At 52.1% G+C, this 71,061-nt stretch overlaps 1 protein-coding gene, 1 long non-coding RNA gene and 1 pseudogene across 2 annotated transcripts; 1 reads left to right on the top strand and 2 right to left on the bottom strand.

Moving 5' to 3' along the window:
- Positions 1-22,927: 22,927 nt before the first annotated feature.
- LOC115638535 lies at positions 22,928-23,333 on the bottom strand. The gene is made up of 2 exons (XR_003997476.1): positions 23,301-23,333; positions 22,928-23,012 (listed from the first exon to the last, which is right to left on the bottom strand). It is a non-coding gene; the product is annotated as an uncharacterized LOC115638535 (long non-coding RNA).
- A 9,504-nt stretch (positions 23,334-32,837) lies between these two features.
- On the bottom strand, positions 32,838-58,526 carry LOC115638403 (C-type lectin BpLec-like). The gene is made up of 6 exons (XM_030540006.1): positions 58,395-58,526; positions 56,935-57,014; positions 54,724-54,836; positions 43,617-43,757; positions 41,595-41,706; positions 32,838-33,140 (listed from the first exon to the last, which is right to left on the bottom strand). The coding sequence occupies exons 1-6, from the start codon at positions 58,475-58,477 to the stop codon at positions 33,073-33,075; spliced, it is 597 nt and encodes a 198-aa protein (XP_030395866.1). The 5' UTR covers positions 58,478-58,526; the 3' UTR covers positions 32,838-33,072.
- Positions 58,527-60,491: 1,965 nt separating this feature from the next.
- Positions 60,492-60,820, top strand: LOC115638488 (annotated as a pseudogene).
- Positions 60,821-71,061: the final 10,241 nt, after the last annotated feature.

The raw sequence follows: 71,061 nt of genomic DNA, 5'->3' as shown, positions 1-71,061 counted from the left end.
CTGTAAAATCATTCAAAGCAAAACTGATCTTGTGGATGTCACATATGAAGATGAAGTCTCTCGTACATTTCCCAAGTATGAAGAAAATGATATGTGACAGATTTTAACCCATCACCATTTGTTATCCACATTCGAACACTTCTGGAAAATCCTGCACAACAGACGTGTAAGCAGAGTCAGGATGAGCTCTACCCTGACATCTGCTGGTGAATTACGGCAAGCGTGGAAAAGAATTTCAGAGGCTGATCTTGTTTGCATAGGTGCACCCTCCCCACCTAGCATAGCCCACGGCAGCCTAAAATGGTCACTTTGACAGCTGTGGGATCCTCAGTTTCTCTGTTATCGGGGCAGGAGGAATAAAGTGTTGTTACCCTGATTATGTCGATGAGAGACTATGAACCTGTTTTATGACAGAGAATCATCAATGAAGTAGCACTTGCTAGACAAGGGACATGGGTTCCAAAACCTGGTGAACTGAGAGAGGGAGAAGTGTGGTGGGCTGGGGGTCCTTATGTGGGTGTGGGGCACCAATTGCATCTCTTCTCTCCATTGTTAAAGAGCAGAGCTATCTTTGATTCTATTAGGAGTCCATCTAGAGACTGCTGAGCTGAATTCACTGTAGCCCAATAGTGCACCAGCCCTACTGCAAGCTGAAATCACTAGCACCTGAAATCTTTAGAAAAGCTAAACTTACTGTGCTGAGTTAACTAGTGGGGGAGCCTGAAGATCTATCACTAAGCAGCTAGCAGAGTAGAGCAGGTTGCTGCATGGTTGGAGTAGCCCATGGAACGTGGAGTGGAGTGGAGCAGGTTGCAGGATGGTTGGAGCAGCCCATGGAAAGCAAGCAGAGTGGAGTGGTTTGTGGGGATGGCTGGAGTGGCTCACTGGTCGGCTGGAAGGGCAGTGCAGCTGGTGGAGTGGAGCTGGTCGTGGTGAAGGCTGCAGCAGAACTACATGGAGAGGTGAGGCAGTTAGCCCCAAACCATGTAAGGTGCCTCTTAACACCTTGTGCCCTCCCCTCACTTCCACCCAGGCTTGAGGGGGTAAAACTCTGCAGATAAACTTTTGAACCCAGGGACAGAAGCTTTTGGGTTGTTGGACTTTGGGGTGATTGGACTTAAGACCCTAAGGGGAAAAGGACACTGTCAAAACTTACTTGGTGGGTTTTTTGCTTATGGTTTGTGTTATGAATTCTGTTTGTGGCGTTTCGTCAATATGATGCCACATTGCTTCCCTCCTTTTTTAAAAGGATTTTGCTACACTCAAATTCTATGCCTGCGAGAGGGGAAGCATTGCCTCTGAGAGTCGCCCAGGTGGGGTGGTGTGTAATTGTCCCAGATCACTGGGTGGGGGCTTGAGCCGGTGCTGCATTGCATTATTGCATTATTGAAAAGGAACCCCTGGATACTGAACCGGACCCTTATTGCTGCCAACTCAGAGGGGCAGAAGGGTTACATTTTGGGGGGCTTGTCTGGGATCACTGGGTCAGTACCCCTCGCAAGCACCTGTTGAGTGTTCCACTGTATTGGGAAACAATTGTGTTCATATTTTGAGGAAATTACTTTTTGTGTAATGGCTAATATGTTGGGTTTGTTGGGCCCTGGTCCTACAGCCTCTAGCTCAGGGGCAATAGCCTCAGCCAATGATTGGGCAAAAGCACTGGGGCAAATATTGGAAAAGGTCGTGTTGGCCTATGCTACGTCGAACTCTTGTCGTAAGTTAAGGTTATTTGCTGGGGAAGAGGAGTTTGAACTCTGGTTGGAGCATACTACTGAAATGCTGCGGGAGTGGGCCGTACCCAATGTAGAAAAGCGACGATGTCTAATAGAGAGCCTTAGTGGCCCAGCATTAGATGTAATTCGCACCCTGAAGCTCACTGACCCTGAGGTCAGTGTGAAGGACTGCCTAGAGGCCCCTGATAATACCTTTGGGAGCGTAGAGGGCCCTGAGGACAGTTACTGTAAATTCATTAATTCCCGACAGCAAAGGGGTGAGAAAATTTCAGCCTATATACAGAGGCTGGAGAGACTACTTCAGAGAGCTGTTATGAGGGGAGCAGTGACCGCTGAGCAGATGGATCAGACCAGACTGGCTCAGGTTGTAAGAGGGACTCAGTATCAGAACCCGATCCTACTTCACCTCCGACTAAGAGAACGGCCGGAACATCCCCCAAGTTACTCCCAGCTGATAAAGGAGGCCAGGGAAGAAGAAGAAAGGCAGGCGGCCAGCGAGTGTTGGGAAGCCCAAACATTGGAACCAGCCAGCACGACGCCACCGCCAATGGCCAGGGTACTGATGGTGAGCACCACAGAGGAACTTGCCCAACAAATGCAGGTCCTGACAGAACGGATAGCTGAGCTGCAAAGCATCATTGACCGAGCTAAGATTTCCAGGAATAAGGAGCCTCAGACGGTGACGATATAGAAGTCAGTATCTAGAGTCACCGTCCCACCTCGCCGAATGGGGAAAGGACAATTCTTTTGCTACCAGTGTGGTCAGGATGGGCACAATGCTGCTAACTGCCATAAGGAAGAGAACCCCTCTTTAGTGTATGAAAAGCTGAGGATTAGTTGGGAGAGATCCAGTAGCTCCCAGAAGGTCCGGGGACAGAGACCACCTAGGCCTAGAGGATTTGAAGATTCCCCCAGAAGAGACCATCCAGCTGGGATCCCTGCAGGACTGATAGGGCCTCGAGCAGAGGTCATGGTGAGGATTGAAGAGGCGGAGTGTAAAGCCGTGCTTGACACTGGATCTCAAGTGACTATTATATTTCAGTCATTCTACCAACAGATGCTTAGGCACCTGCCTATACAGCCACTGACTGGCATTGGTCTGTGTGGCCTCAGCATGGATGAATACCCCCACCAAGGGTATGTTATAGTGCACCTGGAATTCCCAGATGAGGTTGCTGGGGTAAAGCAAGAGGTAGACACCGCTGCCTTAATATGCCCTGACCCTAAAGGGATCTCTGATGTGTCTGTGCTGATAGGGACCAACTCCAGCCTCTTCAAGGTGCTCGCAGATTACTGCAGACGACGGGCTGGGGACCAGTACCTGAGTACCCTGATGATCCATACGCTTTGTGCTGAAGCCTATAGGAAGATTGAGAGTGCCAAGAAGGAGACATCTGAGCTACTGATTGGGGCACTGAAGTACATGGGCACAACCCCCTTAGTAGCGCCTGCAAGGACGGAGCAAGGAGTACTTGTCATGAGTACCAGGCTGAAAGGCAGTAAAGGGGCATTAGCAATGATAGAGCAGCCGGCTGAAGGAGAGCTCCCAGAAGGAGTGTGGTCCCCAGTGGAGTCATAACCCTACCTGCTGAAGCCCAGGAAAAGGTGACTATACTGATTGCTAATGAAACAAGTAGAGATGTTGTTGTGAAGCAAGGACAAAAGATAGCAGACCTCTTTGAGCCTGAATCAATTGTAAAACCCCAGTGTGAGACTCAAGTTCCGACAACAGACCCAGCAAAGTTTGACTTTGGAGATTCACCATTGTCCGAGGAGTGGAAAGATCGCCTAAGAAGGAAACTTTGTGAAAGATCCAAGGTGTTCTCATTGCATGAGTGGGATGTGGGGTGTGCAAAAGGAGTAGAGCACAACATCAGACTACATGACCCTCGACCTTTCAGAGAGAGATCTAGGAGGCTTGCTCTCTCTGAGATGGAAGATGTGCGACAACATCTTCAAGAGTGGCTGCAAATGGCATCATTACAGAGTCCCGCAGCTCATATGCCTCACGCATTGTGGTGGTCCGTAAAAAGAATGGGAAAATCTGGATGTGTATTGACTACCGCACCCTAAACTGCCGTACTATGGTTGACCAGTACACAATGCCTCGAGTCCAAGATGCCTTAGACTGTTTGCTGGGAAGCCAGTGGTTCTCTGTGTTGGATCCTCTGAGTGGATACTACCAGACCTCTCTGAGTGAAAAAGATAAGGAGAAGACAGCTTTCATCTGCCCATTAGGGTTTTATCAGTTCAAATGCATGCCCCAAAGGATTTCTGGAGCACCTGCCACATTTCAACGTCTTATGGAGAAAGTTGTGGGAGACATGAATTTACTGCAAGTGTTAGTTTATTTGGATGACCTGATTATGTTTGGAAGAACCATGGAGGAGCATGAAGAAAGACTTCTTAAAGTGCTTGATAGGTTGGAGGATTATGGTTTGAAGCTTTCAATTGACATATGCCAGTTCTGCAGGACCTCTGTGAAGTATGTGGGTCACATCATGTCCCAAGAGGATGTGAGTACTGATCCTGATCAGATAGAAGCACTCACTACATGGCCATGTCCAAGCAACTACAGAGAACTCAAGACCTTTCTTGGTTTTAGTGGCTTCTTCCGCAGATTTGTGAAAAACTATGGTACAATTGTAAAACCCCTCAATGATCTTACCAGGGGCTATCAGCCCAGCAAGAACAAATCTAAGACTAAGAATAAGGGGTCTCCTGTGAAGAGACACTATGGTCCCTTTGAACCATTTGGGCAACGGTGGGATGAGAGATGTGAAAGGGCTTTTCAAGAAATCATTACTTGCCTAACTCATGCCCCGGTCCTAGTCTTTGCTGATCCAAACAAACTGTTTATCCTGCATACTGATGCCAGTTTGGAGGGTCTGGGGGCAGTACTGTACCAGGAGGTGGAAGGCAAGCGTAAACCTGTAGCCTTTGCCAGCCGAGGACTGTCTGATAGTGAAACCCGCTATCCTACCCACAAGCCGGAGTTCTTGGCCTTGAAATGGGCCATCACTAAGAAATTTCGAGACTACTTGTGTGGTGCTCAGTTCCAGGTGTGGACAGACAACAACCCACTGACTTATGTGTTAACAAGTGCTAAACTGGATGCTACAGGGCAAAGATGGTGGCCGCTTTGGCTAGCTATGACTTCAGCATTCAATACCGATCAGGGAGAAGCAATGTAGATGCAGATGCATTGTCCAGGTGTCCACAGGCACTAGGAGTTGCTGTAATACCCACAGATGGAGTGAGAGCTATTTGCAGTGTGAGTTGCCGAGAGCCGGAGGCCCATGAGAGCCTTCATGGCTGTGTTGCAAAAGCTTTGGGCCTTCCCCCTGAATGTGTGCCTTCTGCTTCAGTGAACTATATCGCTTTGGACCAATCTCCTTTGCCCATGCTCAATGTGGCTGACTGGCAGGAAGCCCAGCTGCAAGATATTGACATTCGTGATACTACTTGCCAAAAGAGAGGGGCGAGGCCCAGCTGCAGTTGTCCCACCTAACCCGGAGGGTAAACTACTATTGAGAGAATGGACCAAACTAAAACTAATTCAGGGAGTGCTACACTGCGTGACCACAGACCCTCTACAAAAGCAATGGACTCAACTAGTGCTGCCGAAAGAGTACAGAGCCCTGGCCATGAGGGCCCTGCATGATGACTTTGGACATTTAGGGGTGGAGAGGACCCTGGAACTTATTCATAGTAGGTTCTATTGGCCCCGGATGTCTGAAGATATTCGCAGGAAATGTGAGACCTGCGCTCAATGTGTTCAAAGGAAAACTGTGCCCACGAGGGCTGCATATCTGAAGAACATCACCAGAAACAAACCTCTGGAGCTGTTTTGCATTGATTTCTTGTCTTTAGAAGTGGACAAGAGGAATATTGGGAACGTTCTAGTAGTAACTGACCATTATACAAGATACGCGCAGGCACATCCCACACATGATCAGAGCACCACCACTGTCACTCGAGTACTGTGGGAAAAATATTTCTCAGTTTATGGATTCTCAGCCCAGATACACTCGGATCAGGGACGAGACTTTGAGAGTCACCTTCTGAAGGAGGTGCTGAGGATAGCAGGAATTAAAAAGTTGAGAACAATGCCTTATCACCCGCAAGGTGACCCTCAGCCAGAGAGGTTCAACCCAACTCTATTAGGTATGTTGGGGACTTTGCGACCAGAGCAAAAGGCAACCTGGAGCCAACATGTCACATTTCTGGTGCATGCCTACAATGCCACAAAGAATGATGCTACGGGAGTCACCCCATATCTCTTGATGTTTGGGTGAGAACCAAGATTACCCATAGACCTGTGCTTTGGTGTATCAGAGGATGGAGATAGCTATGAAACTCATCAGCAATATGTATCCCGACTAAGAGAAAAGCTGCAGAATTCTTATCATTTAGCTACATCTGTGGCTCGGAAGAACACAGACCGCAACAAACATTGATATGATGCTAGGGTACTTCTCCAAGAGCTCCAGCCAGGGGACAGAGTCCTGCTGCAAAATTTGGGTATTGCTGGCAAACACAAGATAGCTGACAGATGGAAGGCAATACCTTACTTGGTGATGGAAAAGCGAAGAGACCTGTCGATCTACAAGATCAAACCTGAAGAGGGTCCAGGGCAGACAAAGACAGTGCACAGAAACCTTTTGATCCCTGTGGGGGAATTGGTAGGCAGCCCTTATGAGATGGGCCACAACAGGGCAACTGGGCAGAACGAAGGTGCTGTACTAAAGCCACCTTCCAATGTGGACAGCCGGCCCCCTGCAGCTAATCTAGCCCTACTCAGCACATCTGAGAGTGAGTCTGAGGAGGAAGACACAACCATGTTGTATTCTGGGATGAAGACAAAATTTCATTCTCGATCAGCTGAATCAAAAGAGAGCACATCCTCTTCCGCCCTAAACCCTATGACAGAAGTATTTAGGCCCATTCCTGACACTCCTGAGCCACTGGTGGGACCCCCGTGTAAGGACATACACAGGTTATTATACAGTGGAGACATACAGATGGAGGATGTCCTGAGCACCTTCGACCCTCCACTGTTAGAACTAGAAATGCAGGGGCCTATGCCAGTATCCAAGGGGACCTCACAGGAAACCTCTCCATCCGTCGCTCAAGAAGATGTCCCCCTACCACGGCAACAGAGATTCTCAATATGCGAGACAGGGTAATAAGACCAGTGAAACGGTTAACTTATGATGCACCTGAGGTGACTAGTAAGGAGCCGATACATTTAGCACACAGGTTTGTGGAAGCTAAAGTGGGCTCTCTGAGGCCCTTTGGATGGGACCGGTAAGTTGGTATAGTAGGGAATGTGATTTGTTGGGACGACAAATTCTTGGCTGGGGGGAGGATGTAAGCAAAGTCAGGATGAGCGCTACCCTGACATCTGGTGGTGAATTATGGCGAGTGTGGAAAAGAATTTCAGGGGTGATCTTGTTTGCATAGGCACACCCACCCCGCCAAGCATAGCCCACGGCAGCCTAAAATGATCAGCTGTCGGATCCTCAATTTCTCTGTTATTGGGGCAGAAGGAATAAAATGTTGTTACCCTGATTATGTCAGTTAGGGACTATGAACCTGTTTTATGACAGAGGATCTCACCATCGACTAAGTAGCTCTTGCTAGACAAGGGACATGGGTTCCAAAACCCAGTAAATTAAGAGAGGTTGGGGGAATGGGGTGTGTGGGTGGTTGGTCCCCCTGAACACTAATTGTACCTTTTTTCCCTCTCCACTGTTGAAGAGCAGAGCTATTTTTGATTCAATTAGGAATTCATCTAGAGACTGCTGAGCTGAATTCATGTTGGGCCAATGGTGCACCAGCAGTGGGGTTCCCCTACTACAAGCTGAAATCACTAAAAGAGCTAAGCTGATTGAGCTGAGATCACTGAGTGCTGTGTTAACTAGTGGGGGCACCTGAAGATCTATCACTAAGCAGCTAGTGGAGTGGAGCAGTTTGTGAGATGGTTGGAGTAGCCTGTAGAACAGTGAGCAGAGCGGAGTGCTTTGTGGGATGGTTGGAGCGGCCCCTGGAACAGTGAAAGGAGTTGAGTGGTTTGTGGGGACGGCTGTAGTGGCTCATGGGTTGGCTGGAGGAGTGGTGCAGCTGGTGGAGGGGAGCTGGTTGTGGTGAAGGCTGCAGCAGAACTCCACGGAGAGGTGGGCAGTCGGCCCTGACCCATGTAAGGTGCCCCTTAACATCCTGTGCTCCCCCCCATTTCCACCCAAACTGGGGGTAAAACTCTGCAGATAAACTTTTGAACCCAGGGACAGAGACTTTTGGGTTGTTGGACTTTGAGGTGATTGGATTTAAGACCCTAAGGGGGAAAGGACATTGCCAAACGTACTTGGAGGTGGGTTTTTGGCTCATGGTTTATGTTATGAATCCTGTTTGTGGTGTTTCTCCAATATCATGCCACATTGTTTCCCTCCTTTATTAAAAGGCTTTTGCTACACTCAGACTCGGTGCTTGCGAGAGGGGAAGTATTGCCTCCTAGAGGTGCCCGGGGGGGGTGGTATGTAATTGTCCCAGGTCACTGGGTGGGGGCTCGAACCGGTTTTGCATTGTGTTATTGAAACGGAACCCCTGGATCCTGAACCCGGCCCTTGTTGCTGCCAACTCAGAGGGGCAGAAGGGTCACATTTGTAAAAAAATAAATCGTAAGTGCTGGAACTAGGGATGCTGGAGGTGCAGCATTCCCTGGCTTGGAGTAGTTTCCAGCATATATAGGGCCAGCACAGTGGCTTCATGATCTCTAGATTGTGTTGTAACCCGATCTTTCACCACTAACATAAATTAACCAATGCTAAACTACAGGAGCTAAGATAAATTTGTCAAGGGGGAAGGGAGTATTAGAGAGAAAATATGTGCATTAATTAACAAATGAAGGAGGTGATGAAATTAAAAAGGTGATTAAATCAAAAGTAGCCGAGATACCAAACATTAAAAATAAAACTCTTAAAAAAATCACTCTCTAGAGTATAATTAGATGATGGATGTTAGGAGTATGGCTCTATAACAAACACATTTTGGAAGCCAAATCTTACAAATTGTTCAGTTGTCTACGGACGGGACATTCATTTGTCAGATCTTCCCACCACAAGGTGGGAAACTGAGGCAAAGGACACTGTTCAGCATGCTGTGGGGTTGGGTTGACTTGTGATCACATGGTTTTAAATGTGGTTGTGCTGTTTTCCCAAGCTAATTCTGGGTTTGATTTTCCTTTAATAAAAGTTCTCTTTTGTTACACACAGGCCCAGTGCTTGTGAAAGGGGAAGGGTTGTCTCTTATAGATCCCAAGGGGTATTAATTTTTCCCAGGTTACTGGGTGGGGGATCTAGCCGGTTCTGCATAGCAGTGTGAAGAGGAACCCCTAGATATTGAACCCGGCCCTTGGTGCTGCTGACTGCACCTGGCAGAAGGCTGACAGTTACACTGTGGTACATTGTAGAGACCCTACCCAGGCCAGGGCTTGTTGTATTAATTTAGATGGAAGAGATGGACCAAAGGTGTTAACATAACCCAATTGCTGTCCAGCACTGAACAGTGTTAAACAAGGACCAGGGGTTGGAATTCAGAGACCTCAGCCGGTTTAGCACCATGGTAAATATATTATAAAATTCAGAGCAGAGCTTAGAAATGGATTGACTGAAACACCCCAAAGAAAAAGAGTGAAAATGGGGCCAGGGACATTGAAATGTGAAATGTTCAGCGAGGCTTTTATTTTCCCAGCATCCCTTGTTTCCTTTCCTCTTAGTTGGGGAGAGCATTTGAAAGCTCTCCTCCCCCTATTGTGACAGTCTCTTTGGTGGGATGAATGATGGTAATAACTGTCCTTAGGGGAAGAAGACTTTGGTTACAATGAGTTGGAGCCAGCGTTGGTGCTGTTGTGTAAGTCTGATTCTGTTTCAAATCCCAGGTGGTGTTTGGGATTTGGCAGAAGCCTGTGAAGGTGGTGACATAACCTGGGTCCCTCTCTCTGCCCCGCTCTGGCCAGAACATCTCTCAGGACCAAGATAACGAAGGTCTGGAGTGACAGGAGATGGTGGTGGTGGCAGCCATGATGGTGAAGTTCACTCCAGTAGCCAATTTTTTTCCTGAAAGTCTCTTTCTTTAAGGCCCACAAAAGGGAGTGGTGGGTGGAACAACCCATCCCCCATTCTTCTGTCCACCAATTAGGCTTGATTTCCGACACACCAATTTTGTTCATTGATTTCCAATCCCACATTTTCTTGTTTGCCAGGCATGATCTTAACACAGTCTATGAGTTATATCAGGACATCTTTTTGTTTGGTCTAATTCAGTCTGTCTCCCCTTTGTACCTTCTCCCATCTCATGCTCATTAATGCCACTCTCCTCTCTGGTATCAGAGGGTAGCCATGTTAGTCTGGATCTGTAAAAGTCTGGATCTGCTTTTGCTTCTCCTCTCTGGTGATTTGCAGTTACGGAGCAAACACTGAGTTACCTTATATCATGGGTGTAACGATGCTGCTTCTGGTGGGACCCAACTGAGAGTGCCAATTCAGGACCAATTGCTTAAACAGGGCAGTCACAGCCCTAGGCTGGGGTTTTTCCACCTCCAGGGCAAACCAAACCAGCCAGACAAAGAGGACTTTGGTCTCACCCCACTGGCTAACCACAAGTCACACAAGCAATTCCCTTAGACACTCCAGTTCTCCAGTATCACCATCAGTCCCACTCTTCCTGGGGAAGAATGGTTATGAAAACCGACACCCCAATAAAAAAAAAAGGTTCTCTCAATCCCAAAGGACCAAGCCCCAGACCCAGGTCAATATACACATCAGAACTTACCCACAAATCACACTGTTGCCAATCCTTTAGAATCTAAAATCTAAAGGTTTATTCATAAAAGGAAAAACATAGAGATGAGAGCTAGAATTGGTTAAATGGAATCAATTGCACACAGTAATGGCAAGAAGTCTGATGGAATGTCTAACATAGTGAATGCTTACGGGAAGAGGGTAGGTTTAGAAGATAAAATAAAAAAAGAGCAAGTTAAAAATCACTTAGAAAAGTTAGATGCCTGCAAGTCACCAGGGCCTGATGAAATGCATCCTAGAATACTCAAGGAGTTAATAGAGGAGGTATCTGAGCCTCCAGCTATTATCTTTGGAAAGTCATGGGAGACAGGAGAGATTCCAGAAGACTGGAAAAGGGCAAATATTGTGCCCATCTATAAAAAGGGAAATAAAAACAACCCAGGAAACTACAGACCAGTTAGTTTAACTTCTGTGCCAGGGAAGATAATGGAGCAAGTAATTAAAGAAATCATCTGCAAACACTTGGAAGGTGGTAAGGTGTCAAACCAATCTGATAGCATTCTTTGATAGGATAACGAGTCTTGTGGATAAGGGAGAAGCGGTGGATGTGGTATACCTAGACTTTAGTAAGGCATTTGATACGGTCTCACATGTTATCCTTATCGATAAACTAGGCAAATACAGTTTAGATGGGGCTACTAAAAGGTGGATGCATAACTGGCTTGATAACCGTACTCAGAGAGTAGTTATTAATGGTTCCCAATCCTGCTGGAAAGGTATAAAAGACGGTTACTCACCTTTGTAACTGTTGTTCTTCGAGATGTGTTGCTCACATCCATTCCAGTTAGGTGTGCGCGCCGCGCGTGCACGTTCGTTGGAAACTTTTTACCATAGCAACTCCAGTGGGCTGGCAGGTCGCCCCCTGGAGTGGCGCCGCCATGGCGCCCAATATATATCCCTGCCGGCCCGCCCGCTCCTCAGTTCCTTCTTGCCGGCTACTCCGACAGTGGGGAAGGAGGGCGGGTGTGGAATGGATGTGAGCAACACATCTCGAAGAACAACAGTTACAAAGGTGAGTAACCGTCTTTTCTTCTTCGAGTGATTGCTCACATCCATTCCAGTTAGGTGAATCCCAAGCCATACCTAGGCGGTGGGGTCGGAGTGAGAAGTAGCGGCATGGAGTACTGCAGATCCGAAGGCCGCGTGCTCTCTGGACTGCTGGACCAGGGTGTAGTGGGAAGCAAAGGTGTGGACCGATGACCAGGTCACTGCCCGACAGATTTCCTGGATGGGCACACGGGCGAGGAAAGCCAGCGACGACGCCTGCGCCCTGGTAGAATGCGCAGTCACACGGCCCGTAGGGACATGGGCCAAGTCATAACAGGTCCTGATACAGGACGTAACCCAAGAGGATACCCTCTGGGAGGAGATAGGAAGCCCTTTCATACGATCTGCTACCGCCACGAAAAGCTGGGGGGATTTTCGGAAGGGCTTAGTCCTCTCTATGTAGAACGCGAGAGCCCTACGGCCATCCAGCGAGTGGAGCTGCTGCTCCCTGCCTGAGGAGTGAGGTTTTGGGAAAAAAACCGGAAGGAAAATCTCTTGGTTGACGTGGAAGGCTGAGACCACGTTGGGCAGAAAAGCAGGGTGTGGTCTCAGCTGTACCTTATCTTTGTGGAAGACTGTATATGGGGGGGTCTACCGTGAGAGCTCGGAGTTCCGACACCCGTCTAGCTGAGGTGATAGCTACTAGAAAGGCAGTCTTCCAAGAGAGATAGAGTAGGGAGCAAGTAGCTAACGGCTCAAAGGGGGGCCCCCATGAGCCAAGACAACACCAGGTTAAGATCCCAGGTTGGAGCAGGGAGTCGGACGTTAGGGTATAAACATTCCAGCCCCTTCAGGAATCTAGTCACCGTCGGGTGAGAAAAAACGGAGCGGCCATCCCCACCCGGGTGAAAGGTGGAGATAGCTGCCAGGTGGACCTGCAAAGACGATATCGCCAGGCCCTGTTGTTTGAGGGACCAAATATAGTCTAAAATATTGGCCACTGAAACTTCCATAGGGCGGAGACCTTTCTCCACGCACCAACAGGAGAAACGCTTCCACTTGGCCGAGTATGTCGCTCTAGTGGAAGGCTTCCTGCTGCCCAAGAGTACCTCCCGTACCGGGGTGGAGCAGGGCAGTTCAGAACTGGTCAGCCATGCAGGAACCACGCCGCTAGGTGTAGCGACTGCAGGTTCGGGTGACAGAGAGTCCCGTGTTCCTGGGTGATCAGGTCCGGGTGAAGGGGCAGGGGAACTGGGTCGGCTATGGCCAGGTCCAGCAGCATGGGGTACCAATGTTGCCTGGGCCATGCCGGGGCCACCATGATCACGCGAGCCCTGTCCCTGCGCACCTTCAGAAGGACCCTGTGGACCAGTGGGAACGGGGGAAACGCGTAGTACAAGTGGGTCGTCCACGGAATAAGGAAGGCATCCGCTATAGACCCAGGCTCCCTGCCCTGAAAGGAGCAGAACGCCTGGCATTTCTTGTTCCCCCCGGACGCGAAGAGGTCCACACGGGGATAACTCCACCTCTGGAAGATTGAGAGGGCGACGTCCAGGCGAAGGGATCACTCGTGTGATAGGAAGGATCTGCTCAGGCGATCCGCCAGCGTGTTCCATACTCCGGGGAGGAAGGAAGCCGTGAGGTGAATGGAGTGGGCTACACCAAAGTCCCAGAGTCGCATCGCCTCGTGACATAGGGGAGAGGATCTGGTGCCGCCCTGCTTGTTGATATAGTACATGGTCGTCGTGTTGTCGGTAAACACCGCGACACAACGACCTCGAAGCTGGTGACAGAACGTTTGACAAGCAAGGCGGACCGCTCTCAACTCCCGCATGTTGATGTGTAGCTCCACCTCCTGCGGGGACCACAGGCCCTGTGTCCTCAGGGTTCCCAGGTGGGCCCCCCAGCCGAGATCTGAGGCATCCGTTGTTAGGGACACCGAAGGCTGAGGTGGGTGGAAAGGGAGCCCCGCACACACTACGGACTGGTCTAACCACCAGCCGAGAGAATCTAACACCTCCTGGGGGATTGTGATCAGCATGTCTAGTGGTTGCCTTGCCGGCCGGTAATGTGCGATGAGCCACAACTGGAGGGGCCTCATGCGGAGCCGAGCGTAACCGGTCACAAATGTGCATGCTGCCATGTGGCCTAACAGGGTTAGACATGTCCGTATTGATGTCAAGGGGGCTGCCTGCAATCGCTGAACGATCGCCGACAACGCCTGGAACCTCGGTAACGGCAGAAGAGCCCTGGCCACGGTGGAGTCCAGGACGGCCCCGATGAACTCCACCCTCTGCGTGGGGAGCAGGGTGGACTTGTCTATGTTGATCATGAGGCCCAAGGTAGCAAACAGGCCGGTGATCCTGCGGACGTGGCTGCAAACCTGTAGTTCCGACGTGCCCCGAATTAACCAATCGTCTAGGTAAGGGAACACGTGGATACGACTGCGCCGAAGATGTGCCACAACGACTGCCACGCATTTTGTGAATACCCTCGGGGCCGTAGAAAGGCCAAATGGGAGGACTGCAAATTGGTAGTGAAGGCGGCCCACCAGGAATCGAAGGAAACGTCTGTGGTGTGGCCAAATGGCAATGTGAAAATAAGCGTCCTGCATGTCGAGGGCGGCGTACCAGTCTCCCGGATCCAGGGATGGGATAATGGTCTCCAGGGATACCATGCGGAACTTCAACTTCACTAGGTATTTGTTGAGCTCTCGCAGGTCGAGGATAGGCCTGAGGCCTCCCTTGGCCTTGGGGATCAGAAAGTAGCGGGAATAAAACCCCTTGCCTTTCTCGTTTTCCGGAACCGCCTCTATAGCTCCTTTGTTGAGGAGCGTCGGTACCTCCTGTCGAAGGAATTGCTCGTGAGAGGGGTCCCTGAAGAGGGACGAGGAAGGGGGGCAGGAAGGAGGAAATGATATAAACTGCGGTATCCCGTCTGCACCGTGCATAAGACCCAGCGGTCCGATGTTATTTGGGTCCACGCCGGGAGGAAAAACGAAAGGCGGTTGGAAAATGGGGGGGAAGGATCCGTGGGGAAAACTGTTACTGCGCCTTCGGGCGCACCTTCAAAACGAAGGCTTGGGCCCAGGTGGGGGCTTAGAGGAGCTTTGATTCTGCCTATCTAACAACTGTAATAATAACGGTAGTTAACAAGGAGAGCTAGGGACGTGGAGGACAGCTATGCCGCGCTCCACAGTTCCAACGACCGACACGGCGGTAAGAAGGAACTGAGGAGCGGGCGGGCCGGCAGGGGTATATATCGGGTGCCATGGCAGCGCCACTCTAGGGGGCGACCTGCCGGCCCACTGGAGTTGCTAGGGTAAAAAGTTTCTGACAAACGTGCACGCACGGCGCGCACACCTACCTGGAATGGATGTGAGCAATTACTCGAAGAAGAATAGGCCTTTTGGCCACTGCATCACACTGGGAGCTCATGTTAAGTTGATTATGACCCATGACCCCCTGTGACGGTGCTGCCCATGGGAGCCAGCTGAGGTCACTCAATCAGGGTGAACTGCAAACAAAACAGGGCAGACAAATCCCAAACACAGCACAAAACAGCTTCTATAGTACCTCACCGGTTACTTAGAAATCCAAACAACGCAGTTCCCTTAAAGTACCCAGCCTCAGGCCTCTGTCCAGACACACCTGTCAGATATGATGATAATTCCTGAAAATCTTACTTCATCATATAATAGAAAAGGTTCTTCCAATCCCAAAGGATCAGCCACATACCCAGGTCCAATTATAACTTAGATCTGACCCAAAACACACTACAGCCAATTCTTATTAACTAAGCTAAAATTTATTAGAAAAGAAAAGAGAGAGAATGTTGGTTAAAGGATCAATACACATACAGACTTGAATTCAATTCTTGAGGTTCAGATACATAGTAGAGGTGAGCTTGTAGTAGCCAAAAGTCCTTTTAGAAATAGTCCAGAGGTTATAGTCCAATTTCCAGATTCAGGGTGGCTCCAGGCAGTGACTGGGGATCTCAATCCTTGTGCCTTAAGATTTCCCCCTCTTGAAACTCAAAGCAGATCTGAGATGAAGTAGGATCGTGTCCCAGGGTTCCTATATATTTCCAGCAGCCTTTCGGCCTGAGAAAACAATAGGCTTAACTCTCCTTCCAAACATCCCGGCAGTTAGTACATGGTAATTTATCCATCAAACAATTCAAATACAGGTTACCACAACCTTTCAAGAGACACATAGACAATAACACTATTTCACTCAAGTATCATCATTAATGTTAATATTCCTTTTTTGATCTTTGAATTAAAGCTATAGCAATAGACAAGACTTGTTTGCTGACATCACAAGACCTGAGCAAACACCTCCCCTTCTACCTCTAACAATGCAGACTTGCATTTCAAAGCTCTGTTCATTTACATATCTTGCTAACCAGTTCTTAAGGTTCACCCATGGGTCAGGTCGGTTGGTGAGGTGATTTGATTAACTCTTTCTGGCCCTGTCACCTTTCAATGAGATATTACATTATACTCATAACCTCACACCCCCAACGAAAAATTGATGGAGGAAGGTATGACACCAATATCACTGACTGCATCCCAAAAGCTCCCCATCCTGTGTTCTGTCTTATTACAGCTTGTACTGGGTTAGAAGTGTGTAACAGAAATGGTTTATCAAACTCATGTTCAATAACATGATTGAATCTCTTTACAAACTCAAGGTAAAACTTGGTTAGAACAATAGTGGATTGGATCTGCTTTAACAGCAGGATTCCTGTATGTCTCATATGACCTTGCCAAGAGCTAAAGAAACTAGCTATTCTTCGAGATGTGTTGCTCACATCCATTCCAGGTAGGTGTGCGCGCCGCGCGTGCACGTTCGTTGGAAACTTTTTTACCCTAGCAACTCCAGTGGGCCGGCAGGTCGCCCCCTAGAGTGGCGCCGCCATGGCGCTCTATATATACCCCTGCCGGCCCGCCCGCTCCTCAGTTCCTTCTTGCTGGCTACTCCGACAGTGGGGAAGGAGGGCGGGTGTGGAATGGATGTGAGCAACACATCTCGAAGAACAACAGTTACAAAGGTGAGTAACCGTCTTTTCTTCTTCGAGTGATTGCTCACATCCATTCCAGGTAGGTGATTCCCAAGCCATACCTAGGCGGTGGGGTCGGAGTGAGAAGTCGCGGCACGGAGCACTGCAGTTCCGAAGGCCGCATCCTCCCTCGACTGCTGGACCAGGGCGTAGTGGGAAGCAAAGGTGTGGACCGATGACCAGGTCGCTGCCCGACAGATTTCCTGGATGGGCACACGGGCGAGGAAAGCCAGCGACGACGCCTGCGCCCTGGTAGAATGCGCAGTCACACGGCCCGTAGGGATATGGGCCAAGTCATAACAAGTCCTGATACAGGACGTAACCCAAGAGGATACTCTCTGGGAGGAGATAGGAAGACCTTTCATACGATCTGCTACCGCCACGAAAAGTTGGGGGGATTTTCGGAAGGGCTTAGTCCTCTCTATGTAGAACGCGAGAGCCCTACGGACATCCAGCGAGTGGAGCTGCTGCTCCCTGCCTGAGGAGTGAGGTTTTGGGAAAAAAACCGGAAGGAAAATCTCTTGGTTGACATGAAAGGCTGAGACCACCTTGGGTAGAAAGGCAGGGTGTGGTCTAAGCTGTACCTTGTCTTTGTGGAAGACCGTATATGGGGGGTCTACCACAAGAGCTCGGAGCTCCGACACCCGTCTAGCTGAGGTGATAGCCACTAGAAAGGCAGTTTTCCAAGAGAGGTAGAGCAGGGAGCAAGTAGCTAACGGCTCAAAGGGGGGCCCCATGAGCCGGGACAACACCAGGTTAAGATCCCAGGTTGGAGCAGGGGGACGGACGTTAGGGAATAAACGTTCCAGCCCTTTAAGGAATCTCGACACCGTCGGGTGAGAAAAAACGGAGCGACCGTCCGCACCCGGGTGAAAGGTGGAGATAGCTGCTAGGTGGACTCGCAATGACGATAAGGCCAGACCTTGCCCTTTGAGGGACAAAACGTAGTCTAAGATTTCGGATACCGAAACTTCCATAGGGCGGAGATTTCTCTCTACGCACCAACAGGAGAAGCGCTTCCATTTCGCTGAATATGTGGCTCTTGTGGACGGTTTCCTGCTGCTCAAGAGCACCTCTCTCACAGGCGTAGAGCAGCGCAGCTCGGAACCAGTCAGCCACGCAGGAGCCACGCCGCTAGGTGCAGCGACTGCAGGTCTGGGTGACAGAGGGTCCCGTGCTCCTGGGTAATCAGGTCCGGATGAAGGGGCAGGGGAACTGGGTCGGCTACGGCCAAGTCCAGCAGCATGGTGTACCAGTGCTGCCTGGGCCACGCCGGGGCCACCATGATCACGAGAGCCCTGTCCCTGCGCACCTTCAGGAGGACCTTGTGGACCAGAGGGAACGGGGGAAATGCATAGTACAGGTGGGTCGACCACTGGATGAGGAAGGCATCCGCTATCGACCCCGGCTCCCTGCCCTGAAAGGAGCAGAACGCTTGGCACTTCCTGTTCCCTTTGGACGCGAAGAGGTCCACCCGGGGATAACCCCACCTCCGGAAAATGGAGAGAGCGACGTCCGGGCGAAGGGACCACTCGTGTGACAGGAAGGATCTGCTCAATCGATCTGCCAGAGTGTTCCGTACTCCAGGGAGGAAGGAAGCCCTGAGGTGAATGGAGTGGGCTACGCAAAAGTCCCAGAGACGTATCGCCTCGTGGCACAGGGAGGAGGACCTGGTGCCTCCCTGCTTGTTGATATAGTACATGGTCGTCGTGTTGTCCGTGAACACGGCGACACAACGACCCTGAAGCTGATGACAAAACGCTTGACAAGCAAGGCGGACCGCTCTCAACTCCCGCATGTTGATGTGGAGCCCCACCTCCTCCTGGGACCACAGGCCCTGTGTCCGCAGGGTCCCTAGGTGGGCCCCCCAGCCTAGATCTGAGGCATCCGTTGTCAGGGATACCGATGGCTGAGAGGGGTGAAAGGGAAGACCCGCACATAATACGGACTGGTCTAACCACCAGCCGAGAGAATCTAAGACCTTCTGGGGGATTGTGACTAACATGTCTAAAGGTTGCCTTGCCGGCCTGTAATGACTGATAAGCCACAGCTGGAGAGGCCTCATGTGGAGCTGAGCGTAGCCGGTCACAAAAGTGCACGCCGCCATGTGGCCTAACAGGGTTAGACATGTCCTCACTGACGTCAATGGGGCTGACCGCAAACGTTGAACGATCGCCGCCATGGTCTGGAACCGTTGTAGAGGCAGCGAGGCCCTGCCCACAGTGGCATCCAAGACGGCCCCGATAAATTCCACCTTCTGCGTGGGCCTCAGAGTGGACTTGTCTGTGTTTATCAAGAGGCCCAGATTTGCAAATATGGCGGTGATCATGCGGACATGGCTGTTGACCTGCTGTTCCGACGTGCCCCGAATCAACCAGTCGTCCAGATAAGGGAACACGTGGACACGGTTGCGCCGAAGATGCGCCACGACAACTGCCATGCATTTTGTAAACACCCTCGGGGCCGTGGACAGGCCGAATGGGAGGACTGCAAACTGATAATGAAGAGCCCCCACAACGAAGCGGAGAAAGCGTCTGTGGCGCGGCCAAATGGCAATGTGGAAATACGCGTCCTGCATGTCGAGGGCGGCGTACCAGTCTCCCGGATCCAGGGATGGAATAATGGTCCCCAGGGATACCATGCGGAACTTCAACTTCACGAGGTATTTGTTGAGTTCTCGCAGGTCGAGGATAGGCCTGAGGCCCCCCTTGGCCTTGGGGATCAGAAAGTAGCGGGAATAAAACCCCTTGCCTTTCTCGTTTTCCGGAACCGCCTCTATAGCTCCTTTGCTGAGGAGCGTCTGCACCTCCTGCCGAAGGAATTGCTCGTGAGAGGGGTCCCTGAAGAGGGACGAGGAAGGAGGGCGGGAAGGAGGAAACGAAACAAACTGCAGGCGGTATCCCGTCTGCACCATGCTTAAGACCCAGCGGTCCGATGTTATTTGGGACCACGCCGGGAGGAAAAACGAAAGGCGGTTTGAAAACGGGGGGAAAGGATCCATAGGGGAAACTGTTACCGCGCCCTCGGGCGCACCTTCAAAATGAAGGCTTAGGACCAGGCGGGGGTTTTGAGGAGCCTTGGTTCTGCCCCCCTTGGTTCCCAGACTGCCTGCGCCTGCCGTTCCTGCCGCGGCGCCTGTAAAGGTCCTGCCGCTGGCGGAACTGGGAAAACGGCCTACGTTGTTGCTGTTGTTGCGACCTAAAGGGTCTACGCTGCGTCACGGGGGTGTGCATCCCGAGGGACCGCATGATGACCCTGTTGTCTTTTAGACTCTTGAGTCTGGGGTCTGTCTTATCGGAAAACAGGCCCTGGCCTTCGAAAGGAAGGTCCTGTATAGTGTGCTGGAGCTCCGGCGGAAGGCCGGAAACCTGCAGCCAGGAGATGCGACGCATCGTAACTCCTGACGCGAGGGTACGGGCAGCCGAGTCCGCAGCGTCCAAGGAGGCTTGTAAGGCCGTGCGTGCGACCTTCTTGCCTTCGTCCAAGATGGCCGTAAACTCTTGGCGAGCATCCTGTGGCAGCAGCTCCTTAAATTTGTCCACTGCCACCCAAGAGTTAAAGGCGTATCTGCTCAGCAGGGCCTGCTGGTTAGAGACCCTGAGCTGCAGCGCCCCAGCCGAATACACCTTACGGCCAAGGAGGTCCATCCGCCTGGCCTCTCTGGACTTGGGGGCCGGAGCCTCCTGGCCGTGACGCTCCCTATCGTTCACCGATTGCACCACCAGTGAACCGGGAGTCGGGTGAACATGTAGATATTCATAGCCCCTAGAAGGGGCCATGTACTTTCTCTCGACTCCTTTCGCTGTCGGAGGGATGGAGGCCTGGGACTGCCAGATAGTATTGGCGTTGGCCTGGATGGTCCGTATGAAGGGCAGGGCGACCCTGGTGGGAGCATCAGAAGAGAGGATGGTGACAATTGGATCCTCTATCTCCGAGACCTCCTCTGCCTGCAGACTCAGGTTTTGAGCCAATCGCCTGAGGAGGTCCTGGTGCGCCCTGAGATCCAGCGGGGGGGGACTGTTGGAGGAGGTACCCGCCACCGCCTCATCCGGGGAGGAGGATGATGAGACCCCAGGCACGATAGTGTCTAACTGAGGGTCTTCCTCAGCCCTCGCCTCTGCCTCCGGAGCCACAGCGGAGTCCTGCTGCTTGGACCCTTCCTCCCCTTCCGGGGAGGGAGGGGGGCGAGACAAGGAGGCTTCAGGGGCCCTACGCTCCGCAGTCGCCGGTCTAGCAGGGAGCTGCTGGGGGCCCTGGGCCTGATGGTATGCCCAGGGTGTCCAGAATCCCCAGTGTTGTGGGCCTTGGTCTTGCAGCGGCGGATCCCCGAACAGCGCCGCCTGCCGGTCGGTGCCCAGCGCATACCCACTGTCCGTCTGGGAGGATACGGACGGCTGTCTCGAGGGCCACGGTGGGGCCGACCCCGGATGGTAAGGGTCTGCGCGGGCCGGCACGGAGGATCGTCTCGGTGCCGGGGACCGGTGCCGGGAGTCATATCGGTGCCGGGACCGGGATCGGGACCGGGATCTATCACGGTGCCGGGATCCTGATCGGTACCGGGTGCCGCTTCGGTACCGGGACCTGCCACCAGCTCGGTGCCGGGAGGTCGACCGGGACCTACCACCAGCTCGGCGCCGGGAGGTCGACCGGTGCGGCGAGTAGCGTCGGGACCTGCTCCTGGAGTCGCGGTGCCGGTGTCGCTGACTGGAGCCTGACCGCGACCGTCTCGATGCCGACCGTTGCCGCGAGTGCGACCGGTACCGCTGAGGGGAGCGGTGCCGGGACTGCGAGCGGCGTCGGGATCTGGAGCGCCCAAGACGTCGGGACCTGGATGGCGAACGACTGTCTCTGGGCGGCGCCGACAGCATGGGCTTGCCTCTGGACACAACCCGCACCGGAGGTACCGGGGGTGGCAGCCGAGTGGGCTCAGTCAGGGCAATAAGGTCCCGAGCCGAGGCGAAGGTCTCCGGTGTGGATGGGACCACTACCTCAACCCCAGATCTCATGGGGGAGCTTGGCGGCACCGGACTCAACGGACCCGCCGGGCCCGGAGTCAACGGTGCTGACGGTGCCGGCGGCGCCGCGGCCGATGTCGAGGCCGGGCGCTCAAGCCGGGTCAGCCTGGCCGGAGTATCAGACTTCGACGGCCTTGGCTCTGATTCCGGTGCCGGAGAAGGTCGGTGCCGGGGAGTCTTCTCGGTGCCGGAGCGATCCGGTGCCGGTGCCGATACCACGGCCTGCGAAGCCGACGGGTCAAGTGCCGCCTCCATTAGGAGAGTTCGGAGCCTTTGATCCCTCTCCTTCTTTGTCCTCGGCTTAAAAGCCTTACAGATGCGGCACTTGTCGGATCTGTGCGATTCCCCGAGGCACTTCAGGCACGCTTCGTGGGGATCGCTGGTAGGCATGGGCTTCTTGCAGGCCGCACACTGCTTGAAGCCCGGCGAAACAGGCATGAGCCTGGCGCCGGGTGCCGGGAAGGGCTAAGCCCCCGGCGAAGAACTACTTAACAACTATTTAACTAAACTATCTACTTAACAAACTAATTAACAACTATAATAGAACTAGAGATGAACGATAGATAAACGATAGAGAACTAGGAGAGCTAGGGACGTGGAGGACAGCTAAGCCGCGCTCCACAGTTCCAACGACCGACACGGCGGTAAGAAGGAACTGAGGAGCGGGCGGGCCGGCAGGGGTATATATAGAGCGCCATGGCGGCGCCACTCTAGGGGGCGACCTGCCGGCCCACTGGAGTTGCTAGGGTAAAAAAGTTTCCGACGAACGTGCACGCGCGGCGCGCACACCTACCTGGAATGGATGTGAGCAATCACTCGAAGAAGAATGTCTTTTCTTCTGTGAAAAGTTCCAAGACTGTTTACAGGCACTAGCAGTGAAACCTCAATATAACAAGGCCTTTTAACATAAAGTGTGTTCTCATGTATTTCTCTTAACATGTTAAAGGGATTTTTCAAAAGATTAGGCACATTGTACATTTTTACAGTTTTTGGTAATAACAATACACTAGTTACAAAAATCACCATTAGCAATAACAACAAATTCATTGCAAGTGTCCATCTATAATCATGTTTGTCATGCCATACCTTTGGCTCAATACCATTGGGGTTTTGACATTTTAGGGTTAACCTGTGGCTTCCCTTTGCAAAATGCAGTTTTTCTCTTTCCTCCTCCTTCTGCAGGATCACACCCTGATCTCTCTTGCTTAATAGAATTCCCTGGCTGATGGGGTGGGCTCCCTGTGCTAACAGCTATTAGCAAGTTCTTCTCCCTGCCAGCCAGGTAATTTGCATCAACACAAACACCAGCTTTTAACTTCTTAGCTGCTACCAATTCCAATGTTGGACTCTGTCTCAGGGTATGGCTACATTTGGAATTTCAAAGCGCTGCCGCGGCAGCGCTTTGAAGTGTGAGTGTAGTCAGAGCGGCAGCGCTGGGAGAGAGCTCTCCCAGCGCTGCATGTAAACCACATCCCTTACGGGTGTAGCGTGCAGCGCTGGGAGCCACACTCCCAGCGCTGCTGCCCTGATTACACTGACGCTTTACAGTGCTGTATCTTGCAGGGCTCAAGGGGGTGTTTTTTCACACCCCAGTTGCAGCGCTGTAAAGTGTGAGTGTAGCCAAGCCCTTACAGAGATACCACACAAATCCAAAGGGTTTGAGGGTGAGAGTTTGTTTGCTCTCCCCTGCATCCTCAATTGTTCAGACATAAAACTGTTTAGCTCTGAAACACCAGTAACCGAATCTGTCCTCAGACCCTGAAGCACAGACTGCTCACTCACAGAATTGGCATGGAGACATTCCTGTCCCAACACCATTGTTTTCCCAACAAGCTGACCACACACAGCCAAGTGGTTATAGGGCTGCTCAACTTCCTTAACAGCTTCTACTCCATCTGAGACCTTCTCAAAGCTACCCACACTGGATCTTTCAAAAGGAGAGTCAGTGGATCCATTCACAACAGAAAATTTCTGGCTGTTAGGAACTGAAACTTGCTTGATTAAATCACTTAAACACCCTTTAGTTGTACCAAACTGCCTGCACAGATTACCAGGAGGATTCTTTTCCTTAGCAGCTTCTTTAAGCAACAGTTCACCCCTTACAGACGTTCTGCTCTTACTCCCTTCACCTAGGGCTTGCTCTAAAGGAACACTTCCCTGAGCCCACACAGACTCTTGCTGAATCTGACTTACATCCATGATCACCTTTGGCCCATCAGGCAAACTCATAGACTCCCTAGATAAAAGGTTAGAGGTACCCTCCTTCCCTCTGCAACTTTCCTCAGAGTCACTGGCCACCTGCACGTTGTCAGGCTCAACACACACAAGCTCAGGAATCTTTTCCTCCTTGTTACAAGTTTCCACGCTGCCAGTAGGTAACAGAATTAAATCACCTTTCTGCTCTCCTTGTGCCCTGGCTAGGGTATCACCCTGATCAGACAGAGCTGCTACACCCTTTTCCAACCACACATTAGCACTTGGCAAACTACAAGCACCAGAATTGTCTGGTCTCTGGGATTTTGCTGCGACACTAACTGGATGCAACCTAGTTACAGTGCCATTCTCCCCAGCAGACACAAACTTAGGACCATTCCCTTCCTGGGCTTTAGCTGTATTTACAACCAACTCTGGGACAACTGATTCACCCTCAACCAGGGCCGGCGCTTCCATTTAGGCAACCTAGGCGGTCGCCTAGGACACCAGGATTTGGAAGGGCGGCAGACTGCTCCAGTGGACCTCCCGCAGGCATTCCTGCGGACGGTCCGCTGGTCCCGCGGCTCCGGTGGAGCATCCGCAGGAACGCCTGCGGGAGGTCCACCGGAGCCGGGGGACCGGTGAGCTGGCCCTGCACCTAGGGCGCCAAAAACCCTGGCGCCGCTCCTGCCCTCAACCATCACAGGCTGAAAGGCACCTTCTGTCTGCTGCACAGACACAGAAAACCCAGAGACACATTCTCCTTTACCAGACACACAGCTTGGGATCTCACTTCCCTTGTCCCAGCACACAGGGCTGTGCACAGACAACTGCTTGGAGACTGGGGTAGCTTCCTCCATAGGCAAGTCAATACCCCTGACAGACACAGGCACATTCCCTTCTCTGTCACATTTCTCCACACAGGAAACAGGTAAGGGACAGGGACACTCATTTTCCACTATCCCTGTCTTCCCAAACTGCTGACTAGACAAAGCCATTAGCTCACAAGGCTACCTAGGCTCATTCAGACTTTCCCTACCAGGCACATTGCCACTTCCAACAGATAAGCTGCTGCTTTTTTCACTACACTGAGCTACTTCCAGCAAATCACAGTTACCCATTTCAGGTTCACTTTTACAAGCTGCACTAGACACCAATCCATCACCCATCACAGATCTCCCCTTCCCTTCCTCAGTTAGGGCTTCCACCTGACCATTTACTTGAATCTGCTCCTGAGAAACATTTTCCTCCCCAATGAGATCTTTTTGCTCTTGATCTAACTCCAGATTCACTTCTGAGACATTAGACAGACATTCAGAAACTCCACTCACAGACACACTGCTTTCTTGAACAGACAAACAGCTATTACCCACCAGGTTAGACTCCCCCTCTCCCCAGCCATAGAAAAACTAGTTAAACACAGAAAACTGCTCCGAGTAATACCACATATCAACATAATTATAAACTGGATTTTCAAAGGATACAATTTCTGCTGTTCTTTCCTTGCTTCTTTGACTTGGAGCTGAAGTCTGGCAGTTTCTTGTTGCATCTTGTGAGTCTCCTGTTCCAGCTTGTGAGTCTCCTGTTGCCTCTGTCGAGCTTTCTCCTCAGCAGCCAGTAATTCCAGACGCCCCTTACGAGCTCTTTCTTCTCTCTCATCAGCCTCCTTCTTTCTTTCAGCAGCTTCTTTCTCCAGCTGGGCCAAGGCTTGCTTCTCTTTCATTTGAATTTCTGCCAGTTTTTGTTCATGTTCCAATTGCAGGCTGTCCATCAGGGCTTGCAGTTTACTTGCTGCCTTTTGCATTCCAATTGCTTCTGCAGTTTCTGTAGTATTAGGTAAGGGCTGTGCTCTTGCCTCCTGATCACTGGCCATTAACAGATTTCTCAGTTCTTGATTTGTAGCTTTCTTTCTAAAGCTTATCCCCTTTTCTGAACACAAATCTTCCAGGGCTTTTTTGTTAAGACCCTCATATGCTCTTTGCTCACCCATTGCAACTGCTCTTTAACCAACCAAACTCTCAATACTAAAATTCAAATTTGGATAGTGTGGGGTTCTGACCCAAAGTTTAATTGACCTGGTTCTGTGGATCCTTGCACGACTACGCCACTGTGACAGTGCTGCCCGTGGGAGCCAGCTGAGGTCACTCAATCAGGGTGAACTGCAAACAAAACAGGGCAGACAAATCCCAAATGCTGGTGGTTATTCCAATACTTAGATTTACCAACCAGCACAAAACAGCTTCTATAGCACCTCACTGGTTACTCAGAAGTCCAACCAACGCAGTTCCCTTAAAGTACCCAGCCTCAGGCCTCCGTCCAGACACACCTGTCAGATATGATGATGATTCCTGAAAATCTTACTTCATCATATAAAAGAAAAGGTTCTTCCAATCCCAAAGGATCAGCCACAGACCCAGGTCCAATTATAATTTAGATCTTGCCCAAAATACATGCTACAGCCAATTCTTATTAACTAAGCTAAAATTTATTAGAAAAGAAGAGAGAGTGTTGGTTGAAAGATCAATACACATACAGACTTGAGGTTCAGATATACAGCAGAGGTGAGCTTGTAGTAGCCAAAAGTCCTTTTAGAAATAGTCCAGAGGTTATAGTCCAATTTCCAGATTCAGGGTGGCTCCAGTCAATGACTGGGGATCTCAATCCTTGTGGCTTAAGGTTTCCCACTCTTGAAACCCAAAGCAGATCTGAGATGAAGAACGATCGTGTCTCAGGCTTCTTATACATTTCCAGCAGCCTTTTAGCCTGAGAAAACAATAGGCTTAACTCTCCTTCCAAACATCCTGGCAATTAGCACAGAGTCATTTATCCATTAAACAGTTCAGATACAGGTTACCACAACCTTCAGAGAGACACATAGACAATAACACTATTTCACTCAAGTATCATCATTAATGTTAATATTCCTTTTTTGATCTTTGAATTAAAACTATAGCAATAGACAAGACTTGTTTGCTGGCATCACAAGCCCTGAGCAAACACCTCCCCTTCTACCTCTAACAATGCAGACTTGCATTTCAAAGCTCTGTTCATTTACATATCTTGCTAACCAGTCCTTAAGGTTCATCCATAGGTCAGGTCAGTTGGTGAGGTGAGTTAATTAACTTTTTCTGGCCCTGTCACCTTTCAATGAGATATTATATTATACTCATAACATCACACCCCCAAATCTCTGTTAGAGTCACTGCTTCCCAAGAGAGAGTTCCCCATCCTGTAACTATGGCTGACATTCTTTGTTCCTCGTCCCTAGAGATCATGATGGCTGGAGATGGGGCAGTGACTATGGGTGGCCAGTGCTCTGGGGTGGTTCTGAAAATTCTTTCTCAGGCCTTGTCTACACTGCAGTGTTCTGCCAGCAAAAGTTTTCTTAATGATCAAAAAGCGGTATAAGAAAATCAGTATTGTATGTGCACAATACACTCCCTCTGTTGGCAGAGCGCACCCACACTCATCTGGCAATGGGCATCCATACAAGCTGGGAACACCCTCTGGAGCACCGGGCTTGGAATCGGAAAAGGTTCAGAAAAGAGCAACAAAATGATTAGGGGTATGGAACAGCTTTTGTATGAGGCAAGATTAATAAGACTGGGACTCTTCAGTTTGGAAAAGAGACAACTAAGGAGGTACATGGTTGAGGGCTATAAAATCATGACTGTTGTGGAGAAAGCAAATAAAGAAGTGTTATTTACTCATTCTGATAACACAAGCACTAGGGTGGTCACCAAATGAAATTGATAGGCAGCAGGTTTAAAACAAAAAAAGGAAGTAATTTTTCACATATTATACTCAACCTGTGGAACTCCTTGCTAGAGGATGTTGTGAAGGTCAAGACCATAACAGGGTTCAGAAAAACACTCGATAAATCCGTGGAAGATAGGTCCATCAATGGCTGTTATCCAGGATGGTCAGGGATGGTGTCCCTAGCCTCTGTTTGCCATTATCTGGTAATGAGCAACAGGGGATGGATCACTTGATGATTCCCTGTTCTGTTCATTCCCTCTGGGGCACCTGACATTAGCCACCGTCAGAAGACAGGAGGATACTGGGCTAGATAGACATTTGGTCTGTCCCAGTCCGGCCATTCTTATGGTCTTATGTTCGTATCATTTGGAAAAGTATCTGTGGGGGTGAAGTGAACGAGACAGTGAGAACTCCAGGAAAGATATGCATGGGCTAAGTTTGATGAGGGCATGGGAAAGAGGGGGTATGTGATAAAGAGGAAGATGGACACACACTTGCTCAGCTTGGAGCGTTCCGAGGGACTTCAAGATCTCAGTTTGCCCCCCCATAACTTTAATCATACTCGGTAGTGTCCTTAATGAAGGCCTTATTTTCTTTTCTGTCCTGCCTTTTGATTGCCCTCTGTGCCATGTGTTCTGACTTTTCTGCATCTGAGTATTGCAGCAGCTCATGGAACATGTCCTCCTTTCTCCATCTCAGCACTGAAATTCCTATGGCTGGAGCACAACTGGAACTGCATAGCCTCCTCTCCCCAAATACTGAGCAGATCCAGCAGCTCCGCAGTGCTAGAAGTGGGAGATCATCTGCTGCTTGGAGCCACCATGGTCAGCTGGGAAGATGTGACGTGAGCTCTCCAGGCCAAGCAAACAGGAAGTGGAATTTCAAAAATTCCAGGGACATTAAAGGGGGAGAGTCAGATGATTGTTTACCTGGCTTCAGGGCAGTGGAGTTGGAACTGGTGACCAGAGGGATCAGGATGGACATTGTGGGACCATCCAGGAACCAATTAAAGTGATGAAATCAAGTGCAGTGTCTACATTGGCACTTTGTCAAAGAAAACTGAAGAGTTTTGTCGCCAGAAGTGGCATTGCAGTGTGTGCACCCCCACTGCTTTGCCATCGAAAGCTGCCTATTGCCCCAAAACTCTGTACAGTAGAACAGGCCTCAGTGTTTGATTGGTGGGCCTTGCTCACATGCTCAGGGTCAGGGACCAATTTTTCCCCAGATCAGATTGGCTTGGACCTTCGGGCTTTTTTGCCTTCCTCTGCAGGGTCAGGTGCAGCTCACTTGCTTGCATCACCTGGGCCTGTGTTACTTAACCAGTTCCCTGGATTGCAGGGCCTTGGGTATTGGGCACCTGGGTCCCTTTGATTCTCCCCCTGAGGCCCACAATAGGATAGTTTCCAGAAGGCAGTTCTACTTTGGGCTAGTTGTGGATGTTAGACATGTCGTGTGCAGGATGGGTGGTTAGTGCCTTGTGACACGCAGGGGGGACTAGATGATCCGAAGGTCTCTTCTGGCCTAAAACACTATGAATCTATAACTTGTGATCAGCCCAGCTCCTCCACTCCAAGACCCCCCACCCGTCCATAGCATCCCTCAGGGATCCAGCATCTCCCTATCCCACTCAATACCCACACCACATAGCTAGGAATATGGACTGAAGGGCGAGGCACAGAGCTCTCCTGCACAGACCATTTTAGTGTGTGTCAGGGTTCCCTCTCCACTCTGAACTCGGGGGTACAGAGTGAGGACTCACATGAAAGACCTCCTAAGTTTATTTCTACCAGGTTAGGTTAAAACATCCCCAAGGCACAAATCCTTTCCTTGTCCTTGGAAGGTACTGCCGCCACCACCAAGTGATTTTGACAAAACTCCAGGAAAAAGGGCCACTTGGAGTCCCCGTTTCCCCAAAATATTCCTCCAAGCCCTTTCACTCCCTTCCATTGGGAGGCTTGAGAATAATATACCAACCAACTGGTAACAAAGTGAGCACAGACCAAACCACTGGGTTTTGAGGACACTGAAAATCAAACAGGTTCTTAAAAGAAGAATTTTATTTAAAAAAAAAAAGAATCACACCTGAAAAATCAGAACGGAAGGTAACTTTACAGGGTAAATAAAAAGATTTAAAACACAGAGGATCCCCCTTTAGGCTCAGCTTCAAAGTTACAAAAAACAGAAATAAAACTCCCTCTTAGCAAAGGGAAAATTCACAAGCTAAAACAAAAGATAATCTAATGCATTTGCTTGCTTTTACTTACAATTTCTGTAATTTTACATGTAACATTTCAGGTATCTTTTCAAGCGATGGTTTACCTGCTTGGTCTCTCCCTTTCTCCAGAGAGGGTACAAACAAAGAGAGCACAAAGAAAAGCTTTCTCCCTCCCTCCAGATTTGAAAGTATCTTCTTTCCTCATTGGTCCTTTTGGGCAGATGCCAACCAAGTTATTTGAGCTTTTGAGCCCCTTAGAGGTAAAGTGACTCTGTACCTCTGGCCAGGAGGTTTTTATGTTACTGCATACTGTTGTTACCCTTCCCTTCATATTTATAACAATGTCACCATTTTATTGTCCCATCAAAAGGTGACAGTTGCTGCCACAGTTTCAATTTCCATTGTAATATAAATCATGATCAAAAGATCCTCCCCTCAATTAAGTTGAGCAGTGTCCTTTTCCCCTCAGGTTCTTAAGTCCAGCAACCCAAAAGTCCCTTTAATGTGCCCATCCCATCTCTGCACCCCACTCACAATGCTGTCCTTGGACAGTGCAAACCTAGAGACCAGAGGTGCATCTGCTGAGTTCACCTCCCACCCTGGGTAGAAGTGGGAGTGAGGAGGCACTTTATACAGTCACTCGCCCATCACCCACTCTCCACCAGGCACCCTGCCAGCAGTACTGCTCCACCAGCCACACTGGCCACTCACCACACTCCCCCCCTAACAGTTTAAGAGCCTCCTACTCAACACAGCGGAGAGTGAGCTCTGTTGTTAGTGGGGAACCTCACTGCTAGCACACACTGTGCAGTACCTTGCAGCAGAGACAGGATCCCAAAACCAGACCTAATACTGAAACATGAACAATTTCAGCTCTGCAGTATGTAACAAGACTCTCAATTGAATCAAAACCAGCTTACATTTCATAGAACAGAAAGAATCAGGTGAGTCCAGGACCATTTACACACTACCCACCCCCTGTCCTCTTATAGCCTCTGGGCTGCTGGAACCATGTCCCACGTCTAGTGAGTGATATTTAGCTGTGGGTGTGTCCCTCAACTGGGAAATGCCAAGTACAATTCTGCTGCTCTTGATTCACACAACAGGGAAAACAACCTTTTATTACTCTTGCTTCAATAGCAAGGAGACTGGGGATCCCACACCAGCCAAAAGTGACCGCTTGGGCAAACAATCCCATGATGCTGAGCACCAAGCAGGGTGCATGTGCCCACGCAAAGGTGTCCCATGGGTGTCCTTTCCACAGCTCACCACTAGATGTCAGGGGAGAACTTATTCGGACTCTGCTTACCCAGGTACCACTGGAGCCAGGCACGGTGAGTGGATGGGCAGAGCGAGGGGACCTGGGCAAAGGACCCAGCACAGGGAGACGTCACCAGATCACAGGCCCTGGCAGACCAACTTAGGGGGGGCATAAACCTGATGGGGAGTGGGGACAAGGAACAGGCTGTGAATTTTTCTTGAGTCCCAGAGACCCTTGTCTGCCGCATCCCATCGGACGGGCTCCTGGATCCTTCCACCTTTTCCCTCATTTTTTTGCAGTTGCTGTTTAATCAGTTGTGTGTGGTTTAAACACAATGCAGCAATGGCTGGGTCAGGGAAGTGGCTGTTGAGCAGAGATTACCCCATAAAGGGGACACGGAAGCTCTATTTTGAGTCTCCCATGGTGATATCGAGGATCAAGTGCTCCAGGGATTCTCGGTCTGGCCTTATCAGGGTTACAAGAACTCTGCCACATGGGAGAGGGAAGGAGAGTCCTCCAGGGCAGGCAGGCATCCAGGGCGTGGAGTCAGATCCTTTCACTATCCGATTCCATCAGGGTAGAATAGACACTGGAAAACTTCCCCATGACAGTGGGACCATTCCCTGGTTACATTTGCCTCAGTTTCCCACCTTCCAGTCTGACCATTGGATGGACAAATGTCCCTTAATGCACCACTCCCCCTTCCCTCCACAGCCCCCCACTCCCCACTGGTTTTCTGCATCAGAGAAGTCCCAGAATTCAGGGTTGTCTTGTGTGACTTCACCTCCCGCCCTGGGGGTGCTGAGCGATGGCCCTGCTGCTGCCACTGCTCACACTGTTGCTGCTGTCTCTGTCCCTGCCCCTTTGCTGTGGGCTCATCGCTGGTTCTGCCACATTTGCCATTTGCCACTTCTGCCTCGAGCTGGGATGCTGAGTTCTGAGGCTCTGGCAATCGCCCAGTCCTCAGTGATTTCCCTGGGTTGTGGGGGGACCCCCCTGCTGCTGCATCCTATGTTGTCTTTGATCACATTGTCTTTAAACAGAGTCCCCAGCCCAGGGAGGAGAGAACACCTGCCCCCCTCCCTCGGGCTCTTACGGGGTGTGGGGTCACTCGACCTGCTCAGCGCGTGAGGGTCCATCAGGCAGGCTGGGGACGGTTCTGCTGCCCTTGACTCGTACAATGAGGATAACAACATTTCACACCCCTGCGTCCCAGATTAACCCCGACCAGCCCAAACTGAGCACTGTGGCAAAGCAGGTCTGTCTGCCGAGCACCTAGACAGCCCAGGTGTGTCAGATACAGTCTGCTCCTGAGGTCTGTTCCCCAGCTCACCCCACAGGGCAGGGGGGATCCCGTTCAGATCCCGCTCACACACACAGGGCTGATTTTGTCCAGCTTGTGCTAAACCAACGGATTTCTTGAAAGGAGCTGTACTGTGGGAGTCCCCTACCCATGTTTTTACCAGAAGGCGCATCTAAACTAACTTCTTCTCTTTGAACCCCCAAAACAGGACAGGAGGGAAGAGCGCCCAAGGCAGGGAGCTAGATGAATGGGCCATGTCTCAGGGGTAGCGATGCCCTATGTTTTTACTAGAAGGTCAGGGCCCTCATTCCTTGTTCATTCCCTTTCCTGCCCCTCAGGGACTGGCTCTGGGGTGCTGAGGCTGGGGCCAGGCAACACTGGGAACTGTCCATGCCAGAGTCAGGAACACGAGAAAGGAGACACACACTGTGCTGAATGCTGGAGGGAAAGTTTATTATCACTTCATTGTGCTGAGATTGCTGAGAAGAGCAGAGCGTGGGTGCCACAGGGAGAGAAGGGGGCAGAGCAGAGCGGGAGTGACACAGCGTAACTCAGCCATGCTTTGCAGAAGGGACTTCGTAGCTGGGGACACAGGATCTGGTCTCCCAGGGGAGCCGAAGGGACTCGATTCACTCAGAGCCCAGGTACTGGGAGCCCTCTGGTCCAGGCAAGCTGCCTCCCCTAGGGTTTGTGCTTACAAACAAAAGAGAATCTCCAATCACAGGGATAATCGTGCCATTTTTGAAAACCTAGAAAGAAAAACAGAAATGACCCCTGGGGTGGGGCAGGCTGGGCCGTTCCTGCTCATACAGTGACCCATCCCCCGCCCCGTTCCATGCCCCTCGGAGAAGATCCCAGCTCCTGTGCACAGCCCTGAGGAAGAGGAGGGTGGGATGGAGCCCTGAGCACCCCAGATTGGGGCAGCTCCATCCTGCAAAGAGAGGCCGAGGCTCAGTGTGAAAGGGGAGATGCCTGGTCCATGTGCTACTGCTCCTACCTCCCCCACCCCAGCCAGAGGGCAGAGGAGAGAGCGAGAGCCCTGCCCCGGGACTGGGGCACCCGCTCAAAACTGGGCTGCTCCCTCCTCCCTGCTGAGTGCGCTGCCCCACAGCCAGGCCCCCTGCATGCCCTGCCCACCTGGGTCTGGTTACACCCATGGGAACCTTTGTCCTAGGCAGGGCTCAGCTGCCGTGCAGAGGGGATGTGTCCAGGAGTCAGTGTCACCGGCCTGCTGTGCACGGAGCAGCACGTTCCTCCCTCAGACCCCCTTACCCCTCTGCTCTGGGGGTGTCTGTGCCCATGTCCGGGGGCTGCCCGGCAGTAGTATTCCTGCGTAGTCAGGCCAGAGAGCGCCCAGGGAAGGACAGTCCTGGGGCTGGGCTGTGTGGGCTCAGCCCCTCAGCAGCACCCCAGGCCCAGCAGGGAGCTCCGCGGGGGGTATAGGCCGTTCTCAGTGCCCTGTTCCCTTGGGTGCAAGTGTCTGCTGCTCTTTGACTCTATCCTCATCCACTGACTGATGGACACTGAGCTTGTAACTCAAGACTGTATCATGATGCACACATACCAGGGGCTCCATTAAGGTTACATGGGCAGCCTTAGTCTCGCACTTCCTTGACTTTGGGACATTCATGTTCCTTAAACATAATGTTTTGGGTGCAATTTCGGAATAGTTCATAAAAGTATCAAAGAATTAGTATTTTAGTAAAATATGAATCAATTACTACAGAGCCCAGTGCTCAATTGGCTGCTTGTTACCACAGCATGTGACTGTCTAACACACCCGGCTCATGGCAGGCCCAGGCCCGTCCCAGTGATCAATGGAACTGGTCTGAGATCCCCAGCCCTGCCCCTCGCTCCCCACACCCACTGGCACTGCAGGCCCCACACAGACACAGCCCTCAGTGATCGGGCCAGGCAGGGGATTCGTTGTGAATTTCACCCCTCTCCTGTTCACAGCCTGTCTGCAAAGTGACCCCTCGAATCCACCAACACTGTCTAGTCCAGGGGTTCTCAAACTTGGGGTTCTGACCCTCATGGAGTCACGAGGTGGTTACATGGGGGTTGCAAGCTGCCAGCTCTGTGGGGTGACAGCCCCGAGTCCCCATTACATTAAATGACCCCTCTCGTTGTGAATGTATAACGGGGGTCACGCTCAGAGGCTGGCTGTGCGACAGGGGGCACCAATACAAAAAGGTTTAAAACCTGGGCTGGTCGCTGTCGCCGTCTGGGCTATTTGGAACTTCTTCCCCTCCCCGCTGGCGCTGTGAGCACCCGGTCACGTACCCCACCGACAGGGTCTGCTGCCTGGCTGCAGCTTTTGCTGACGATCCCCTCGTGGAGCCAGTTTCCATGGGAACAGTCATTAGTGCTCAATCTGTGAACACTCTGAAACTGCACAGCACTTTCATGAGCAGCCGGCTTGTGTGTGAATGCTTGTGAGAGGGGCAAAATGCAGCTCTGGTTCCCACATCATTGTGTGGATCAGTGTTTGCACAGCAGGGGTGCAACAGCGACTCAGAGCCATCACCCGTTAACAGCTCAGCAGAGTCCCTATCTGGGGCCAGGGGTGTGCATGTGAGGGTACGTCTTCACTACCGGCCGTATCGGCGGGTAGCAATCGATTTCTTGCGGATCGATATATCGCGTCTCATCTAGACGCGATATATCAATCCCCAAACACGCTCCTGTCAACTCTGGAACTCCACCAATGCGAACGGCGGTAGCGGAGTCGACAGGGGGAGCCGCGGACATGGATCCCACGCCGTGAGGACGGTAGGTAACGCGATCTAAGATACTTTGACTTCAGCTACGCTATTCACGTAGCTGAAGTTGCGTATCTTAGATCGATCCTGCCCCCTAGTGTAGACCAGCCCTCAGTATGTCTCTGCTACCTGTCACTGGAGCAGACACATGAACTGACCCAGGGGAGCTAGTAAGCAGCAGTTCTTCTTCAAGTGATTGCTCATATCCATTCCAGTTAGGTGTGCGCGCCGCGCGTGCACATTCTTCGGAAGATTTTTACCCTAGCAACTCAGTGGGCCAGCAGGTCGCCCTCTAGAGTGGTGCCGCTATGGCGCCTGATATATACCCCTGCCGGCCCACCCGCTCCTCAGTTCCTTCTTACCGCCGTGTGGGTCGTTGGAACTGTGGAGCGCGGCATAGCTGTCCTCCACGTCCCTAGCTCTCGATTGTCTCGTTGTTCTACTAGTTGTATATAGTTATAGTTGTAGTTAGAGTTTATAATATTAGTTGATAGTTGTATTACTTGTTGTATATAGCTAGCGGGCTTGGGCTCTAGCCCTTCCCCGCGCCCGGCGCCGGGCTCATGCCCGGTTCGCCAGGGTTCAAACAGTGCTCGGCCTGCAAGAAGCCGATGCCAATGAGCGATCCCCACGACGCCTGCTTGAAGTGCCTTGGGGAATTGCATATCTCTGAAACGTGCCGCATCTGTAAGGCATTTAAGCCAAGAACAAAGAAGGAGAGGGATCAGCGCTTAAAGACTCTCCTAATGGAAGCAGTGCTTAACCCTCCGGCCTCGACGCGGAGTGCCGGCTCCGCACTGGCACCAGACCGCGCCGGCTCCGGGAAAACGCCTCGGCACCGGCCCTCCCTGGCACCGGGGCCCGACGCAAGGCCTTCGACGTCTGCCACTCCAGCCAAGCAGACTCGGACGGAGCGCCTGGCACCGACTGCTGCTGTGGCACCGATGACAGGGATTCCGTCGACTCTGGACCCAGGAGATCTGTCGAGTCCGGTCCCTCACAGCTCCCCCATAAGATCTGGGGTCGAGCTAATGGTCCCCTCGACGCCGGAGACATTTGCTTCGGCTCGGGACCTGATTGCGTTGACTGAGCCTACGCTGCCTCAACCCCCGGTGCCTCCGGTGCGGGTCCTACAATCAAAAGGCAAGCCTGTGGCCATACGAGCACCGTCTCTGATTTCACCAAGCCGGCACCGATCCCCATCACGGTCCCGGCACCATGGATGATCTCGCTCAGGGCGTCACTCGCAGTCCCGGCACCGCTCTCCGCGGCGGTACCGGTCGTACTCGCGGCACCGGTCCTCTTCAAGATGGTCCCTATACTCCCGGCACTGCTCTGGCTCGAGCCACCGCTACTGGCGCCGAGATTCGAGAAGCCGCTCCCATCGTCGGCGTTCTACATCCCGGTCGACCTCCCGGCACCGCGCTGGTGGCAGGTCCCAGTCTCGATCCCAGCACCGACATGACTCCCGGCACCGGTCCCCGGCACCGAGGAGGTCTCCGCCGTCTAGACCAAGGGACCCATATCAGTCCTGTTCGGCTCCACCCTGGCCGTCCCGACAGCTGTCTGTCTCCTCTCAAACAGACAGCACGTATGCTATGGACGCTGACAGACCTGCTGCTCTCTTCCATGATCCCCCCCCTCAGGAGCATGGACCGCAGCAATGGGGCTTCTGGACTCCCTGGGCATATCATCAAGCCCAAGGGCCTCAGCAGGTTCCCCTGCATTCAACATCATCGGAACACAGGGCTCCGGAGGCCACATTGTCTCGTCCCCCCACTTCCCCTGCAGAGGAGGGGTTGTCTCACCATCGGGATCCTGATCTCCCTCCAGAGCCGGAGACACTGCTCCAGATGGAGCCTCATGCAGATCCACTCCTGCCGGGTGTCTCCTCATCATCCTCCCCGGATGAGGCAGTGGCTGGAACAACATCCACCAGCCCTCCTCCGCTCGACCTCAGGGCGCATCTGGACCTCCTCAGGCGCGTGGCGCAGAACATGAACTAACAGGCTGAGGAGATCTCTGAAACTGAGGATCCGGTGGCGAGCATATTATCTGCAGATGCACCCAAGCGGGTCGCCCTTGCCTTTATCCAGACCATTCAGGCCAATGCCACTACCATCTGGCAGTCACCGGCGTCCGTTCCCCCCACGGCACACGGCGTGGAATGCAAACACATGGTGCCCTCAAAAGGGTATGAGTACCTCTATGTTCACCCGCCGCCATGCTCCCTCGTCGTGCAATCTGTGAACGAGAGGGAGCGTCACGGACAACAGGCCCCGGCACCAAAGTCTAAGGAAGCAAGGTGCATGGACCTGCTTGGCCAAAAGGTCTATTCTGCGGGCGCCCTCCAGCTTCGGGTGTCCAATCAACAAGCTTTCCTTAGCTGCTACACTTACAACACCTGGGTGGCAGCGGACAAATTCAAGGAGTTGCTTCCGCAAGATGCGTGTCAGGAATTTGCGGCGATCCTTGACGAGGGCAAGAAAGTAGCAAGAATTTCCCTGCAAGCATCTTTGGACGCAGCAGATTCGGCCTCCAGGACTCTAGCTTCTGGCGTTACCATGTGCCGAATTTCCTGGCTACAGGTCTCTGGCCTTTCTCCGGAACTCCGGTACACCATACAGGATTTCCCGTTTGAAGGCCAGGGCCTGTTCTCGGACAAGACGGACCCCAGGCTACAAAGCCTTAAAGACAATAGGGTCATTATGTGCACCCTGGGGATGCACACACCAGTCACCCAGCGCAGACCCTTCCGGCCTCAACAACAACGCTGGCCCTACCCTCAGCCCCGCCAGAGGCAGGACTTCGCCAGACGTCCAAGTAGGAACAGCCGGCATAGACAATCGGGCAACCAAGGAGGGCAAAACCAGAGCTCCTCCAAGGCCCCCTCTGGACCAAAACCTTCATTTTGAAGGTGCGCCCGAGGGCGCTGCACCAGTTTCCCTCCCGGATCCATCCCCTCCCTTTTCCAACCGTCCTTCGTTTTTTCTCTCGGCGTGGTCCCGTCTAACATCCGACCGATGGATCTTACGCACATTGCAAGTTGGCTACCATCTGTAGTTTGTTTCACACCCTCCCTCCCGCCCCCCTGGTCCCTCTTCAGGGACCCCTCTCACGAGCAACTCCTCCTTCAGGAGGTGCGAACGCTCCTCGACAAAGGAGCCGTGGAGGAGGTTCCAGAAGCCGAGCGGGGCAAAGGGTTTTATTCCCGTTACTTTCTCATCCCCAAAGCCAAGGGAGGCCTCAGGCCTATCCTCTACCTGCGGGAACTCAACAGATACGTGGTGAAGTTGAAGTTCCATATGATATCCTTGGGGACCATTATCCCATCCTTGGATCCTGGAGACTGGTACGTCGCCCTCAACATGCAAGACGCATACTTTCATATATCCATCTTCCCGCCACACAACGGTTCCTTCGGTTCTTGGTCAACCGCTGCCACTATCAATTCGCGGTCCTCCTGTTCGGCCTCTCCACGGCCCCGAGGGTGTTCACCAAATGTATGGCTGTAGTCGTCACCCACCTTCGTCGCAGTCGTATACATGTATTTCCGTACCTCGATGACTGGCTGATACGGGGATCATCAGAGGCTCAAGTCCTCAGCCACGTCTGCATGGTCAGCAGTCTTTTCGCGAGTTTGGGTCTAATCCTCAATATAGAAAAGTCAACACTAATCCCCACTCAGCGGATAGAGTTTATAGGAGCCCTTCTAGACTCTACTCTGGCCAGAGCCGTTCTTCCTCTATCAAGGTTCCAGAACTTGACAGCCATTATATGACGACTGCAGGCAGCACCCTTGACCTCCATACGCACGTGCCTGACTCTATTGGGCCACATGGCGGCCTGCATGTTTGTCACGGGATATGCACGTCTTCGCATGAGGCCCCTCCAGTCCTGGCTCATCAGTCAGTACCGTCCGGCCAGGCACCTTCTGGACGCGATTGTCACCGTTCCTCAGGACATATTAGGTTCCCTGCAGTGGTGGCTGGACCAGTCCGTGGTGTGCGCGAGGATACCGTTCCATCTGCCCCAGCCATCGGTGTCCCTGACAACGGATGCCTCAGATCTAGGTTAGGGGACCCTGAGGACCCAAGGCCGGTGGTCACCCCATGAACTAGCCCTCCATATCAACGTACGGGAATTGAGGGCAGTCCGCCTTGCTTGCCAGACATTCCATCATCAACTTCAGGGTCGCTGTGTCTCGGTATTCACCGAGTATTCCCCCGGGGAGGAAGGATGCGATGAGGTGAATAGAGTGGGCTATACAAAAGTCCCAGAATCTCACGGCCTCCTGACACAGGGCAGAAGACCTCGTGCCGCCCTGCTTGTTGATATAATACAATGACCATGTATTATATCAACAAGCAGCACAACAACAACCCCCCGGGGTTCGGAACACGCTGGCGGATCATCTGAGCAGATCCTTCCTTTCCCACGAGTGGTCCCTTCATCCGGACGTCGCCCTTTCGCTCTTCCAGAGGTGGGGATGTCCCCGGATGGACCTCTTCACGTCCCGAGGAAACAGGAAGTGCCAGATGTTTTGCTCCTTTCAAGGCTGGGAACCCTGTTCGGTGGCAGACGCCTTCCTTATTCCGTGGACGACGCATCTGTTCTACGCATTCCCCCCGTTCCTGCTCGTCCACAAGGTCCTTCTGAAGGTGAGCAGGGACAGGGCCTGCTTGATCTGGATAGCTCCAGCATGGCCCAGGCAGCACTGGTATTCCATGTTGCTGGACCTGTCTCTGGCCGACCCTGTCCCCCTGCCTCTTCACCTGGACCTGATCACCCAGCACCACGGCAGGCTATGTCACCCAGACCTGCAATCACTGCACCTCACGGCGTGGCTCCTGAGTGGCTGACCAGATCTGAACTCCGCTGCTCTACCCCATTGCGGCAGGTGCTCCTGGGCAGTAGGAAGCCTTCCACTAGAGCTACATATTCGGCCAAATGGAAGCGCTTCATCTGCTGGTGGGTGGAACGGGGTATCCTTCTCACCGAGATCTCCATTGCCAGTATCCTAGGCTACATCTGGTCTCTCAAGCAACAGGGCCTGGCGATATCATCTCTCTGGGTTCACCTGGCGGCCATCTCCACTTTTCACTGGGGGGGGATGGCCGCTCGGTTTTCTCTCACCCTATGGTGACGAGATTCCTTAAAGGCTTGGAGCGTCTCTACCCCCAGGTTCGACGCCCTACCCCTACCTGGGACCTGAACCTAGTTCTGACCCAGCTCATGTCCCCTCCATTTGAGCCATTAGCGACTTGCTCCCTGCTCTGTCTCTCCTGGAAGACTGCCTTCCTGGTGGCCATCACCTCAGCCAGATGGGTGTCGGAGCTCCGGGCTCTCACGGTAGATCCCTCGTATACTGTGTTCCACTGGGACAAGGTGCAGCTGAGACCGCACCCAGCCTTTCTCCACAAGGTGGTCTAGGCCTTTCACGTCAACCAAGAGATTTTTCTCCCTGTCTTTTTCCCGAAACCTCATTCATGATGCAGGGAGCAACAGCTTCACTTAATGGACATCCGCCGGGCGCTCGCCTTTTATATAGAGAGAACCAAACCGTTCCGCAAATCCCCCCAACTCTTTGTGGCGGTAGCGGAACGCGTCAAAGGGTTACCTGTTTCCTCTCAAAGAATCTCCTTGTGGGTAACGTCCTGTATCCGAGCCTGCTATGACTTGGCTCGTACTCCTCCTGGTCACGTGACTGCGCACTCTACCAGGGCTCAAGCCTCATCGCTGGCTTTCCTCACCCACGTCCCCATCCAGGAAATCTGTCGGGCAGCGACCTGGTCATCGGTCCACACCTTTGCTTCTCACTGTGCCCTGGTCCAGCAGTCCAGAGATGACGCGCCTTCGGCTCTGCAGTGCTCCATGCCGCGACTTCTCACTCCGACCCCACCGCCTAGGTATGGCTTGGGATTCACCTACCTGGAATGGATGTGAGCAATCACTCGAAGAAGAAAAGACGGTTACTCACCTTTGTAACTGTTGTTCTTCGAGATGTGTTGCTCACATCCATTCCGCACCCGCCCTCCTTCCCCACTGTCGGAGTAGCCGGCAAGAAGGAACTGAGGAGCGGGTGGGCCGGCAGGGGTATATATCGAGCACCATGACGGCGCCACTCAAGGGGGCTACCTGCCGGCCCACCGGAGTTGCTAGGGTAAAAATCTTCCGATGAACGTGCACGCGCGGCGCACACACCTACCTGGAATGGATATGAGCAACACATCTGGAAGAACACCAGTTACAAAGGTGAGTAACCGTCTTTTTTACCAGGTGAGACAAGGGGTTCTCTCCTGGCTGCCTTCCCAGCATGGGGCAGGGAAGAGAGAGGAGCAAGGATCTGTGCTTCAGAGTGCGCAGGATCAGAACCTGTGTGGTCAGGGCGCTGCCGGGGTTCCCCTTGTAGGTGCATGTGGGTCTGATCCACCGACTCACCTGGATGTTCTAACACCACACAGTGCTCGTTTTTTCTCGGACTATCAGGTTGCCCATTACCCCAAGCTGTGAAACTGAGCATGGAATTATCTGACCATCTCCAGCTTTGATTCTGCAGAGACAAAGGAGAGCAGAGTCCCTGTAAAACCCAAGGTTACACAGCTAGAGACGTGCCCCAGAGCCGAGGGGCCATGGGCAGGGCATGGGCAGAGGCTGCCCAGTGACACTGGAGACACTGATCATCGCTATGAAATGTCAGTGCTGACAACCAGGGCTACATTTACTGGCAGCTGAAGTTACAACAGGGCTTTCCCAACTCTCAGAAGCATGAAAATAGTGAGTGAAGGGAGAGACTTCAGCACCCCCTGCCCCTGCCATCCCCACATCGCCGAGGGGAGTGCACCCCAACCTGCCTGTGGGTTCTACGTCCATCTCCAGCACAGCCCAACCGGCAACACCTGCAGCGTCATCCCATGTGCTGTCCCGCAGCCTCACGTTGCTGCCCCTGGTCTCGCTCGTGTGCACAGACCCATGCAATGATGCTCCCAAAGCCCAGCCACAGGAGAGTTACTCTGCTCCCCGCTGCAGAGATCACGGCGGTCGGTCTGGGGGACAGGGGTGCTGGATGAAGCTGGGGGTCGCACTGTCAGGGATCAGGGGCTGCAGCAGAATTAGTCACCTGGGGACGCACCCAACGCAGACAGCCGGCTGCAGGCCACCGCCTGACTGCACCCCCTGCCTAGGCAGGAAGGGCAGCTGGCCGGCTTTTAGCCCAGCAGCTCTCGGGTTGCTCCGTGTGTTCATGCCACGGCCGCCATCCTCCCTGTGCCTGCTGCTCCTCCCCGTGCTCCTGTCCTGCTCCAGCCCTGCTCCTCCTCCTGCTCCTGCTTGTTTCCCAGCCCTGCTCCTGCCCAGTCCTGGCCGCCTCAGCTTGCTCCTGGTCCCAGATTCCTTACCCTGACCCTGGGCTGCGGCTCTGACTCTTGATGTGCCCCCTGGATCCCCTCCTGTCCCACTCTAACTTGACCCCTCCAGGAGTGAAAGTCTGTGACATGGCCAAGGAGGTTTTTGTCTCTGGCTTTTTATCACGGTGAGAAGTGAGGGGGCCAAGAGCAGTAGGGCGTGTTTAGCAAGTGACGACAGCCTGTCAGCTGGAGGGAGCCTCATGCAGCAGTCAGCGCCGTCCTTGTGCAAGTCGCACGTCACATACACAACCACGCACAGTATCCCTGCTGGCGTTCTGCCCCTGACTCCACGGGGAGAAGCAGCTGCTGAGCAGGGCCCCAGGGAGAGACACTAATGAGCCAACCTGTTTTCTGGACTAGAGACTGGACTGGAGACACCACCCCCCCGCCCCACCACTGGCCTGCAGAGCCCTGACTGGCAACTGGACTGGCCCAGAGGCCAAACAAGAGCCGTGGTGGCTCCCTTTCAGCTGTAAGTGATGAAGCCTCTGTAGCCAGGGGGGATCTGCAACCTCCCCGTTCCCGCCAGCCCCAGTCATTGCCCTTTCCTGAGCCTGTGTCGGGTGGGTATCGGGACCCACCGGGGCTCCCCCTACAGGCCTGGAGCTGACGCGCCGCTGGCCAGGTGACCCCCCATCACTGGGCCCACCCTGAGGACGAATACACAGAGCGACAGCATTCCCAGGGCTCTGCTGCCCTCGCATTGGTCGCTCTGCCCGTGGGGCTGCCCCTTTCCCCGAGCCCTCGTCTAGACGTCTTGTCTGTGTGAGCTGGAGCTGATTCTCGTGCCGGGCATGTATGGCCGGGGTGGTGGGTCCCTGGGCGTTAGTGTCACGAACGTGAATATTAGTAACAGCAGTTTATACTCTGCACCGGGCGCTGGGGATCGATCCTGTGACTGAAAACCCAGTCAGTTACAGCCCCTTTTCACCCCGTTCCAATGGAAACCCTGATTTGGTGCCACCTCCGCCCCAAACAACAACCTCACTGAGCAGAGACCCAGAGCCCAGGGGCTGGGGAGGGGCTGCCAGAGGCAGAGTGGGCACCAGGCACTCACATGCTTAGGGTCTGAGAGTCCGATCCAGACGAGACTGCACTTTTTGTGGTACCGCTTGATGTAATGGGCCAGCATTTTATTTTCTCCACGACTATGAATGGAGGCGAGATGGGCCCTGTGCCTTTGGTGCTGGCAATGAGCCTGGGAGAAGAAATAACAAAGCTAGTTACTCCCCATCCCCCCTGGCAGGGAGCAGCAGGAGTGAGTCCAGCTCTGTTCTGGGGCCCTGCCTCCCCCAGGCAGCAAGGGCTGTGACGGGACAGGACCCCGTGTTAGCACCTCTCCCCTCCCCCAGGACCAATGGGGGGGGGAACAGGTAGAGCCGCCTGCCTCCCTCCATCCCCCTTCACCTTACAGCCCCCACCCCACTCCGCACAGCCACAGCCACCCTGTGCTCTGCTGGTGTCACCCAATCCCTCCCGCTCCAGCTCCTGGGCTCTGCTCTGAGCACTGGTCTGCCCTGGGCCATGGCTCTGCCAGACACACCCGCTGTCATGCTGGGAGGAGAGTACAGGTGGGGCGGATGAAGGGCACTGTGCTGACCCAGGCACTCAGACTCTGCAAGGCGCTCGGCTTGTGCCCGTGAGCAATTAGCACCACATGACCTCAGTGCAGCCCTGGCCAAGGGGATTTCCTGGCAGATCTCACAGTGTCCTGGAGCCCGGGCTGCAGCTCAAGCCCGGAAGCCTAACAGCAATGAAACTGCCCCACAGCCCGAGCCCTGTGAGCCTGAGTCAGCTGGCACAGGGAAGCCATGGATTTTTCTGTACTGTGTAGACAGCCCCATGTGGATCTGTTCTCTCGGCCCAGGGCTATTCAGGCTCTTTCTCAGGGACGTAGAGACAAAACAAAATCAGTGCAGGTGAAGGCTGCCGGTGAGAGTAAGATTGCTGGAGCGGTAAATAGTGACAAACGCATCAGGTCTACGCAGAGATCAGGATCGCACAGTGAGCTGGGCTGATGTGATCCATGTGCGCTTTAATAAGGGGCAGCTCTAGGCACCAGCAAAGTAAGCACCTGCTTGGGGCAGCCCATTTGCAGGGGCGGCAGGGATCCAGCATGGGAGCTGAAAACTAGCAGGGGGCCCTGGGAGCTGTAGTTCCTTGGTTAGCTCCCTGCCTGTAGAGCCAGCCCTGGAGCAAGGAAAGAACTACATTTCCCAGCATGCCCTTGGCCACCATCAACTGGAAAGGAAGGAGGGGGACCTCATGCGGCAGCGTGCTGTGAGTGGAGAGTGGTGGGGAGACCATATTGTAACATTCAAAAACCAGGACACTCAATGGGGAGGGAAGCCCCCCCCTGCCACCATCCACTCCCTCCGACTGCCCCCCACAGAAACCCCAACCCATCCAACCCCCCCGGCTCCCTGTCCCCTGATCACCCCTTGCCCCTAACTGCCCCCCAGGACCCCACCCCCTATCTAAGCACCGCTGGTCCTTGTCCCCTGATTGCCCCCTCCCAGGACCCCTGCCCCTAACTGCCCCCCAGGACCCCACCCCATATCTAAGCCTCCCTTCTCCTTGTCCCCTGATTGCCCTCTCCTGGGACCCCCCACAACTCCCCCCCTAGGACCCCACCCCCTGCCTATCCCCTGACAAACCCCTGGGACTCCCATGCCTATCCAATCGCTGCCTGTCCCCAACTGCACCCCCAACCCCTGACCCATCTAACCCCCTCTTCTCCCTGCTCCTGACTGCTCCCCCAAACCTCTGCCCCATCCAAACCCCCCTGCTCCCTGTCCCTTGACTGCCCCCCCAACCCCCTATCCCTTCTCCAACCCCCCAGTCCCCTTACCATGCCACTCAGACCAGCGTGTCTGGCTCCACGCAATGTCAGACACGCTGCTGCATACACGCTGTGGTGCTCCCCCGTGGAGCCCACAGCCCCCCCCCCAAACACACCCAGCACCTGCCTTCCAGATTTGAACACCTCAAAATTCAGGAGTGCTCAAGCTCAGATTGGGCAGCTGTTACTTCATTTCTCCCAAATCAAATACACTGATCCACTGTAACTTGCTGTAGGAAAAGTAGGATAAAATTGAGCAAGAAATGCTTCCCAGTGGTTATCAGGACTGGAATTGCTATTTTCAACAGCCATTGCCGTTCGTTTAAAAGGAAGACAGTGATACTCCATTGGCATATTCCCCAGAGAAAGAAAGAGTGGAACAAAAGAATAATAAAGGCACCTCAACTTTTCCTCATTTATGGAGGACAGTCTTATAATACGCATCCAGAGATCCTCCAATCACACAAGCTGAAAATTGTTCCACTTCACTGCAGCTCTGTAACCATATGGGAACCCATCCTGGCTGTGTTCTGTGCACATCCAAAATTCCTGCTGAATGACCTGCCCTGGGAGCGAGTTACCAGTGACCCAGGGCTGCGGTGGAAGGAGGGTGCAGGTGGGGGGAGGAGAGCCCAGGGCTGGGGTAGCAGGAGGTGTGTTGGGGGGGAGAGCCCAGGGCTGGGGCAGCAAGGGGTTGCAGCGAGGAGCCCAGGCTGGGAGGGGGGGCAGCCAAACATTTTTTTGCTTGGGGCGGCAAAAAACCTAGAGCCGGCCCTGACTTTAATACAACTAAACGCAGGGTTGCACGGCCAGGAACTAAGGCAACTGGCCACATTGACAGCCGGGGAATGTAGCCTGGGAGCTGGGACTGAAAAGCATTGAGGGGTCATGGCCACAACCAGCTCAATGTGAGCTCTGAGTGCCGTGCTGCACAAGAGGGCAGGTGTGAGCCTTGAACGTGCAGGCACACGCACAGGCGGTGGGTGAAACTTCCCCTCGGGGAGGCTTGCTCCTGTCCCGCCCCTTCTGCCTATAGCTCTGCCCAGACTCCACCCCTGCTCCGCCCCCAGCCCCACCTGCTGCTGACTCCACGCTCACCTCTTCACCCCCCAAAAGTTCCCCCCTCTCCTTTAACTTCCTCACCCTCCCTGCCACACTCCCTGCCATCACAAGATACCCTCCAGCCTGCCATGCCGCTGGCTCACCTCTCCCCTCCTCACCCTGCTGCTGGCCCCACTGCCGCGAGATCCTCCCATTGTCACCTTAAAGCACTAATAACATTTCCCTGTGGGAACTGAACAGCTATAGACCCATCGCCAGATGGATTCTCACTGTGTGGCAGAGTTTGGTGCATACTGTATAGATAGACTTGGTTTTTCAGGCTACTTGCACCAACCTGAAGCCTAATCTCTCCTTTTTCAAAAGGGTTTGTCCCTGACAGCCTGCGTTAAGGCTGTACTTTAATCACCTTTCTTCCACAGAATTCCCAGCCAGGTTCACTTACTTAAACTGGGTTGGAATAAAACAACTAGATCAAGAAATAAACTCACTGGCTATGTCTGCTCCTCCTTGAGCGAGGTTAGTGAAAAATACTTCTTCTGGGTAGAGAATAACTCGCATGGCATGGTACCAAGTATCAGGGGGTAGCTGTGTTAGTCTGAATCCACAAAAACAATGAGGAGTCTGGTGGCACCTTAAAGACTAACAGATTTATCTGGGCATCACTTTTCCTGGGTAAAAAACCCACCTATTCAGATGCATGGAGAATTACTGACAGGTCACATAGCATGGGAATTACTGACCGGTCGTTTGGAAACAGTTTTTAACCCAAATAACACACTTTCCTATAATATAAAAGCCAGATGAATGTGACCAAAGGCTTCCTGGGCCTTGAAAAATGCCTGTTTAATGGTTTCATTAACGCTTTAATGGCCCATTAACACTTGCAATGATCTGCTACTAGGTCTCTGGAAGGCTATTTCACTTGTGTTACTCAGAGCATAAGAACATAAGAATGACCTTACTGGGTCAGACCAAAGGTCCATCTAGCCCACTATCCTGTCTGCTGACGGTGGCCAATGCCAGATGCCCCAGAGGGAAGGGAATGAACAGAACAGGGAATCATCAAGTGATCCATACCCTGTCGCCCATTTCCAGCTTCTGACAGAGGCTAGGGACACCATCCCTGCCCATCCTGGTTAATAGCCGTTGATGGGCCTATAGTCAGGGATCCCCTCCATTCCCCTCTTCACTCACCCCACTGCTGCTGGCTCGCCGCTCACATCCTCAAACGCCCCAGAGAGCCCAAGGGGAGGGAGGTGAGGACAAGGGACAGGGCCAGCTGCGGGGAGCTCTGAAAGGGGGTGGAATGGAGGAGAGGAGAAGAAAGGAGGAAGACTCACCAGGCAGCAGCAGCTGGTGGTAGGAGCCTCGTGGAAGGGTCAGAGCAGGGAGGGGAAGAGGCAAGGGGGGAGCCACCACAGCGCAGGGTGATCGCGTTGGAGCAGGGATGAGGTGTTAAAGGTATAGAGCACTAGTAAGACCAGCACTGGGCACCGTGTTCCGGTCTGGGATCCTCTCCTCAGGCAGGACGTTAACAAATTGGAGAGCTCAGAAAAGAGCTCCAAGAACGACATGAGGTCTGGAAAACCTGCCTCACAGAGGGAGACTTGCAGGAAAGCCAGAAGATTTCTGACTGTCCCTCTTTCCAGGCTCAGCTTCCCATAGAGACATGGCCAGGGTTTAGCATAATAGATGCCCTGGGGAGGCGCTGTCCCTGGGCCAGCTGCCAGCCCAGCTGGGCACTCCTGCTACCGGCCTTTCCCCTCCGCCAGCTCCATAGGATAGGAAGCCTTCCCTGGCTCCTAACTGAGGTCCCCACAGACGGCCTTACCCTGTCCCCATGCCGCAGACACAGCCCTGCTAGGTATGGGTCTGTGACCTGCCTCTGTTCTATGCCAACCCGGAGCAACTGGCTCCCAGTCCTGCTGGAAAGGTATAACAAGTGGGGTTCCGCAGGGGTCTGTTTTGGGACTGGCTCTGTTCAATATCTTCATCAACGATTTAGATGTTGGCATAGAAAGTACGCTTATTAAGTTTGCGGACGATACCAAACTGGGAGGGATTGCAACTGCTTTGGAGGACAGGGTCAAAATTCAAAATGATCTGGACAAATTGGAGAAATGGTCTGAGGTAAACAGGATGAAGTTCAATAAAGATAAATGCAAAGTGCTCCACTTAGGAAGGAACAATCAGTTTCACACATACAGAATGGGAAGAGACTGTCTAGGAAGGAGTATGGCAGAAAGAGATCTAGGGGTCATAGTAGACCACAAGCTTAATATGAGTCAACAGTGTGATACTGTTGCAAAAAAAGCAAACGTGATTCTGGGATGCATTAACAGGTGTGTTGTAGACAAGACACGAGAAGTCATTCTTCCGCTTTACTCTGTGCTGGTTAGGCCTCAACTGGAGTATTGTGTCCAGTTCTGGGCACCGCATTTCAAGAAAGATGTGGAGACATTGGAGAGGGTCCAGAGAAGAGCAACGAGAATGATGAAAGGTCTTGAGAACATGACCTATGAAGGAAGGCTGAAACAATTGGGCTTGTTTAGTCTAGAAAAGAGAAGACTGAGAGGGGACATGATAGCAGTTTTCAGGTATCTAAAAGGGTGTCATCAGGAGGAGGGAGAAAACTTGTTCACCTTAGCCTCCAATGATAGAACAAGAAGCAATGGGCTTAAACTGCAGCAAGGGAGATTTAGGTTGGACATTAGGAAAAAGTTCCTAACTGTCAGGGTAGTTAAACACTGGAATAGATTGCCAAGGGAGGTTGTGGAATCTCCATCTCTGGAGATATTTAAGAGTAGGTTAGATAAATGTCTATTAGGGATGGTCTAGACAGTATTTGGTCCTGCCATGAGGGCAGGGGACTGGACTCTCGAGGTCCCTTCCAGCTCTAGAGTCTGTGAGTCTATGAACTGCTCCCACAATAGCTACAGGCCAAAGCACTAAAGAGCATTGCATGGGCACTGCAGAGTGGAGACAGCAGAAACCCCAGTTCCCCCAGCCCCCAGAGCACAAGCATGGGGAATTACCAGCCCCATGGTCACAGCCACGTGCACCCAGTGCCCCACACAGCATTCCACAGCATTAAAGCAGTAGGGATGTACCACCACCCAGCTGACCTGGATGGTGATAGTGACTGGGAGATTAGAGGAGCTAGAAAAATTAAAAAAAAAAACAATGGGGAATTTCATCTATCCCTTATCACTATCCCCTACACACTAGGTACTATCCACTGGGTAAAAACAAGGAGGAGTCCTTGTGGCAATTTAGAGACTAACAAATTTATTTGGTCATAAGCTTTCATCGGCTAAAACCCACTACATAAGATGCATGGAGTGGAAAATACAATAGGCAGGTGTATGTATTACAGCACATGAAAAGATGGGAGTTGCCTTACCAAACTGGGGATCAGTGCTAACAAGGCCAATTCAAACACTGTGAATGTGGCCCATTCCCAACAGTTGACCAGAATGTGTGAGTATCAACAGAGGGAAAATTACTTTTTGTAGTGATCCAGCCTGTCATAAACAGATAGTTAAGAGTTAATAGAACAAAAGTACTTCATGTCTCTTTTGCCTTTAAAGGGTTAACAAGTTCAGTGAGCCTGGCTGTCACCTGACCAGAGGACCAATCAGGGGACAGGAGACTTTCAAATCTTGAGGGAGGGAAGTTTTTGTGTGTGCTGTTAGTGTTTGGTTGTTGTTCACTCTGGGTTCTGAGAGTGACCAGACGTGCAACCAGGTTTCTCTCCAATCTCTCCGATACAGGCTCTTATATGTCCAGAATAGTGAGTACTAGGTAGATAAGGCGAGTTAGGCTTATGTTTGTTTTCTTTATTTGCAAATGTGTATTTGGCTGGAAGGAGTTCAAATTTGTATTTGGCTGGAAGGATTTTAATTTGTACTTGTATACTTAGGCTGGGAGGGTGTTCCCAGTGTCTTTAGCTGAAAGACCCTGTAACATATTCCATCTTCAATTTACAAAGATAATTTTTACTGTTTTTCTTTCTTTAATTAAAAGCTTTTCCTGTTTAAGAACCTGATTGTTTTTTTTTTTTATTCTGGTGAGACCCCAGAGGACTGGGTCTGGATCCACCAGGGAACTGATGGGGAGAAAGAAGGGAAGGGGGAGAGAAAGGTTAATTTCTCTCTGTGTTAGGTATCAGAGGGGTAGCCGTGTTAGTCTGGATCTGTAAAAGCAGCAAAGAATCCTGTGGCACCTTATAGACTAACAGACGTTTTGGAGCATGAGCTTTCGTGGGTGAATTCCCACTTCGTCAGATGTCAGAGAGAAGGAGGAGGGAAGGTGAATTTTCCTCTCTGTTTTAAGATTCAAGGAGTTTGAATCACACAGTGATCTTCCAGGGTAACCCAGGGAGGGGAAGCCTGGGAGAGGTAACGGTGAGGGAAAGGGTTTACTTTCCTTGTGTTAAGATCCAGAGGGACTGGGTCTTGGGGGTCCCCGGGCAAGGTTTTGGGGGGACCAGAGTGTACCAGGCACTGGAATTCCTGGTTGGTGGCAGCGCTACAAGTTCTAAGCTGGTAATTGAGCTTAGAGGAATTCATGCTGGTACCCCATCTTTTGGATGCTAAGGTTCAGAGTGGGGGTTTATACCATGACACAGCCACTCTCAGTCTTTATTCAGGCCTAATTTGATGGTGTCAGCCAGGCCCTAAAATAGAACCTCATTTGCGCCAATCCCTCAGACAGAGACAAAAATCTACAGGATCTCTATCAAGTGGTCTAAAAACGACAATACCAACCTGGAGAAGTGAAGAAACAGATTGACAGAGCCAGAAGAGTACCCAGAAGTCACCTACTACAGGACAGGTCCAAGGAAGAAAGTAATACACCCCCACTAGCCGTCACCTTCAGCCCCCCAACTAAAACCTCTCCAGCGCATCATCAAGGATCTACAACCTATCCTGAAGGATGATCCCTCACTAACAGACCTTGGGAGACAGGCCAGTCCTTGACTACAGACAGCCCTCCAAGCTGAAGCAAATACTCACCAGCAACTACACACCACAAAACAAAAACACCAACCCAGGAACCAAACCCTACAACAAACCCCAGTGCCAACTCTGTCCATATACCTATTCAAGGGATGCCTTCATAGGACCTAATCACATCAGCCAGACCATCCAGGGCTCATCCACCTGCACATCTACCAATGTGATATATGCCATCGTGTGCCAGCAATGCCCCTCTGCCATGTACATTGGCCAAACCAGACAGTCTCTATGCTAAAGAATAAATGGACACAAATCAGAAATCAAGTATTGTAACATTCAAAAACCAGTAGGAGAGCATGTCAATCTCCCTGGACACTCAATAACAGACTTAAAAGTGGCCATTCTTCAACAAAAAAGGTTGAAAACCAGACTTCACTGAGAAACTGCTGAATTAGAATTAATTTGCAAACGACACCATCAAATTAGGTTGTCAACATATTTTTTGTCAAGGGGATTATGCCTCACTAACCTATGAGAGTTCTTTGAGGGGGTCAACAGCCATGTGAAACAGAGTGATCCAGTGGGTCTAGTGTAGTTAGATATTCAGAAAGTCTTTGACAAGGTCCTTCACCAAAAGCTCTTAAGCAAAGTAAGCTGTCATGGGACAAGAGGCAAGGTTCTCTAATGGATCAGTAACTGGTTAAAAGAAACAAAGGGTAGGAATAAATGGTTAGTTTTCAGAATGGAGAGAGGTAAAAAGTCGTGTCCCTCAGGGGTCTGTACTGGGATCAGTGCTATTCAACATATTCAATAATGATCCGGAAAAAGGAGTTAACAGAGAGGTGGAAAATTGTGCAGATGATACAAAACTATGTAAGATAGTTAAGTCCAAAGCAGGCTGTGAAAAAGTTACAAAGGGATCTCACAAACTGGGTGACTGGACAACAAAATCGCAGATGAAAGTCAATGCGGATAAATGCAAAGTAATGCGCATTGGAAAACATAATCCCAACTATACATATAAAATGATGGATTCTAAATTACTGTTACCACTCAAGAAAGAGATTTTGTAGTCCTTGTGGATAGTTCTCTGAAAACATCCACTTCCTGTGCAACGACAGTCAAAAAAGCAAACAGAATGCTGGGAATCACTAAGAAAGGGATAGATAATAAGACAGAAAATACCAAACTGCCTCTATAGAAATCCATGGTGTGCCCACACCTTGAATACTGCGTGCAGATCTGGTCACCTCTTCTCAAAAAAGATATATTGGAATTGGAAAAGGTACAGAGAAGGGCAACAAAAATGATTAGGGGTATGGAACAGCTTCTGTATGAGAAGAGATTAGTAAACCTGGGATCTTTCAGCTTGGAAAAGAGATGACTGAGTGAGATATGAGAGAGATCTATAAAATCATGACTGTTGCGGAGAAAGTAAATAAGAGAACGTTATTTACTCCTCATTACAGAAGAACTAAGGGTCACAAAATGAAATGAAATGAATAGGCAGCGGGTTTAAAACAAACGAAAGGAAGTATTTCTTCACACAATGCAGTCAAGTTGTGCAACTCTTTGCTAGAGGATGTTGTGAAGGCCAAGGCTATAACAGGGTTCAAAAAAGAGCTAGTTAAGTTCATGGAAGATAGGTCCATCAATGACTATTAGCCAGGATGGGGAGGGATGTTGTCCCTAGCCTCTGTCTGCCAGAAGCTGGGAATGGCAAAGGGGCTGGATCACTTGATTATTGACCTTTTCTGTTCATTCCCTCTGAAGCACCCAGCATTGGCAGGCAGGATATTGGGCTAGATGGCCCATTGGTCTCACTCAGTATGGTTGATCTTATGCACACAGGGCCCCATCACCACCCTCATGTCCTGTGCAGCGACTCCCTGGTCACATGCCAGCCAACAATAGGGATTGAACTGGAGACCTTCAGCACAGCTCTGCCATCGGAGCTAAGGGAGCTGCTCTGGTAACACCGAGTAAGGAGCAGACGCTTCCTGAGCCGGCTGCTAGAGGGAGACATGACCCCACCTGGGCCCAGACCGTCCCTGGTAGACACAGCTCATGACAAGCATGTTAGGTCAGAGGAGATAGTGCCCCACTGGAGGCTACGTTTACGTTGTGTTCTGCTCTCCAGCCAGGCCAGGGCAGGTTGTTCCCTCACAGCCTGTTCCCAGGGCTCTGTCTGGGGCAGTGGGAAATGTGCCAACCCTGGGCTCCCACCTAGGGTTGCAGGCATCTGGTTTTTGACCAGAAGAACTGTTTGCAAAGGGACCCTGGTGGCTCCAGTTGGCACTGCCTACCAGGCCATTAAAAGTCCAGTCAGCAGCGCAGTGGGGGCCCAGGGCTAAGGCAGGCTCCCTACCTGCCCTGACTCCACATGGCTCCCGGAAGCAGCCACCAGGTCCCTGCAGCCCCTAGGCACATGGGCAGCCAGGGAAGCTCCCCGTGCTGCCCCTTCCCCTAGTGCCGGTTCCACAGCTCCCATTGGCTGGGAACCGCAACCAATGGGAGCTTTGGGGCAGCACGCTGAGTCTCCCTGGCCACCAATATGAGTAGGACCCGCAGGGACCTGGCAGCCACTGTTTGGGAGCTGCAGTAAGCACTGCCAAGACCCCATATCCCAAACCCTCTACCACACCCCAATCCCCTGCCCCAGCCCGGAGTCTCCTGCCCAATCTCCCTCCTGGAGCCCACAACCTGCACACACCCCAACCCCGTGCCCAGCCCTGAGTCCCCTCCTGCACCCCAAAACTCTTATCCCCAGCCCCACCACAGAGCCCAAACCCCCAAATGGAGTCCACATGCCCTCCTGCATGCCAAACTCCTCAGTTCCAGCCTGGATCCCCCTCCTCCACCCCAAACCCTTCATCCTCAGCCCCGCCCTAGAGCCCATACCCCCCAGCCCAGAGCCCATACCCCGCTGTACTCCAACCCACTTCCCCAGCTCAGGGGCTCTCCCACACCCAAAATCCCTCATCCCTGTGCCCACCCCAGAGCCTGCACTCACCACCCTCCCACACCCCAACCCCTTGCCCCAGCCTGGTGAAAGTGAGTGAGGGTGCGGGAGAGTGACAGAGGATGGGGGGGATGGAGCAAGTGGGGGCAGGGCCTCAGAGAAGGGGCGAGGCAGTGCGCTTAGAAATATGGCAACCCTACCCCCACCCCTCCCACCAGAGCAGATTCCCCAGCTCAGCCCAGTTCACTGACTCTGATATTCACCCTAAACAGCCCCATCCGCCCAGCCTCCATATCCAGCCCTGCACCCCTGAGTCCCACTGCCCCCAGCCTCTCACCTCAGCCTCCATCCAGTTCTTCTTTTTGTGGAAGTATCGATAGCAGGTGTCATGGAAGGAGAGCCAGCCTCTGGGACACGACATAGCCTGTGCCTCTGCTGAGAGAGAGGGGGCTGGGGGCAATGATGGGGACAGGACACTGTGGTTAGAGGCTGTTTCAGAGGCAGAGCCGTGGCTTTCCCATTAGCACAAATAACATTGGGACCCAGTCTGGGGCTGTCATGGTATAATCCCCCACTCTGAACCTTAGCATCCAAAACCTTGCCTGGGGATCCCCAAGACCCAGACCCTCTGGATCTTAACACAAGGAAAGTAAACCCTTTCCCTCATCGTTACCTCTCCCAGGTTTCCCCTCCCTGGGTTACCCTGGAAGATCACTGTGTGATTCAAACTCCTTGAATCACAAAACAGAGAGGACAATTCACCTTCCCCCCGCTCTTCTCTCTCCCTCTCCCAGACTCTCCCTGAGAGAGACAGTAATCCTGACACAGAGAGAAATTAGCCTCTCTCTCCCCCTTCCCTCCTTTCTCCCCACCAATTCCCTGGTGGATCCAGACCCAGTCCCCGGGGTCTCACCAGAATAAAAAACAATCAGGTTCTTAAACAAGAAAAGCTTTTAATTAAAGAAAGAAAAACAATAAAAATTATCTTTGTAAATTGAAGATGGAATATGTTACAGGGTCTTTCAGCTATAGACACTGGGAATACCCTCCCAGCCTAAGTATACAAGTACAAATTAAAATCCTTCCAGCCAAATACACATTTGCAAATAAAGAAAACAACCATAAGCCTAACTCGCTTTATCTACCTCGTACTCACTATTCTGAACTTATAAGAGCCTGTATCGGAGAGATTGGAGAGAAACCTGGTTGCACGTCTGGTCCCTCTGAGCCCCCAGAGTGAACAACAACCAAACACTAACAGCACACACACAAACTTCCCTCCTCAAGATTTGAAAGTCTCCTGTCCCCGATTGATCCTCTGGTCAGGTGACAGCCAGGCTCACTGTCCTTGTAAACCCTTTCCAGGCAAAGAGATATGAAGCACTTCTATTCTATTAACTCTTCCTTATCTGTTTATGCTAGGGGCTGTGTCTGGCTGGCAGGACCCTCCAGGCCCTGGCGCTGCAGGAAGAAACTGGGTTTGCCCAGACCCTAGACTGGCAGAACGAGGCCCCTGGAATCCAGCCCTGAGCAGGGATCCCAGCAGGGCAGGGCCTCTGGGTTCGCATGGGATGTTGGCTCCTTTCCCATGGCTCCCTGGGGGAGACAAAGGAGCCAGTGACTGTGGGGTTGCTGATAGACCCTCCCTGCCCCAGGGAACTGGGAAATATGGAGCTGCCAGCCACAGTGTTCCCCATTGTGGTGCAACCCTCGGGCAGAGGGAATTCCTGCCACTCTGAGCTTCTCCCCCCTCCCCTTGGGCCATGCAGGACAGTGGGGCCAGGGAAGCCGGAAGGGGGGCAAGAAGAGAACAACCAAGGCCACTGGGTGAAGCTGGGGGAGCAATGAGGGTTGGCACAGACTGGGACTAGAGAGGAAATCGGGAGCAGGGGTCCAGTTCTGGATGGAAGAATCTGGGGGGTTGGAGGAGGAGGGAAGGGAGAGAGGTGCCCAGGGAGATGGTTCATAGAGGGGGGATAGCAGGGATCTATGGGGCTGGGGCAGAGGGGAGGGGAACACTGGGCAGGCCCTGCCCTTCTCAGTCCTGGGGACACAGAGGGACGGGGTTGAGCCGTGTCCCAGCAGGGAGAGGGAACGGGACAGTCTGAGGAGAAAGACACAGTGTGCAGGGAATGGGGCAGCTCAGCCAGGACCAGAGGCCAGATGGGGGAGAAGCTGGGGCTGGAGTGGAGCCATGAGCAGCCCCTGGAGAGGGACCCTGTGGGGACACGGCCGGCCAGTGGGAGGGGACCACGGGAGGGTAGGATGGGAGCCTGGAGCTGACGGGGGCTGAGCGCCCATTGCCCGGGGACTGGCCCCACCCAATCCTCATGGGAAGAGCCGACCCTGAGGGGCCTTTCACCCACCTTCCCTCACCCGCTCCCTGGGGAGGGGCTGCAGGGCCTGGGCTCCCCCCGGGCAGTGACCCCCAGCAGCTGGAGATGGGCAGTGGCTCTGGGAGCAATGAGGGAAATGAATTCACTTCCCAGTTCCCACCATGGGAACCAGCACCTGGGGACTCCAGCTCCGAGGGCCGAGTGGGACTCACCTGCCAGGGAGGGATTAAAGATCAGGCAGCCGAGGAGGCAGAGGCTGAAGTAGGTGACTGGCTCCATCTTCTCACTTCCCCTGGGGAGAAAACACACCAGGGAGATGGGACCATGAGAGCCTGAGACGCTCCCTGGAGCAGCCCCCCTTCTCACATGGGGCATTTCCCAGGGGGAGGTGCCTAGATCCTGGGACTGTTTGCTAAAGCACCTGGCTGGGCTGGAAGGACCCTGAGAGGGATCCCGTCCCCCAGCCAAGAGGCACCGAGCTCAGAGCCCATCTGCCTGGGTCCAAACGGCCCTTCCTCTTTCACCCCTCACTGAGCTGGGCCCCAGGGACAGAACTGGACACCCACCACGGAGCCAGGTCCCAGCTCCTCAGTGGCTGGGCTCTGCAAGCAGCATCTCCAGGGACTCCCCAAACCAGGGCTGCAGGTAGGGAGAAGAGGGGTCAGCAGGGAGGCCGTGGTCACTCAGATGGGATCTGGGTCCCAGGCCACAGGGTCCCATTTGCAGAGCAAAGCAGTTCTCAGATGCCTTCTCCCACTGCCCCTCTCTCCCCAGTGCTGGGGCTGGCAGGTCCCCTCGGTAACCACCTACATGGAAGTTGGAGGGAGGGCGCAGGTGGCAGTAGGGCTGCCCGGGGGGGGGGGAAGTGGGGCAATTTGTCCCAGGCCCCGGGCCCCACAGGGGCCACCATGAGAATATAGTATTGCAACTTTTTTTTATGGAAGGGGCCCCCGAAATTGCTTTGCCCCAGGCCCCCTGAATCCTCTGGGCAGCCCTGGGTAGCAGTGGGGGAGAGTTTGGAAGAAGCCTCAGTGCCACCAGGATGGAGGCCAGTCTGTGTGCACGTGGCTGGAATGCCAGCTGCAGGTGCAGCACCTCTGCAATCGTTCTCTGACTAGAGAGCTGGGTTAGTGGTAGAGACTTGGAGCCTCTCGTGTTATCACCCAGCACCTGGTACATGAAACACCAACTGACCTCGCCCCGGGGCCTTTTCCCCACAAACAGGTGTTTGAATCACACTCATATTTCCAGCTCCGGGATCATGTGTCTGGAAAGCCAACACCATGTGGTTGGGGTGGCGGGGAGGGGCGGGGTTATAGTTACTGCACCCCATGGTGGGGGCTGGGACCCCCATTGCACCATGACTGGAAGAAGGAGTCAAATGGGAGAGCCGCCCTGCACAGCGATGCTCCAGCAGGGACTGGACACAGGACTGGAGGCTGGACCCAGCTCCTGGAGGGGCAGAGCGCTGGGCACAGCTCCGCAGGGTGTTAGGGTGCCACGTGCAGGGCTGTGCTGGGTGGGAGGAAAGGGTGAGGCAGAGACGGCCCCAGGGTCAGGGCTCAGGGAACACACACGGGACACGCTTGGCCACCCACCCCCGTAAAAGATCAGCTGCCGCCAGCCCCCCAGCGCAGGAGGAGGAAGAAGCTGGAGGAAGCCAGGGTCTCACCTGAGTGACTCGCTGGGCAGCTGCTCTGGTGCAAGGCCAGTCCAAGTGCAGCCTGCATGGGACACTGGCCGGGCCCGCGGCATTTATAGACCAGTGTGGGGAGGGGACCGGGTGTCAGTACTGAACATGCAGATCTGAGCCGATGGCAGCTACAATCATTTAACGCCCAGGCAAACCGAGCTAAGAGAAGCCAGGACCCAGCCACCAGCCGGGCTTTGAGCAAGAGGAAGTGTTTGTCTGGGCTGAGATAACAGATAAAATAAAAGCTGTTTCCTTCCCCCTCCCCACCCGCCATCGGTCAGCGCTGAGGTCAGTGTGGCTGTAGGGAGCCATCATGCCCTGGCCCTGACTGGCCCAACTGCTCACGTCCATCTTGTCCCATGGAAAGTTAAGGGCAGAGCCCCAGGGAGTGTAAATCAGCTGGAGTCCCCCTGCAGTCAGTGGGGGGATCCCCAGTGGGTACAGGCTGGTGTGGGGCTATTGGAGTCCTTGGGGTCAGAGCCCCCGAGGGTGGGCCTTGCTCAGAGCTCCGCTAGAATCACCGGGGCTAGAACCCCAGTGGGTGAGAACTGGCCAGAGCTCCACGGGGGTCACTGGACTCACAGCAGCTGGGGCCTGGCCCCCATCAGTGCAGGGTAGAACAGCAACTTTCCCAATTCCCAGCCCTCAAGCCCGGGGAGCATTCGGCCCATCACGTGCCCTGTGCTTGGCTCCTCAGCGCCCTGAACTGAGTGTTGTCATTTCCACCTGTGCAAAGAGACTGTGAAATGCACCATCCTCCCTGGGCGGCGATTTACACGTACCAGGCCCTGGTGTAAATGGTGACGTATGGAGCGGGGGACAATCAGGTCCACGAGGACTGGATTGCAGGTGCTGCCTGTGGCTAAGGGGTTGGCCCTGTTCTGGGCTGCCCAGGCTCCCTTGGGTCCATCTTTCTGCTGCATTTCAAAGGAGCCCATTACCCTGCTATGTAGGTGCTGACTGTGGCCCAATGAAAGCGGTGTCAGACTTGCCCCGAAGTGACTCTGATCTCACATGTCTGTGGTTTGGCTGCTTGTGTCTGGGGCTAGTGAGGCTGTTTAAAGGCCAGGCACAGCGCAGACCCTGTGAATTCGTGACACCTGGTAACTTCCCTCATCTCATTTCCAAGCACCAGCTGACTCCTACTGTGAATTTTATGCATAGATTGCAAGGCCAGGAGGAACCAATGGGATCACCTGGTCTGACCGCCGTAAAACACAGGCCAGAGACCTGCCCCACAATAGTGCCTAGAGTGGAACTGTTAGAAAAACATCCAGTGTCGGTTTTAAAATTGCCCATGATGGAGAATCCACCACGACCCTGGGGAAGTTGTTCCAGTTACTCTCACTGGCAAAAATTTCTGCCTCATTTCCAGCCTGAATTTGTCTAGCTTCAGCTCCCAGGACTGGACTGTGTTACACCTTCGTCTGCTAGACTGGGGAGCCCATTGCTCAATATCTGTCCCCATGTAGGGATTTAGAGACTGGAATCAAATCACCCCTTAACCTTTTCTTTGCTCAGCTGAACAGATTGAGCTCCCTGAGTCTAGCACTGTAAGGCAGGTTTTCTAATCCTTTAATCCTTCTTGTGGCTCTTCCCTGACCCCTCTCCAATTATCAACATCCTTCTTGAACCGGGAACACCAGAACTGGCACAGGATTCAGCCAGCAGTCACACCACTGCCAAACACAGAGGTAAAATAACCTCACTGCTCCGACTTGAGACTCCCCTGGTTTTAAATCCCAGGTTTGCATTAGCCCTTTTGGCCACAGCTTGTGCTGGGAGCTCATGTTCAGCTGCTTACCCACCGCCACCCCCAAATATTTTACATCCTCCCTGCCTCCCAGGACAGAGGCCCCTATCCTGTAAGTCTGGCCTGTGCTCTGTGTTCCTAGAGGTCTGCATTTACATTTAGCCATACTGAGAGGCAAATTATTTGCTTCACCCAGTTTACTAGGAAATCCAGATCACTCTCTATCAGTGACCTGCTCTTGTAGCCCTCAGGATTAATTGGGTAGCCTGCATAACCTGGTTATTCTGGTTTTCTAAGCCGGGCAACTTGAAGGTGGGAGTATCATGTCTGGTTGCGGCAAAGGTGGTAAGGGCTCGGGAAAGGGGGGCGCTAAATGCCATCATAAGGTGCTCCGTGATAACATTCAAGGTATTACGAAGCCAGCTATTTGTCGTTTGGCTCCGTGGTGATGTAAAGCGTATTTCCGGACTGATTATGAAGAAACCCGAGGAGTGCTGAAAGTCTTTTTAGAGAACGTCATCCGTGATGCTGTCACTTACATTGAACATGCTAAGCGGAAGACTGTGACTGCCATGGATGTGGTCTATGCTCTGAAACGCCAGGGTCGCACTCTCTACGGATTCGGGGGCTAAGTTTCCATCCTGCTTCAAAGTTGAAACATCCTTAGATATATCTTTTCTTATGAGTATTGTATTGTTATGGGTTCATAAATTCATATTAAAAATCAGTTTGGCTGTAATGCAAGAAACCTACAGGCCAAAAACTTGCATGTTAAGCTAAAGGAAAGTTACCCTATCTATATCCTGGGCCGTTTTACCCAGAAAAGCAAAGATGACCTTTTAAACTTGTTTTTCCTATACCGAAATGAAGTACCTACACCTAGGTCTAAGATCTTTACCTAGACCAACAGACAATGAAGGATAGCAGAGGGGATTTTTCAAAGTTGTACCCACAGACTTAACAAGTACACCCCAAGTGCACAGGTACCTGTTGTCCATACGCACATACAAACTAGCCTATGGGGTAAGTGTACCCTAACATTTCTGTGGGAGAAGAGTGAAATTTGGGCATAAGAGGGAGGATTTCCAAGATTTATTCCTATAAAAAGAGGTAACCTACCTCACTACGGTACCTTCTCGTCCTTCTTCTTCACTTCACTCACTTCTGTCTACTCTCCACTAGTCTTCTCTTCACTACACTTCGCTAGAGAGTAAATTCTAAAGTAGCTTTGACAGCTCTTCACATTAGTTTCCTCTGTACACTTCTGCAAGAGATGTGAAACCGGAACCACCACAGGCGGGGTCCTGTATTTTCCACCACCAGGTTATCAAAACAGGGTATGAGTATTAATCAAAGTTTGGAGCACATAATATTGTATTATCATATGTAGCTCTTGAGTAACTGTAATACAAGTATCAGAGGGGTAGCAGTGTTAGTCTGGATCTGTAAAAGCAGCAAAGAGCCCTGTGGCACCTTATAGACCAACAGAAGTTTTGGAGCATGAGCTTTCATGGGCGAATCCCCACTTGGGTATTCACCCACGAAAGCTCATGCTCCAAAACTTCTGTTGGTCTATAAGGTGCCACAGGACTCTTTCCTAGTAATACAATTGTAACTCTGTAATTCTAACTGTTTTACCGTTTACTTACTGTTTAACTGATTTTAATAAAAGTGTTTATGACTATATCTGTCTCAGTGTGAGCTTCCTGTCATACCCCCGAAGGTCCCTTTATAGATTCTGTGGAGGCTGATTTGGGACACGAACTCTCCCGGACTGCACCTCTGATCAGTCTGCCTCAGTATTGCCCGGTATTTGGCAGGTCCCAACAGAGGGAAAAGACCTCTCGATTTGCTCCGAGCCATCGAGGGAAGAGAAGGAACGTACCCCTATCCCTCTATTATTTTCTTGGGACTTATTGATCTAAGTGTTAAAAAAGCAGTCAAGGGGTGCTATTTCCTGTTGTTTCTGTGAAGGGATGCCTTCCATTTCAGAGTAAAGCGACAGAGAATTTATTCTAGTTTTTTGATTAAGCTAGTAAAGTTGTAGAATTGAAATGAGTTCTCTATTTCGTGGTAAGAGTGGGGCAAGGGCAAGAGTAGAGTCTGTTGGAGTTACCCGCACTCTGGCTTTAGAAAACTTTGCCAGGAAATAGATTCAGGAGCATGGAGGAGGTTTAGAACAGCTGAGAAATAGTGAGATGATCTCTGAGCATGGGAACCCAGGGGGTTTTGTAAGTGAGGTATTTGATGTGGAAACAGAGCAGAAAAGAAAAGGGCTAAACTGGTCAAGGGAGTAGCTGTTGGATACCTGCTCGTGGCTTGTAGCTCACTGGGAAAGAAATTGAATAAAAAAGGAGAGGTACTCAGGGAAGCTCCACAAATGCTAGAAGCTTCTAGATCAGACCATGGTCGGCTGTTGGCAAGAATGAGAGAATTTGAGAAGAAAGAAGGTGTGGTAGAGGAGGATAAAGAATCGATTCCCATCCTTGTTGGTATGGTGGAACGGACGGAGGCAGAAAAACCTACAGGGCCAACTACTAGAAGCAGGGTCAGAGAGTTACCTTTAGGAGTGGAGCTGGAGACTGAGTCTGAAGAGCCACGAGGAGAGTCAGGAGAGGAAGCTGGCAGTGCCGAAGCTACCAGCACTCTGCAAATAGGAAAAGGAAGCCCCGAGGTGGCACCACAGGAGGCGGCGATGAGTGTCATAGAAAAGGCGGCTAGTGGTGCAAAAGAGGAGAGGAGCAAAGCAAAGGGGGAGGAAAAATCCCCTCCTCTGTTAGTGTCCGCCCCTGAGAGTGAAGAGGCAGCGCCTTCAGACACTGTCATTGCTCAGGGATTAGAAGATGCAGTGTCACAAGTGACACAAGTAGCTAGGGCCTGCGATGTAATAATCTCTAAGTAACGACAGAGAGAGCTACAACAACCAAGGAATAGAATTCCTGCTCCTCCACCCAATATTACATTAGCACCATATAGAGTAGGAGATCCAGTCCCCTTGGGTGGACACTTATTGGCATTTTGGCAATTATCAACATTGCCTAGGTCCCTAGAATTTCATGGACCCTCTACACCCCCTTGGAATATGCTGGTATCACCTGATGTACCAGTAAAATACCCTACTCCACCAGACCTTAGCGGACTAAGTGATGTCCTGTGTCAGCGTGGAGATGCCCTGAGCGTAAGACATAGAGGTTTTATGGAAAATTATCCTACATATCCAGGATTATCTCCAGTGGAAAGTTCTGATGACTCAGATGAGGAAAATGTGAATTTAGGTAGGAGTTGAGACATAGAAATTATAGATTCAAGCTCAGATGCAAGCCCAGATCCTGATCCAGAAGGAGGATCCTCAGATTCTGATTCTGATTGTCCTGTATCAGTTGTTACAGATATTAAGGCCCTAGATCTTGTACCTAACCAAATAGGAATGATCGAGGATTCTTCAGTTGCAATGAATGCACAACAAATTTTTATCTTGTGATCAAACAAATTGGCAAGCCTAAACTCATACTAATTAGTACAAATGATTATTATTAATATTCATTAATTAAAATTAATTAAAATAAAATAAAATAAAGTTGATAAATCAAATCAACATTACTAACACACCCCAGGCTACACCATCTTCATTGTTAACCACTCCCCCAAAATTTGTGCCCTCTTCAAACTTATCAGTGATGTATTTATGTTTCCTTCCAGGTCGCAGATAACAATGTTAACTAGTGTAGGGCCGAGAACTGATCCCTGCAGGACCCCACTGGAAACAAACCCCCCCATGGTTGGAATGTTCCTCTGGGGACACCCAGAGCTGTGGGCCCCCGTGTTACCCCATGGCCACAGCAAAGGTGAGCTTGGCTGGAGATTAGACTGGCTGGTTCTCTGGCCTGTACTATACAGAAGGTCAGACAATGGTCCCTTCTGACTCTGGAATTTATGACTCCATGACATGATACACGTCAGCACTCTAAGGCGTTTGGCTTAGTCTCACTTGAAAATCTGATTAAAAAATGAACTACGCAAAATCAGTGTAGCCCCTGTGAAATACCTGTCACCCTTCTGCCCCTCTGAGTTGGCGGCAACAAGGGCTGGGTTCAGGATCCAGGGGTTCTGTTTCAATAACACAATGCAAAATCGGTTCGAGCCCCCACCCAGTGACTTGGGACACTTACACACCACCCCCAGGTGCCTCTAGGAGGCAATACTTCCCCTCTCACAAGCACGGAGTCTGAGTGTAGCAAAATCCTTTTGATAAAGGAGGGAAACAATGTGGCATCATATTGGGGAAACACCACAAACAGGATTATAACACAAACCATAAGCAAAAACCCACCTTCAAGTACGTTTGGCAATGTCCTTTCCCCCTTAGGGTCCTAAGTCCAATCACCCCAAAGTCCAACAACCCGCAAGTCTCTGGTCAGTGCTACCCCAGAGTTCAAAAGTTTACCTGCAGAGTTTTATCTCCCTGTCATAATATAATTCCCAATTCTGGACCTTAGCTTCCAAATTATGGGTATTAGCATGAATTCCCCTAAGCTTAATTACCAGCTTAGATCTGATAGGCTGCCACCAATCAGGACTTAGAGTAGAGTGCCTGATCGACTCTAGTCTCCCCCAAAAACCTTCCCTGGGGGTCCCAAGACCCAAATTCCCTGAGTCTCACAACAAAGGGGAATAAACTATTTCCTTCCCCCTCCCTCCTTCCTTCCCAGCTCCTTCCCGCTCTGGGAACACTAGGAGATCACCTGATTCAACTCCGTGAATCTAACACAAAGAGGAACTTTACCATTCCCTCCCTCAGGCAATACAGACTCAAGCTTCTTTGAGCCTTAACTAGGAGAAAACACTCAAACAGGTCTTAAAGCAAAGCTTTTAATAAAAAAAAGAAAGAAAAAAGTAATAGGTTTATCTCTGCACTTTAGATGGTAAAAAGTTACAGGGTCTTTCAACTTATAAACAATAGAAAGAAACTTTCTCCAGCAGAAACACAATTTAAGCTACTTCCAGCAAGTACACATATGCAAATGAAAAAGAAAACAAATTAAAAGACTATGACCGCCTTCTCTACTTACAATTCTGAACAGATAAGAGACTGTAGCAGGGAGATTGGCAGAAACCTGGTTACACCTCTAGCCCCGTCCAGGACTCAGAGAGAACAAAGCCAAACCCCAAACCCACAAACAAAGGCTTCCCTCCACGAGATTTTAAACTATCTTGTCTCCTGATTGGTCCTCTGGTCAGGTGTTTGGGGTCCCTGTTTGTTAACCCTTTACAGGTAAGAGAGACATTAACCCTTAACTATCTGTTTATGACACCCCCCCAGCCTGGGTGGAAATGGGGGGGCTCCCCACACAGGGTGTTGAGGGGCACCTTACATGGGCCAGGGCCAACTGCTCCACCTCTCTGTGGAGTTCTGCTGCAGCCTTCACCATGACCAGCTCCACTACACCAGCTGTGCCGCTCCTCCAGCCGACCCATGAGTCACTCCAGCCGTCCCTGCAAACCGCTCCACTCCGCTCACTGTTCCATGGGCTGCTCCAACATGCTGCAGACTGCTCTGCTCTGCCAGCCGCTTAGCAATAGATCTTCAGGCTCCCCCCCCCCAGCTAACACAGCACTCAGTGATCTCAGCTCGTAGTAGGGGAGCCCCAGTGCTGGTGCACCATTGGCCCAACAGGAATTCAGCTCAGCAGCCTTTAGATGGACTCCTAATGGAATCAAAATTAGCTCTACTCTTTAACAGTGGAGAGAGGAGGATGTGCAATTGGTGTTCCAGGCCCTCAAAAGGGGCCCATACCATCAGGTACACACACTAGCCCCCAACCTCTCTCAACTCACTGGGTTTTGGAACCCATGTCCCTTGTCTAGCAAGTGATACTTAATTGAGGTTGAGTCATCTCTGTCATAAAGCAGTCTCGTAGTTCCTCATTCACATAATCAGGGTGACAACACTTTACTCCTCCTGCCCCAATAACAAAGAAATTGGGGATCCCAGAGCTGTCAAAATAACCATCCCAGGCTGCCGTGGGCTATGCTAGGTGGGGTGGGTGTGCCAATGCAAATACCTGAAATTCTTTCCACACTCCCCATAATTCACCACCAGATGTCAGGGTAGAGCTCATCCTGACTCTGCTTACATCCTCCCTCCAGCCGAGAATTTGTCATCCCGACAAATCACATTCCTTACTATACCAACTCCCAGTTCCCCTCCAAAGGGCCTCAGATATCCCACTTTAGCTTCCACAAATCTGTGTGCTAAATATATTGGCTTCTCACTAGTCACCCCAGGTGCATTGTAAGTTAACTGTTTCACTGGTCTTATTACTCTGTCTCGCCTATTGAGAATATCTGTTGCTGTGGTAGGGGAGACATCCTCTTGAGTGACCGATGGGGAGGTTTCCGTGTTGAGGTCCCCTCGGATGCTGGCATAGGCCCCTGCATTTCTAGTTCTAACAGCAGAGGGTCAAAGGTGCTCAGGACATCCTCCATCTGTATGTCGCCACTGTCCAATAACCTGTGTATGTCATCTCATGGGGGTCCCACCAGTGGCTCCGGAGTGTCAGGAATGGGCCTAAATACATTCAGAATTGGCTAACTGATAGATCTCACAAAGTAATGGTCAATGGGGACTCCTGATCCAGCAGGGTTGTTTGTAGGGAGTCTTGTATGGATCAGTTCTCAGCTCAGTGCCATACAGTCTTTATCAATGGTCTGGTGGGGACGGGTCAGTTCTACAGATCTACCCTAGTGAAACCAGACTCTCTGGGCTGGACTCTGAACTCCCTGGTGGGGTCTCTGGCCCGTGTGATGCAGGAGATCAGACTAGATAATCACAATGGTCCCTTCTGACTTTAACATCTGTGAAAACCAAGGCTCCCAGCGTGCCCCAGGCCCCTTACAGGCCTTTGGTTCAGCGATGTTGAGCCTGTGCCCAAGTCCCTGGATAACAGACCCTGAGACTACAGGTCTCTTCCCCAGTGCAGTCTGTAACAGGCAGCCCAAGCTCATTGCTTGTTTGCACCACGGGGGGTGATGGGCTGTCACAGCAAAGATTTAACTCACTTTGCCATGTTCACCCTTCTGTCCCTACACACACACTTTGCGTTTTACTGTGTTAAGATGCACATTGTTTGATTGTGCCCAGGGACCAGGCAGCTCAGATCACTCTGCAGCCCTGCCCTGTCCGCTCCTGTTACAGGTTTCTTTCTGTTTCTGTAGTTATACCCCTAGCAGAAAAGGTGCCGGCACTTCGTTATCTCAGCTCATTGTCCTCTAGGTGAGTTGCTTAGTCCTGAGGTACCACAACTGTCAGAGCTAAGTCCTAAGGTACCACAACTGTTAGATTACAAAGGAAATTGCAATTGTGGCAGCAACTGTCACCTCTTAATGGGGCAATAAAATGGTGACACCCGTAACGGTCTGCCCAGGAGAGCTCAGGGTCTAGCCCTTCGGTCCGTATTCCTAGCAGTGTGGGGTGGATGCTGAGCAGGATGGGAAGAGGCTGGCTCCCTGCAGGATGTACTAGAGGAGATGTGGAATGCTCGGGGGCAAGAGCTGGTTGATGCCTATCACAGGTCTGTGGGTGTTGCCTGAGAGGGGTGGCTGAAGCCATCTCAGTGCAATGCCCCTGCCCCCTACTATATCTGGGAGGTGGGACAGCAGGGCCCTCTGGTCTATCGTACGTGGTGCTGGGGAGCAGCATTCCTGGCCCAGGAGCCTGGCCAGGGAGAGATCGGCCCTCACAGCTCCCAGTGCCATGTGGTGGGGGCCTGACCTGTCTGGATAATTCAATCAGCTCCCGACCTCTGGGGCCCTTGGGCTGTTCCCATCAATAACCAGGGCACCTCGGTCTCCTCAGCTGCTCCCGTGAATCGATCCCTTGGGGTTACGGGTGACAAGGGTGGGTGACATTTGTCCTGTTACACAAACTGGGAGTCAGGGAAATCGGAGTATCAAACAGCCGGCAAATGAACCACAGCTCCATGCAGAGTCTGAGCCTGAGCAAGTGTTTGGGGAGGAAAAGATTTTCGGCAGAAACCCTGGGGCAGCAGGATGCTACAGCACCTGACCCCTGTGATGAGAACTTTCCTATGTCCCATTTGTTACCGGTTTGCACCACACTGATGTCATGAACCACCCTGCCAGGTGCAATTGTCTCAGCCAATCAGAGCCCAGACACACTCATCTCTGGGGTCTGTTCCCCAGTATGGTCTGTAACAGGCAGCCCAGGCTCATTGCTCCATTCGTACCACAGGGGCTGACTGGTGCCATCACGGTACGGTTTGTGTTGTCACCCCCCCTGCCCACCTATTCCCCAGCTCCCATTGTTGTCAGCAAGTACAAGTGAACTGGGGTACGGGGGAGACTCCAATTTACAGCTCAAGACATGAGACTGATGCCTGCTGTAGGAGCTTTCCTGCACTCAGGACTGTGGGCTCCGATCAGGTGTGGGAGGTGGCGAGAGATTTCCCCCCAGGCCTTTCATTTCCAGAACCAGCCTCTCTTCTGAGAAGGCCAAGTGTGACACAGTGGGAATTTTTCATAACATTTTTTATGAATACCGTGTGTGTCTCAATTTCCCCTATGTGCAGCACGATTAAGTGGGGGGGGGGAGTTTGTTCACTCTTTGCAGAGATCCAGGTGTGACCAACACCTGACTGTCTGGGGCCTGGGCCCCATTCCCATGGAGAGTCTGAGAAGAGAATGATCACTCCAATTGCCTGGACCTTTGGTACCTAGCAACTAACAATCATGGACGGCCGCCCCCTCTGCAGGAAGCCAGCTGGGCGTGACCAGCTGGAGAACAAAGGACCAAGAAGGGACCAGGTAGGGTTCTTAAGTGTGGGTGCTGGAAGCAGAGAGATGCTTCTGGACTGGGACTCGAGGAGGGGGTCACAGGGCTCTGGATTCACTCAGATGGACTTGGTTGTAACTCTCCATGGTAACTAAGGACTTTCTACGCTGTGTTCGAGACATCTAATAAACCCTCCTGCTGTTACCCCACAGGCTGAGAGTCACTCAGGAGTAAGAAAACTACGGGTGCCTGGCTCCCTTAGCATGTTCAGCTCACATGAGGTGTCCAGTCCAGGTGGACTTGCTGCAGGGAGCTTGTGCTGTGAAGCAGAGGTGCTGAAGGCTCTGAGCATTGGTCCCAGAGGATGAGGAAGCCAAGGCACCAGGGACAGCTCCAGGCACCAGCACGCCAAGCGTATGCTTGGGGTGGCAAAATGCCTAGAGCCGCCCCTGCAAGGCTCTTACCCCTATGAGAAAGTGTGGCCCTAAGGGGGCTGACACAGTGAAGAGGTTCCTCCCAGGGACTGTTCCCGAGCTGTTTGAGATCCGTGACAGCATGGATCCAGGACATCATGGCCTGCAGCTCTAATCTGACCCTGGCTGGGGAGCAGGACCTAATGCAGTAGCAGGGGCTGGAAGGGTGGGGGGTTCAGGCATGCTCAAGGGGTGCAGAGACCTGCTGCTGGAGCACAGCATGTGTCACATAAGGGGCTGCCACCTTCCCTTGGTGCTGAGAGCACAGAGCACAGGCCAGGGGACTCGGAGGCAGGCAGCAGCCCAGGCTTGGACCTACACCAGCAGAGCGCTGTGAGTCCCCCAAGACTGCGGGGCAGGAGGTGACACAACCTGTCCCTGGTGTGGATGCCCCCTGCAATGCGATAGGGGCCTCAGAGGGTCACTTAACTGCTCACATTCCTGTTTTCTCCCCAGATTCCCCACACATCTCCTCCCCCACCCACCCTAGGGAAATTCATCCCATAGACCCCTATATGGGCTCCCGCCTGCTTCCTGGCACAGAGAAGAGGTGTCTCAGGGGGAACTATAGAATCTTAGACTCACAGGAATGGAAGAGACCTCGACAGGTCTTCTAGTCCAGTCCCCTGCACTCAAGGCAGGACTTAGTATTATCTAGACCATCCCTGACAGGGGTTTGTCCAATCTGCTGTTAAATATACTCAATGATGGAGATTTCACAACCTCCCTAGGCAATTTATTCCAGTGCTTAACCACCCTGACAGTTAGGAAGTTTTTCCTAAAGCCCAACCTAAACTTTCCTGGCTGCAATTTAAGCCCATTGCTTCTTGTCCTGTCCTCAGAGGTTAAGGACAATAATTTTCTCCCTCCTCCTTGTAACAATCATTTATGTTCTTGAAAACTGTTCTCATGTCCCCTCTCAGACTTTCCTTCTCCAGACTAAATAAACCATGTGATGGAGTAGGGACTGTCTGTGTGGGGAGTGGGAGAGCAGGGGAGGACTTTAGGGGATGGACGATGCCAGGGCCTGTAACCTGAGCTAGGTAAGGAAGGGGAAAGGTCAACACCTTTGCCCGGGAAGGGGACAAAGGAAGGGAGTGGCAGGAGGGAAGCAGTTGGAGTTTGGGCTTGGGGCTGTGTGGGTGGAATTCAGGGTATCCTAGCTAGGATCCAAGCACCCTGAAAGCCCAGAAGGACTCGGTGGAGGGGTCCTGACTGTGCCTGCAAGCTCTGCTGTAACCTGTGTTCCTGTTGTCCAATAAACCTTCTGTTTTACTGGCTGGCTGAGAGTCACTGTGGGTCCCAGGAAGAGGGGTGCAAGGCCGGACTCCCCACACTCCGTGACAACTGGTGGCAGCGGCGGGAGATACTGCACCCCATGGACGGCGCTTCCTGCAGTAAGTGACTGGGGAGCAGTAAAACGAAGGGGTGATTAACCCCTGGGAGTGTGTGCCCAGTGAGAAGGACTTTGCAGTAACAGGGTCCCCCGGGGGATTGCAGCGAGCGGTCCCAGGGGTGGAGGAGTCTGCAGCTCGACCCTGGCAGAGAGGTGGTGACCTCACGAAGGGCTGGTGCACTAGGGGTCCCCCTGGAAACCGTGGGGAGCAGCGAGCACCCCGGCCTGTGAGT

Source organism: Gopherus evgoodei, chromosome 1 (assembly GCF_007399415.2).
Source record: "Gopherus evgoodei ecotype Sinaloan lineage chromosome 1, rGopEvg1_v1.p, whole genome shotgun sequence".
NCBI classification, from domain to species: domain Eukaryota; kingdom Metazoa; phylum Chordata; order Testudines; family Testudinidae; genus Gopherus; species Gopherus evgoodei.
This window is presented reverse-complemented; position numbering and strand designations above follow the sequence as displayed.

Excerpts from the sequence above, each read along its gene's own strand:
- LOC115638403 (XM_030540006.1), bottom strand. The coding sequence starts at position 58,477 with ATGCCGCGGGCCCGGCCAGTGTCCCATGCAGGCTGCACTTGGACTGGC. Across the intron at positions 54,837-56,934 it reads CTTTAATCCCTCCCTGGCAG|CCCCCTCTCTCTCAGCAGAG; the intron begins GTGAGTCCCACT and ends CATTGCCCCCAG. Across the intron at positions 33,141-41,594 it reads TGTGGTGTTAGAACATCCAG|GTTTTCAAAAATGGCACGAT; the intron begins GTGAGTCGGTGG and ends TTTTCTTTCTAG.